We start from the raw sequence: 60,948 nt of genomic DNA, 5'->3' as shown, positions 1-60,948 counted from the left end.
GATGTTGATGGTCATCCTGCCCGTCGTGCCTCGTTTATAACCCTTTCTCGATCCTCTTTGAACGTTCTGGCAGCAAAAGTTTCATGCTGCACACAACATTTAATGAAACAGCATTGTAAAATAGTTTCAGACAATTGTGCTTACTTTTTTCGCCACAGTGTTATAAGTTTTCAAATCTTGATCATCGAACTGAACTAAGGACAATTGGTTCAATTTATTTTTCCACCACATTGAAACGAAACCCTTCGCGGCGGGACATCATTCAAAGACCATGAGGAAAGGGTATTCAAGGAGTGCACCGTCGTGCCGAGTCATAGTCAGAAAAATATTCACTTCCGCACATGTTTGCCCATTTCCTTCGCCTTTTGTGGTCCGACCTGATCGACAAAAACAAAAGTAATGGCATTGAAAAATCGCGAGAAATTCAGCGCGCCTGGTGGGCAAGTAAGGACGGTAACTAAATCACACTCTCACATTTACACCTCTTCGTGTGTCTCCAGGGCCGCGGCAACAACCAGTTCCACTTCCAGCGAGGGAACAAAAGAAAGGTTAAAAATCCCGGATGATGGCAAGGCAAGGAAAACTCAACTTGGCCTCAACTCGTGGTTCGTGCCCTGCACACTTTCCGCAGTAAATGGTACCGGTTTTACCGCCTGACCCGGAAACGGAGATCGGTTTCCGGTATCTTACCATCAAAGTGTGTGGAAGTCGTAATGGGTTAATGCAATTATTGCCATCATGCACTTCTTTGCGGCTGGTTTTGAACTATTTTCCCACTTCGTTTGGAAGGGGGGGACGTTTTCCGTTTTTGTTCTTGCCGATTTGCTAGAAAATGGCCTTACCAGCTGGCTGGTAGAAGAGTTCACTGGCAGTCCGGGACTCCACTAGAGTGTGACCTTCCCGGCACGTAGGGCACAGTGCGACCATCGATGCTTTTCTGATGGACAAATTGTTCCAGAAACAGTGTGGACGGTTCGGAGCTTTATGAAATTGAATTTCGAACACTCTTATAAGTATATCACCAAATTTCCCCCCAAATGAGCTCCTCTAAGGCAACTAACCGATAACACGGAAGGTGTGGGTTTTTTTTCTATTTCTTATACAAAATTCTCCATTGTGAGGCCACAGTGTTGCTGGTGGCACACATAAAAGGGTTCGGTTGTGACGAATGAAATATGTTCGCCGGGTTCGCGTGGAACTACTTTGAACTCCTGACGCTGCGTAACACGGGTTCGCTGGCGCTTCGACTGCTGCCGCTCAATCTTAATATTTGCCTTCGTTTGCCGTTCTCTGTCCGCACTGCACTGCACTGCTCTGCTCTTTGTAGAGTTGCGCTCCTCAAGTACGTTTGTACGGCACTGTCTGAAGTGTCGGTAGTTCAGCCCCTGGGATCGTTGAAATGAAATTCGGTGGCTCAGTGCGCACACAAACACACAAGCCAAAGGCCAACCTTCCATCAGCGGCACCGAAGGCGGACGGTTCGGCCCTGCGCTGCTCGCCGAGGCGTGGTTCTATCACTTTTAATGGTGCATGTAAAACGAATTGCACTTTTGGCCCCGGCCGCCAGAAGCGAAAGAACGGATACCGGACTTCGTGTGCGGGATACTAAGAAAGGGGAGAAAAATAGACGCAAACTCCAATAGAGCAGTTGGGGGAACCAATCCGTTGGGAAATGGGATCCCTTTCGCTTGGCCAGGATCGAACGGTTGCAACGAAATTTAGTTTTCGAATTTCGGAGCCGAAAATTGGATAAATGCATCCTTTGTCGGCCCCCGGGTTTGGCACCGGCTCACAGAGAATAATGCATCAACCCTACCCCCCGGGGGGAAACAATCGCAAATTAATGGTGGTCCGTCGTGGACACTCAAAGGGCTGCTGAAGAGCGAATCGCTCATGAGAAAACATTATTTAAATAAAAGATTAATGATGTTTACGCTACACTGTGCACGATAATAAACGCACTTTCTATCTTTTGAGGATGTTTCAGCTTCTCCAAAACCAGATTCGGAGAATGGGTTTGGTGTAAGCGAAGAGTAAAAAACTGACAAAGGATCGTAGCCTACTCGTCATATGGTAACACAATTGACCCATTCGATCCACAATTGATTACCGAAACTTGATACGGACTTGGCGCAATATCTGAAGTTGAACAGATGACAACCGAATGAACAGTAATCGAGATATAAAAGCTACACAAAAGCTTCCGGTGGCTGTGATACTCTTTGTTCGTTGTTAAATGCAGCATCGAACGCGAAAAACGAGCCGAACATTTCCCACCAGCTGTGATATGGCCGAGTGCTGTTACCAAAATCGTGTTGATCACCATCTCTGCAATTGAGCCACTTTTTACCCGCTCCGCTCCGTCTCTCTGTGCGTGGAAGCCACCGGAACTTGTGGCGGCTTGTAACGGGCGGAAGGACGGCCGGTTGACCGGCTTTTTGAGGTCACCCGTTTTCTCATGGCCCATTTATTTTATGTGCATATTTTATGCTCCACCGATGGTCTCGGTGCATCTCGCTGCCAAAAGCGGCCACCAGCGGTAGCGCCGGCCTTTCCGGCGGGTAGCGCAAAATATGCTAATGTGGCCGTTGTGCACGAACCAGACGAACTACAATAATTTTGTCGAAATGAAACACGTGCTCAAACAACTGGCCAAGAGCGAGACCCAGCGAGAGCGCATGCCGCTTCTCCGCTGTCAGTCAGCGGCGCGTGAAAAGCGGATCCCCGGAGCGAGCGGGTCCTCGAGGTCTGCGTTGGTCATGCGACTGGTCACGCCGATTGCTCTGTCTGTGTGTTTGTGTGCTGCGAAAAGTAATTTACATGTTTTGCATACAGTTCCAGCCCCACCACCAGTTCCAGTCCAGGCCGAAAGGGCGTCGAAGAGTTGAAGAGTATCAGAAAAAGCGAAAACACGGAAAACAACATTCACCCCCCCGGGGGCAAAAAGGACGAAACATCGAAACAAAAAACAAAACAACCTTCGGACCAGTGACCGGACCGGATTCGAAAGCGACAGACACTCACGACTTGACACTGTTGCCAGTCTTTGGAGAAAAGAAAAACAAGCGCCAATCCGCACCGAGGGTGGCTGTAAATGAAACTAACCCGGAAGTGGCATTGCTGTGGCAATGGAATGGCAATCGGAGCGGCAGCTCGAGGACAATTACCATTACCGGTGGTCATTTGGGTTTGACCACAGCACATGGAGCAACATTGGTGTAACATGGCACTTTTTGTGCTCGATCCGGGAAGCGGCCAGAATCAGGTCCTTGCGGGCGATAAACAATATCGTCCGTTATCGTCGCCGAGTATCGTCACGAGTTCCGCCCTGATTTTGCCCTCAACTCGTTGGGCAAAGACGACGATTCCACTTCCAGATTGGTGCCTTTTTCCATCTACCCATCTACCCAGGGTCGGATAAAAAAGCGGGACATAAATCCTTCACCAGTTCGAACGCACGCAGCGGGTTGATCGAATCGTCACGCCGTGGTCCTAAATTGAAATGCATCACGCCGGGAGAGGCGCTTGTCGATCGAAAGCGATACTCATTTATGGTGGGACCAAATAGACAAAAAATGCCGGCGGCCCGAATCAAAGCCCGCAAGCGAAACGAGGAACCTCATAAACATTGACTCCCTGTCCCGGGTTCGGGTTCCATTTACGGGTGTGATTTTATTTTGTTTCTCTTTCCGCTTTTTTTGCCGTGTTGTTTAGATTGTCCCTTCGACTTCGTCCGGTCGGCTTCGTGTCGTCGTTGCTCGTCAAACGCTCCGGAAGTGACGACATCGATTGCATAGCCCCCCGTGGTGGCTTTTTTTTTGCGCTTCCAACCACACAACAAGCCGTCCCCACCGGGCACCGGGGGCCGTGCGCTGAACGAAAGTCTATTAAGATGAGCATTTGATAAATGTGCGCGCTCACATACATCATCCTAACCGGGCGGCCAGGGTGCTGGCCGTGTTTCGACGTGCAGTGCCGGTGCCGGGAGTGGTGAGCTAAAAGCCTGCCTGAATGGCCTGAGTTATGGGCACGATAAGCAGAGGATTATTCACACCGGAATTTCACTGCAACTTCTTCTTCGGCGTCGTCGTCCCGGCGATTCAAGCGAGTCCTGGCGGACTGCATTTGGCTGCATTTGGTCAGTGGCACGTGCTGCTGCTGGTGTTGTTGTTGAAGGTGGTGCGCTTTGAAAAGCGATTCAAGGTCCAAATCACCCCACGGAGTGCGGGTTTAAAGCTCCCGTTCCCTGTATCAACCCCACCAAGGACATCTTCGTAGGCAGGGAAAAATATGCTTTCCGGCTCGATTTATTAAGGGCAAGTAAATATTGATCATGCTTTAGTTCGAGGTGATGGTCATGGGGCCAGTTGAGGGCAATTATTTGTGGCCAGCGGCCAAGAACGCAAGAAGTTAAATAAAGTCTGAGGTAACACTCTTTTCAGTCCCTCGGAGAAACTTATATTTGTCGCCTCCGAGGCCATCGTTTCTTTCTTGTAGCTTGTAGGGACATCGGGAACCTCGGTTTTAGTTGTGGCTAGCTGTTTTTGTGAAATATTTTGAAGACGGGAATTGCAGAAGTTGTTGGATGCAGACTCATCCCAAGTACAACAACAATTGACAGAAACACCGGATGTGTCCTAAACAGTAATTTTACATTGTTTGAAAGTCATAGGACGAATCGGAATGGACCAGAAGACACAGCAAGGTCATTTTACAGCAGCGAGCACCACTTCACTCATTATGAAGTTGACAATCAATAGGTCGACGAATGTTTGTTGACGACTCAAAAATAGTTTTATTGGAAAAGAATCCACAATACTCCTGAAAGGTTGATAAAATGTGTAGCATCAAACGGTGATTACTTCGAATAAAAATATTTTCAGATTCTCCTGGAAATTTTATGTTTTCTTCATCGAAAAAAAAGCCTGACAACTTCAACTTGCACACCTCGTTAATTACAGAGATAGACTGGTTAAGACGTCCCAAAGTAATGTGCGACCGAGTGACAGTTCACTAATTAGTTACAACAAGGACAAAGAAAAGTAGAAAGAGTGACTGATAAACTCCTTTTAAACGCTATATAATTTGATGAAGTTCTGTATGCACAGATCGTCCACCGCAATTCTCTCTCTTCGAGACACATTACAGCAACTTCACAATCATTCGCTAACCACTCTGGCAGCTGCAGGATTTACAACATTTGTTTAGTGACCCACACGAAGGTAAAGCAAGCGCTAAGGTGGCCCAACGCTTATCTTCCGCCACACGACATGCATCGAAGTGCATCGCGCTCGAAAGAATGCGCGAATGGCAATGGCAGTGAAGCGGAAGGCTCCTCGAAGCATTTTGCATTCAGCAACACCACCAGCACCGCAAAGGCATCTTCTGCATGGTCCGCTGCAGCTCGCGCCAGACAGTCCGTGATGAGCTTCTGCAACATTTTCTTAATTTTAATGCTTCTCGCGTTTCGCTGCACGTGGCCTTCCGGGCGCGGTGATAGTTTTCCCCCTTTGTTCACGGCCCAGCCCTTGGCGCGCATTGTTTCCACTTCTGCCGCTTTGATCGTCGCGCGGGGACGAAGGGACGAACTTTCTTCCGTGGGTCGTCTCGGGAGCGTGCCTGTGCGTCTTCATCTGCATGTAATTGAATTTTAAAAGTGCAGAAAATAATTGAAAACTTCGTTTACCGCCCCACCCGATGGGAAAAGAAGGGAAGTTTTTGGGAGCTCCAAGGCGAGCCTTTGGGGCAGAGACCCGCCGGTGGGTCATTGGGCGGTGTGCTTGGGGAGCACCGAGTGGAGCTCATTTTACAACAAAGTTTTATTCGATTCATTGCTGAAAAGGATCAGGAAAGAAAGAAAGAGAGGGAGAGATTAAGTCTTAGTTCACCCCGCTCGAGCTTGGTTCGTTTTCCGTCTTCGGCCAGCCCCTTCGACGGGTGGGTGGCGCCTGCATCTTTGTGAAAATGCCCAGGGCCCCATCAACGGAAGCTGGCTGCAAAAGGGCGACAAATTGCACCAAATTGCTACAATTAATGTTGCGAAGCATTTTGAGAAAGTCATCATTGGAACGGGTGCACCCTCCCCTTTTGGGGTGGTCTTTTAATGGCCGTTCGATGTACTCAGCTTATGGTGCAAAAGTTTTACGCTCTTAAGCCGGAAGCCGAGTGGAAGACTCACATAGATATGCTGTTCTCCTGGACAAGAGCTTCCTTGAAGCTTTTCTGATAGTGATTACGGACAGATGGGGCCTGCATCAATGCAGCACGAGCCACTTGCCGTGCCGTTTGTGCATAAAATTGGCTCAAGCTTGATCCGATTGCACCTTCCCTCTCTCTCCATCTTTCTGTCGTGTGCCGTTATCCAATCAGTATTTATGGCAAAGTTTTTCTTTAAAATCCACCACTCAATCAAACACAGCTCAGTCGACCACCGGATCGCTGATGGTCGTTGAGGGCAACTTGTACCTTCTTATCAGCGTGTCTGCTTCCGTCCGGCAAGCACTTCACCCGGCACCGGGCCAAAAGGGCAACACACACAAACCATGAAACGGGCAGCGAAACGTAAACAAAAAGCTGGTCGAGCGTAAATCTTGTGCGCGTAAATAAATAAGCATAAATTGAGTTACTAGCCCGCCGCCGACCGACACTGATAAATTTCTACACTTCCGCTGTGGCCGTTCGTTACTTCGCTCGGCGTTTGTCTCACGAGAAAGCGGACAAAAACGCGCTTCTTTGCTTTGGCGGAATCTAGCCTAGCACAAGAAAGTCAATAGACTGGCGCAGAATGGTTTCGTAGCTCAAGAATCTCGAGGATCCCGTTCCGGTTAGCTACCAATCTGTCTCAACGACGTGACGACCCGGCCACCGAGCCGAGGAGGCAGTGGGGAGTGAAGGCCAGCAGAAGGGGCCAGCTCACCACACCTTCTGGTGCTGGTTCCATTCTATTCCGTCTCAACAGTCGGGGTCAGCCGGCCTGGGTCCTTGAAAGCCATCGAAGGCCAGCAGACAGTGTAACGATGCTCGGGCTCAGCCCAGCGTGGCGCCATGATGAGTGCCCTTTCTTTCTCACCCTTCGGCAAATGTGGTTTACCCTGGGCTGGGTGATTTTTTCTGTGAGCATGTCCTTCCGTTGCTGGTGGTTGTTCGCGCTCCGCTTTCCCACCCACCGGTGAAGCAGAAAGACACCCTTGTGTACGTGGTGTGGTTTCCCGTAAGCGGGAGCGTAAACAAGTGTTATTTTTTGGTTAACTTCTTCCCTGTCCCGAATGCTGCCACAAGGGGGTCGCGATTAAGGGATGAGAAATTTATTTGAATCTGATTGCGATAACCTTTCATCTTGTTTTTGTGCTTTGGTGCTGCTCTCTAGGGTCCTGAAGGGGTGGTGTTGACCGTGTGCTGAGCCATCGATTTATGCTCGCAGAAAAAGGGCCGGAAAGAAAGAAAGAGAAAGTGCCATATGTGATTGAGAACCAAGTAATTACTTTCCGGTAGACATTAACGCGACTGCGACGGTCCGTTTCGGATGATGGGTCGGGCTATGTTGGCTATTAGGAATATTGCCTACTGACGAGCTGATTAACGGATGCGGCATGTAACCGACGCTATGAGAAATTGGGGTCATAGTTTCATTGTTATCGTTTCGTGTAGAAGAAAACTGGTTAAATTCTTTCCTTTCTTGCAAGACTTCCAGTCTTTATACTGCAAAACACCATGCGCCTCCATTAGTTTTTGTTTACCCTAAAATTAAAAAAAAACTGAAATAAAACGGTCGTTTCTGTTACAAGTGATTGCTTGGTTTTAAATGAAGGTTATGTGATGTTTTTGGGGTCAAGTAAAATGCAATTTTTAAAGGTCACCAGGCGCCTCCACTCACTCCGAGCATCGTTAAGCAACGCTTTTACGGATGCTTTTTAATTTATCCCCTTGCCAGTTTGCATCAGCAGCACCTTTGCCAGAAGCTTAATTTTGATTGCCTGTCAATAAAGCGTACGCTTACCGGAATCCAATCAAACGCATAAGTCCCTCAATTAATGCGTTGCGCAACGTAATCCGACGGCAACCATTTACCGAAGCGAGGATAAAATGGACCGTTGGGAAGGAAAAACTTTGCCCTGCCAATTAGCTTTCCACGACAAAACACTTAAAAGACTCGTTCCACTGTACGGGATCGGAACTGTCATCGTTTCGCGTCCGATCGAAGATGGCCCCGGGGCTAGGGATTTGCAGTGTGAACACTCCTAAACTTTCGCTGCACGTTTTAATGATAGTTTGTCTAAACTTGTGTCCACTCCACAAAGTTCTCGTGCTGAAAGGAAACGCTTCGCCTCAGTGTCAATCCCTTGCTTCAAACGACTGCTGGCACCGGATTCGGGATACGGGGGCATTTTGGCCGTTTGACTTTCCACTCACCTCACGTAGAATATTGCAGAATGTTGCATCTTTTTTTGGCAAACAAATCGAACACGCCAACAACCATCGCGGTTGGCCACGGGTTGCTGGGTTCACGCGAAAGGATGCCCGGACGGATACGTAGCAGGCGAAGTGCGTTTCGGGAAATTGTTTAGTAGCAGCAGCAACAATATTGCTTGCCGCACGTAATTCTGTTTTAATGAACTTTCTCCACCCTGTGCATGACACATATTTCGATGCACGGAATGTCGGGGGCACCACGTGGAGGTGAGTTTCATATTTGTAACGCATAGGTCCTGTCCTGTAACGGAGCTGTCTGAGAGGTGCACCGTAGCAGTTGTCCCAGTAGTGAATGCGACTGCATATTTGTCTCAGATTCCCAAGAAATTGTTTCGAAATTCAAGATGCCAGCTGTCTCTAGGGTGAGATTAGTCAAATGACGAAGCAGCCGTTTGGGTAGGCTGGCAATCCATCGATGTTTTGCTAACAATGTTTTGCGGAATCTGTGATCAAAAGCATTCCGGTGGGGCTTGTGCACGGCCTGCGATTGCTGTGATTTGTGAGTTGCCATAGATGCTCCCGGAAACGCACTACTTTTCGATTCTCGACTACTAGCTTTGAAGGCCTTTCGACCGAAAATATCGCATTCAACGGTCACTGCAAGATGTGCTACCTGTAACCGGCGAAAGTGGAAGAAAAGGTTTGCGAATGGTTTACCAAACATGCACTTTTGTAATTTAAATTCATCTTGAATTCGAATGAAACAGAACAGCTCACAAAGTCGAGCGGCAAAAAACCTCATTACCTTTGTGGCCCCACTCTGAATGGGGTTACGTCGGGAAAAAGAAGAAAAGCAGCGAACGAAGCTCTTTCCGTGGCTTTTCTTTAAATTTCTATGAGCTGACCCGCAAAAACATGGTCCGCCCTTTCGAAAGGCAGCAAGCAGCACGGTCAGCACGTAATGGCGACCGCGGCTGAAAGAAAATCAATTAATTATCCAAAAACATTTGAATCGCTGCCAAATGTCACCGAAACGGGCACAGGAGCGTATTCGTAATGCGATGTTATAGATTTGGCTTTTTCGTGCTTTTCTGTTTTTCATTCTCTCTTCTTCCTCCTCTCCCGGGCCAGTTTTTTGTGGCGCAATCCGTGTTTTTCCAGCTACTGTTTGCTCTCTTTTTAAAGATCCGTGCTGTCCGGGAATCGCGGGTCGCACCAGGCTGGCTGCTGGAGGCGAACGGAGCGCCGAATAATGAGTTTATTCCTCGTGGATGCGGCGTACACGTGTGTGCGTCGTCGTCCTGCACGTCCGCATCATAAAGGAAGCAATTTAAAACTAACCATCAAAAGAAATCCGGCCATCAACATTAAAACATAGAGTTCCGCTTCCTCCTGACTCTCTGTGTCACTCTCTCTCTTTCAATCTGTAAAGGCGCTGTAGGTCTGGATTGAAAGGGATGCAAGGGGGAAAGAGACGCAACCCGATTCGAGAGGGCTCAGCATTCGTTGGCCGCGAAACAGGTGGACCGACACAAAGGGCGACCGAAATAAAGGTGGAGAAAATGCATTAGTTGGTGAAAGTTTTCCCCCGTGCGTTCCGAAGCGTTTCATTTCCTTTTGAAACCCCCATTGGCTAGGGTTTTTACGGACACTTTTCCCTCTCCCTCGCTCTGTCTCTCTCAGGGCAACTTTGGCTGGATCGGTTGCGGGAACGGTTGGAGGGAAAATCGAGACACCGAGTCCGAAATACGCGAATGTAAAACCTGGAATTTGTGCAACCTTTTGTTGCGCTCAGCGCAAACTTTTGCAGGTGTCCTTTAGGGCCGGGGGCCGGGTATGAAGCACCATTCTCTGTTCGGCTTTCTTTCTCTGTGTATTATGTTGCCGGTTACCGCAGTCTTTCGGCCGTGAAGCACGTTCGGCAGGACGAAACCGGACCGGTGCGCCATACGTCTTCGTGCGTTTCCTTCGTAGTGTTTCCGGGTTTCGGAGAATGTAAATTTTTGTGGCCGACACGTCCGGAAAGAATGAGTCGAGTCGCGTTGCATTATTATGCCTTTTTTCTCCTCGTATGTTTACACACTTTCACGGTCAATATGAGATACTACCTAGTATTCCGGCCAATGGTGGCCGCAGTAACGCTATGGCAGTTTACGGTAATTTCTTTGTTTCAAACCATTCATCTTTATTAAAATAAATAATTTTTAAATTCACAGTGTTATTTTACGCTTCGCACGACAGCCATTTATTGTAAAAGATGGAAATATTTCACGATTATGTTTGGAAGTCCCGACCCAACGGCTAAAGTTCGCAAATGTAGAGTGGCCACGGAAGTGCAATTTAAAACGCCAAAGCCGGCGTCTTCTGTTTAGCCGGCAAAGAGGACCCCGAAATGGCACATTCCCATGCATGCTTTCACAATTATGAATTATCTAAACAAGTTCAGCCCCGGAGGCGTCGTCGTCGTCGTCGCACGGAACGTCGATGTTTGTTTGCTTGATTTATGTTGCTTTATGCTCCAGTTATCCAGCCTTCTTCCACCCGTCGGTGGCCACAGCGAACACTTCTTAATCCGAGCGATTGCTGACTTCCCGGGGCGGAAGTTGACAAATCGAAACAATACACTCGGTGCTCGTCGTTCCGACGTGCTCCGCCTGCTGCACCCGACCGATCGTAGGGTTTGGCGGATCGACGGAATCGACATTATTTACATTCTCGCTACCATCGCCACGGCCGTCGCCGGCGCGCACCATCCGAACAAGTGTCGTCAAGTTATGTTGTTTTGCTTCCCCGGAAGCAGTTCTGCGCGCTGGCACCGGAAGACAATTCAATTTTCGGCGGAGGGCGCTTTGCAAATTAACGGGTCGTGTGTCGGAAGCGGACTGGGCTCCGGGCCGGCTGCATTGCTGAGTATCGTACAAATATTTTATCACCGGTCCCCAATCGGGCCATCGGGATCCGTGCACTTCACTTCCGTGCTGCCAGCAAATGTGCAAACGTGCAAATGGTTGGGTGGAAAGGAAGAAATGGGGCCACAATAAATAATGTTTCCATGCGGAACGGAGCAGCATGAATATTCCATTATAATACCTTCACCACGGAGAGCATTTACAATTGGTTACATACAATAGACAAGTTATGAGGTGATCAGAAGATCATCTTTCTTATTTTGCCATCGACTCGAGCTCGTCGAAGTTCGGACGAAATACTAAACTCTATGTTTTATGCCCGAAGATTGAATCAAAACATGGCCAAAAGCCGGTGCAGGACAGTTAGTGAAAAGTGGTACGAAAGACGAGCGCGCAGCCACGCTGCAGTCGTTGGTCTATTGTTTCTTCCCCAGCGAACGAGTAGCGACATGATGAAAATGCTGAACCAGCTTCGATAGCTGCCGAAGGCGACGAGGACGACGAATGTCCACTGGCCAGCGTGTGCCGTTATTGCTGCATGTGCAGCAGATTTTCATAATTAATTATTATCTCCCGTTTGCCATCTTATTCGTCAGCCGTTCGTCGGGTGAGCGCCAACGCGTCGTACGGGCACAGCTATTGAACCCCATCTTTGGCTTCCTCTGCGGGTAGCCTTGCGCTATAAGGATGATCGTCGTTCCCTAAAACGATATGTTGAAGTCACGAGCCAGGAAGAGCGACAATGTTAGTGTTGCAGCCACTACAATGACAATGGGCCAACGTCCGGGCCTTGGAGCATTAGCACAACATCGGTTCGTCGGGAAGCCAGGGACACAGTTCGTGCACGAAGCAGGATCAACAGCTCCAAACGTTCTGCTGTTACACAGGCAGCCTGAAATACGGTCGGCTTGGATTGTTTACAGGGTTGGGCTGGCCAAGGTTTGTCTTATCAACGGAGTCCGGGTTGCTTGATTTACGTACTGTCCCGACCCTGGGAAGCAGCGTCCTTACGCTGGCAGCGCCGAGAAGTGGCTGCCGCACGATGGCATTCGAATCCACCGAGACTGTGGTCAGCCTTGCCTGTGTTGGGAGTGAAGCTTAAGCTCGCGTAGAATCGGAAGGGCAAATAATAAAATACATTTTAAAGAAATAAAAACCCACCAGGGGAAGCAAGTTGGTGGAGCTACTGAACATAACGCAGTGACTGGTCGTTCCGTTCGGTTCGTCCTAGCTTCCCGTCGCGTTTGGAGCCCATTTCTAAACAGGCGTCCAAAACTATTTTAATGAATTTGGAGCTCGCGACAACACTTCGAGCACCTCTTCTCGGTGAGCGTTTCCGCAATCTGCTAACTAGTTTTCCCGCATTTTAGATGAGCATTACACCAGGGCTAAAGTCATTTCGGCTATCGTTTCATCGCACCGGTTACCGGGTATCCGGCACCGGTCAAGTCTAGTGGCTACCACCCCGGTCAACTGCCATCGAAGCGCAGCTTGGAAATTGTGCAGGATCAACTGCTACGACGTCGGCGGCCCGACCACAGAAAGTGTAAACTCCGCGACGTTGACCGGAGCTACTTTGGTCCGGGTTGCATTTACATAACTTTCAACATGTAAATTGCGAGAAGGCAACGTCGAGCGGCCCTGCTTTGGGGTAGGGGGGCCCTAATCTGGGTTGCGGTCGTCCCAAAAGTCGTCGGTGCATCAAGAAGGCAGTTTTATTGGGTATGCTTACATCGGTGGTTAGCAGGTAATACGGCCGGTGGGGCGGGTGGCGTGGTAAGTTGACTGACAGGAGACTGCTGTTTAGCGGAGTGCCTGAAATCGCTGCACTAAACACGTCACCGACCGACCGACTGGCCGTGTGCGAAATTTTGAACCACCCGCCCCGCTCCGTATGCGTCCGTGGTCCCCATGGTTATGGTTCTTGGTTTTTGGGACGATTTCGCTTGGCTTGACTTTCAATATTTAGACTCAAGTGCCACGGAATGCCACCAGTGGGGAGAGCATGGGATGGGTAGTTTTCGGTCGGAAAGGACATCATCCGACGAGGGCACCACCCCTAAGGCAGTAGTCGGGTTCGGTTGCATCACGGCAAACTGTCACGAAACTATTCTAATTTATGTAAATTGAATTTTATTCTTCCGACCGATTCGACGAAAGCGATGGCGGAACGCCACATCGGGTGGAAGTAAGTCGAAAGGGTAGAAAACAATTTTCCACTATCGCGGTCGGTTTGATGTTCCGCAAATTGAAGATCATTTTGCAATGTGTCGATGCCGATGTGCCGGGCCCGATGTGGTCTGTGCCCTTTTCAAGTGGCAAGGGATTGTCGGGTGGCAAACAAACTATTTTTACATCCTATTGTTTCCGTGCAGAGCGAGAGAAGTGTGATTTAGATAAGCAGCAAACGATGTTCTCGAGGTTCTCTCGAGTGGTCACTCGCCGGTTCGCCAGGCCAAGAACAGATCTTTCAATCGGTTTTCAAGTGGATAATAAACACGGTATTATTGTCCTTAAAAAGAATCGCCTCGTTTCTCCACCGAAAATGGGTCACAAATGGCTGGCTTAATACAAATCGGCGATTATCGGCAGTTTGTCGTCACTATCGAATAATAATCCATCGACACAACTGCCCCACGAACCGTGAGTTTGTTGCAGATTACTTCATTCATTGATCACCGTGTTTTGGTCGGAGCACGGAGTTTAATTAAAACTGTCGCCATTTAAATTCTCGCACACACTCGCACCGTAATCCGAAGTGCACTAAATTGCAGTAGAGCAATAGAGCGGATGTAATGAAATTTGTACTATCACTGTGCGAAATTAATGGGCCGCAAGGAGCGCGAATTTATTCCCATTCACGCGCGCTCAATTGAGTGAAAATGGAAGTGAAAACAGAAACCCCGGCCAGCGGTCGGTCAGTTGTGTCGGCTGTGATCATGTTGAACATTGTTGGCTATGTAAATAGTGGAAGCGAGCTGCTAGATGCTGCTGCTTCTGTATCCATGGTTACGCTGTTTTACACTAAAAAAATTTACAAAATTGGACAAGCGACCTGACAGTTGACTGACAGGTTCCGGTTAAGAAGTTAGTGGTGAAATTAAGTGTTGGGTATTTATTCATTGATTGAGTGAAGGATCCAATTTTAATAGTTTCAGAATGCGACTCAGCCCTTTGAATCATTATTTAAACCCTAATTTTAGTTTGACAATTGAACTGATGGGAAAAGGCAGCGGCCAATCGGTTCCCTTGGTGTCAACCCTTTAATAATGTACATCATTCGGTACTGGTACTTCCACGGGAACGTCGGGCGACATCAATTACGCGCTTACTTTTGATAGCGCAAATTAGTTGTGGATCACCCGCCCGATAATCGTTCCTTTCGCCGGCGCGTAGGACGCATTCGGGGCACGTGCATTCTTCAAATGATGGATTCCCCACAAAGTGCGCTCTATGCGCTCGCCGAAAACCCCGAAGCCCGATCGCTTTCCGGCCCCGACATTCGGTGCCACTTTGTGGCCACGAATACTTCCGCTGGCGTGCTCGTGGTCGCTGGCTCGCTTCATATCACGTTTTGACGATGATGTATGAAGGCAATTTGTGCGCCACGCGGGGACTTGGGGTCCGGAGGGTTCGTTGTCGTCGTCATCGTCGTCGTCGTCGTCCTGGCCGCCGCCGCCATAGACGGAGCCGGAAAAAGCCACTCAAATTATGACAGTAATTAATCTTGCCGCCGGCGGGACCATAGAGAGGACGAGCTCCCGAAAAAGAGCCGCTCGGTCGTGATTCGTGAAAGTTTCGTGCCATTTCGCCTGCGTTTGCCGGCTCAATGGTGCGTCACCGGTGCACTATCGCCGGAAACGGAAGTGACTTGGGTTGGGCTGCTAAAATGTGGCACTTTGCAGTATACAGCGCTGTTGCATGACGAGAAGGCCGGTGAGTTCGGCATGGCATCGGCACGAAGTGGTGCTTTGCTGTGTATTTCGGTAAAACCGTTTTTGACCATTATAATTAATTTGAGTGATTAAACTACAAAAGTATGTTGTAGTCTTGACTCATGACTCAAAAATAGTCATGACTCATGAGCTAAATAGCATAATTCCACTCATAAACATTACCCGAGAAGGGACGGACGACGCTATCGAAATTACCAACACCGGAAGTCGCTTGTTGCATTTCATTATCGCTGCACTCGCCGTCCTTGCATCAGGGCGGTCTCGGTGGCGGTAACCTATTTTTCACTCGCGCCCGAAAATTAGCTGCTTTTCCATACCACCGCCGCCGCGGTGGAAACACCTTCACCGGAACCCACTTCCTGTTGAGCAAATAATGATGAGAGATGCGGCAAAGTGCGGTACCTAATCGACAGAGGATGGCAGGAAGATGATTTGTTGCTCCTGTTTCTTGCTGCACTCTAGCGGTTTCTGACGGAGACGGGTTGCTGTTCCGGACGGTATCCCTTTCTGGTGTACACTGTTTATGGCGGCCGACGCGATACGAGGCGATCAATTTGTTAAAGTGTTAGATTCGTCGGGAAGGGCTGAGTGTGAAACTGGTTGCGGAATTTGTGTGCATTAACAACACTCGGCTGCGGTTTTCGGTGGCGATAGAGAGAGAGAGCGAAAGAGAGTGAGGATGGTGATAATTAAAAGAACATTTTCCGTGGCACTCGATCATGCCACGGTTCATTGGAATCCGACCAAAGACCGTCCTAAGTGAGGAAAATTAATCATCCCGCGCGCTATGGAATGTTGCGCAACAAATTGATATAAATTGACCTACGAATGTGGAGCGGCTAAAGTTGGCGTGTAGCAGTAATGTAGTTGATGGACGAAGCTATTTTCAATCTGAGTTTATTTTTATTTCGTGCCCATTCCTCAACCAATTACTGTGTTTCGTCTTGTAATTGACAGAAATTAGCTTTGTAGTTTTAATCCTATACATCAGTCACGCTTAACTGAAGTCTTTTTAATCAACGATCCTCTGATATCCTCTCTTTAGTATCAGTCGAGTTGCAAAAGTGTTTCTGCAATCTGCGCCGAGAGGGCCGCAATCGTTGTAAAGTTGACAAATAGCCCTCCGTTATTGATTCCCCGGTGAATGCGGGGACCCAATGCGGCACATGTGCACGATTCAATTTTCCACTCCCCTCTCCGACGGAAGCAGAAGGATCCACGCGCCCATCCGAATGAACCACAAACAGTGAAGTAACCAAGAACCGCGTTGACCGTTAAATCACTGCCCAGCCCGATGAACCAGCGCGCTGACCATCTCGCCAGGGACGATCACGTCCATCTACGAAAATCTGCTCAACGTTATCTGAGCGGCACGTGCACGTCTGAGAAACATAAACTTCGGCCACAGCGCCACAGTCCCGACCACTCAGCCGGATCTTCGCCGGCCAGCACGCGCAGCTGAAGGCAATATTAAATAAATCAGAAACAGTTTTATTTCCGAAAATATGCGGTGCCATGTCGTTGCAATGTTTGCCGTTGTAGCGCCCACAGCTCTGTGCTGTGGCATCGGGGTTGAACATTTATCTCCGACAAGGGCTGGTCACTTTGGACACTGGCCCGACAGGTTTGCGAAGAAAACCTCCGCTCGCCACTCGCCGGTCCGAAGGATGCTCGGTAAGCGGTGCACATCTGGTGCAGTTTCAGTGCGGATATTTCATGGGGAGTTTGGAAATGAAATTTTCCAACGATGGACGGTTGGTGATCATTTTTCAATAAGTATTGAAACACTTGTTCGTAAGAGGACAGCAAAGTTTGGCAATCGGTGGCGGTCGATACCCGAACAAGTGATGACACTAACTTGTTGTATTGTTTAAACTGCGTTAGTGGACACTTTACTTCTGATTCTGACAAATCATGAAACTCAAGTTGACACTACTGTTACTCTTTTTCTAATAAAACTAGCCACTGCAAAGCTAGAATTCAAAACGAGTCTTTGCGAAAGCCCCAGCATACGTGGTGAAATGGTAGAAGCGGGATTAAAAAGCATTTCGAATCCCGGGAAAAACGATCCACAAAGTGACCAACAAATTCCGCCCGTCACGTGGAGGAAAGAGAAAGAAAGTCGCTCGGAAACGATCGACGATTTCGATGGTTGTGGTCCGAAACTTGCCCGAAACGAAAGGATTCAGGATTCTTGGTATCCGACCGTAAAAGCCATTCGCCAGTGACTGTGGCCGCAGACACACCCCCCCCCCCCCTCAGCCCAGGTTGACTGGCTTGAGAGGTGTGTAAAGCGTTCGCTTACGTGTATGTGTGTGTGTCCAATTTTAAAACTTCGGTGGCCACGTCGCCGATGCCGGTGGCGACGGTGGCGGACTGCAAATGGAATTGTTTGTGGTAGAAATGTTTCCTAACAAATGACCATATTTTTGTGACTTTTCGCCATTTGCCCATCGTAGAGAAAAGAAAGGGACCGAGATTCATACGAGCGACGGTAAGTCTGGTGGGTTCGGATTTTGCGAATTGGCCATTCGAACGGTACTTCTCGTGGCAAGGAGCAGGCTACCCAAAAAAAGCGGGGAACTCATTTCTTCCTCCATTTCCGCCATCGCTACGAATTATTCCCCGCGCCAATGGCCAATTTTTCACTCCGTCCCCCCATTGGCCATCCCAGTCCCTGTGCGGTGCCGGTGTATTTCCTGTTGCAAGTGAACGTGGACAAAATCCCGCGTGCACAGATACAAATTCCTGGCGGACACTGTGCGTTTTTTGCATTTGAAGTTTTCCTCGGTTGCTCTCACCGCCACCGGATGCTGGGTCTTGAGGTTATGCCGCTGTTGGCTTTAAAGTATTCCCATTTCTGTCTGTCAGTAGATTTGATTTATCATGATTTTTTGCATCCTCCATTAGCTCCCGGCAGTCGGAATTCTTGAGTTCTCATTTGTGGCATCATTTTGTAAGCTTACTGGTTGCTGGTCAAGTGTTGGTTGTTTGATAATCATTTCGAATAATCGTCAAACATCGAACGCCCAAGAATGGCCGAACTTATTCAAATCGAGTTCCGGATCACTGCAGACTTCTTTCAACGTACCCCTTAGATTGTCACGAAGGCGTGAAAACATCGCGAATGGGCAAATATACCACAGCACCAGCAGACGAACCCAGTTTGCTCCACGGAAGGGGACGATTTTTCACTACCTTCACCGTGGCGTGAGTGAGAAAAATCGCCCAAACGACAAAACCAGCCAAATAGAGCAAAAATCAGCCAGTGCCAGGCGCCAAAGAATGGGGAAACACAAACTTTGTACCACAGCACCGGACCGAAAAGCGCCTCACCCTTGTCCTCTCTCAGCATCGCCAGCACCGGTCGGCCAACATAAGGCCGCTTCGAAAGCATAACGGCGGATAGCGCGGCGGATAGTGTACGACAAACCCGTGCGAAGGTCTGCGATTCCTGTTGTTATGGCCATTGTTAGCTTTACTCCCGAAACCAGCCCGCACGCCAGAACGTTGCCACCGGAAGTGGGATGGACCGTTCCGGTTGCATTACATTGGTATTAGTGGAAATAGGTGATTACTTTTATGGCTGTTTAAAGTATGTTTCGGTCGAGCTTATTTCTGTTTTACACTGGCCCTTCCTTCCTTTCGCGTGCATTTAGTACCCCAAACCTCCGCTGTTTAAGGGCTGCGGCAGGGTCTACTCTACATCAACTGAACGCATACAGCATAGAGATTTGGGAGGTAAAACTTTAAATTTATCCACATTAATCGTTGTTTGCTGCACACCGTATTTTAAAACATAATTTAAATTGATGATTGAAACATCCTTGGGAGGTTGTTGGAGTTTGATCCCCTTCAACCATCATTGACATCATTTGATCCCTATCGAAAATTTAATGGCGTTATGTCAGCCGTTCCCACTGCATTGCTCGTAATCGACCCCTAGATTATACTTTGTTGTGACAATTGAAAATAAAATCAAATTGGTCCCGATTAAGGCGCGAAACGATCCTAACGAGCCGCGCGATTGGTGGCGGCCATTATTTGGAAATGATAATTTCAATTATTGGCTTTTTATCGCTTGTCATTTCTGCGCCGAAAAACGTGAGCGGAAACTCATGAATCAACTGATGAACCGCTAGCGCACTCGGAATAAGAAGTCCGCTGCAAAACCCGCCCGACACATCTTGAGAATGATCCGGCTTTGCTCCGCTTTCTTGGCCATTTCGGCTGGCCATTCCGTTAAACGGGGACCATCGGAGAGAGAATCGTGACAGGGCGTGAAAAAGTTTCCTCCGGGTGGCTCCGGGCACCAGTATTCCGTGGCCCATCGTGACCGGCACGATCCGTTGCGATGCATAAATTACGATTGTTCGCGCGGTCTGGCACGGGACGGGTTGCACGAATGATCCCGCCTCTCAACGGACCTTTTATCGGACTGGAAAAAGGGAAATGATGCAGCCCAGTGCTCGGTGCATCGGTGCATTATCGTTCCGGAAACTTGTTGCCTCCCGTTCCGAACTGCCGAAGTGTGCTCAACCCCATCGATATGATTGGCTGCCGGGTGGGAAGGTCCGCTGCGCTGGCGGAGAAATTGATATGCTACCATCGCCACGCTCGAAGACCACGGATGCTGGAAAGCGATTTTATGAAACAAAGAAAATGGCAGTTCAAAAGCAGTTTCCGCACTGACTCCGCGGTTGGTTAGCCAACGGAGCATTCGGATGGAGCACGGAATTGGTGCGTATCATGTTGACGGGAGCAAGTAAACCTTCCACGGCCACTATTGTTGTCCCTGCGACTTTCATCGTCCTTACGTCCAATTCCTATCTGATTAGGATTTTGTGGACCGAAAACTCTCACCATAATCAGGACAGAGCTGCATTCAGTCGAAAGCAAAAACAGTAAAAACGGAAACAGTAACTTAATCCCAGTTTCCTAACACGATGCTCCCGAAAGTGACCGGTTCCAAGAACGACTCCGCAATCCCGGTGCAAGTTCCTCCGCCGAGAAGAGGGTAAAGTATCACATGCCACTAAATCATGGCATTACCCGAGCTCGGGATACTATCGCCCTGACGGACGAAATGTGTCTCTGGAAAGTGGAAGGGAAAGAATTTCCAATCCTCAGGGAGGTTCACAGAGCGGCGGGTTGCTACTGTTGCATGGGCCCCGTACGATAAGCTCTGACGATGGTGCCAACGAAGTTTAAACTCGGTTCAACTATCTCACAGTGCGGCCATTTTGGTGGAGCAAAACTAAAACGAACAGAGAAAGAGAAGCGTTTTTAGGACTTCCTTAACAGATCGCATTTCGATCGAAAACCCAACAAATAATGAACAAAGGATATAACATTTTCTTTATGTTTAATTCGAATAAATGGTGTAATGGTCCTCCACTAAACAGCGTTCATCGTAAATAACGTACAATTACCCTTCGGTCGGGAAGTGTGTCGACATCTCGCCGAATGGGACCAACTGAAACAAAGAAGGGTCACGCCTTGTAGTGGACGGAAAACTTGTTAACTGAGACAAGAAATTCAAGTTCATCTACCGGATGTGTCTTCGCTGCTCTCTTCGCCACACAAGGACGGGTCGGTCGCTCGGCACAGCAGTCCACGGCAGGTCCAGTGCCAATTGGCAACCGCCGAATGTGCGACCACCAGCGTGGTGGTGTGCGTGTGGTGGCCATCCGGAAGCGATCTCGAAGCAGTTATTTATGTGTTCCGGTTCGTGTGAAACCTATCGCCCTTATGCTGCCCAAAACTCTCGGTAGCAGTCAGTCAAACTCCGTTCGCCCGGTGGCCTCTCCGTTTGGATGGGACAACGGGTCAGGGGGGGGGGGGGACTTTGCTCTTGCCCAGCACTTCCGGTACATTATTCGGAAGCAGCGAGCCACGGCAAAGACAAATGGATGAATCATGGCAACCGCCTAGGTCTAGGAGAGGTTAACCTAGTGAGACCGGAAGGCGCGAAGGACGGGACCATCCCCGGAATGAAATGAACACCATATGTTCCATTTTTCAATAACACTAACAACTCTAATGGAACGTCGGGGAGGGACCACAATGGCACGGCGGGGTCGACTTGAAGAGCCGGACAAAAAAGAGACCCCGACGGTAGAATCTCGGTAAAGGACACGTGGTGGTTCTTTGTCGTCTTCGGGCAATGCTCGACGTTCGATTTCTAGATTACGCCTGTGGCCAACGTCGGGTTACCGACGTCCAGAGAGAAAGAGAGAGAGGGTCTATTGAAAGATGAGTTGGGTGTTCTGGGGCATAGCGGACATAGCAAATGTCAATATCTCGAGACAGCTCGGATGGTTGGCAGACGGGGTCTCATTGAAGGGCTTTCGTTATTAGAACTAAGTTAGCCGTTTTCCCTTTGGTTGTTTGTCGATCCGAAGGACTACCGAAACAGGGAAAACAGTGCTTTTCGGCAAAAAAGTGCATCCATCAATAAATGGTGCCTTATAACAATCTCATCAATTCATTATAAAATTTTATTAACCCTGTCTCTTGAAAATAAACGTTAAGCCCCTTAATTCCTGTTCGGAAAAGGATTGCGGGAAGCGACAAAAACGAAGACAATTATGCTCGCTCTTGACACTTGCGTCAATCATTAGGATACCAAACCGATTGGAACTTGGAACACCCAAAGCCCCGAAGGAATTTGCAATAAGTGGCGCACGCGTCGAAAGTTTTCTCGGCCACCGGAAAGTAATTACAATTGTAACGATGTGGGATGTGGCACCCGAACTGTGGCCCATGGCGCAACTTTTCGAAGGAGACAAAACAGAAGGAATCCCTTTTTGACGCATGTCCTTCGACAACGTCCCTTCCTGGTGGTGTGCCGACGGTTCACTGGAATGCTGACGGGGAAACACTCACAGTTCCCGGCATGCTAACCACCGGTCAAGCGCTCAAGAGAAACCGGAAATTAATTAAAAAACTCCACCCAGCACACGTTCGACAGGGTGGCCCAGGTGGTCTCTGTGCGGTGGCCAGTGCCGGACAGCATATGTTTCTTGTAAGTTCGCTTTCTTTGGGGTTCGCGCGTTGCAGAATATTGCAGCTTTGGTGTGTTTTGTGTTCGGACCATCGCCGGCGTCATTGTCCGAGGGTCTTTTGTATTAAAATTACAATTGTGTTTGTAAAACTTTTTTATGCTTTGTTTGAGCGAACAGATTCATGGCGCTTGCTGGCCATCGACTCAATGGTCCGCAGACATGCTGAGAAGGGGCAAGATTGTGATTGTAAGTTTTCAAACAATAACACTACAAAATAAAAGACACAAAGAACGGGTTGGCATTTTTTTTTTCAAATATTAAGTATATTTTCATAGTTTTCTCAGTTTTTCCACTTTTTGCCATTTTTTCTCATCGTTTTACTCTGTATTATACTTTCCCGCCATTCGCGCGTCTCGCTCGTTCTTATGCTTCAATTTATATCGTCTTTTCTCCACGGCCGGCACCACGAGTGCTGCACCCACCGACCTCGATCCGCGTCCCGTGTGTACGCCGTCGTGATCGCCACAACAAGGTTCATTTTACGGATTACGTTTAGCTACGCCACGACGGGCACGGCAATCATTTGTGTTGTGTGTTTGTTTATCGTTTAAATTTGCTACATATTGCGCGGTTGGCTTGACCGCTCGCTCTGCGCCACCATCGCAGCATCTTCAGTATCTCAGCATCATCATCAGCGTCTTCTTCTCGTCGCGTGTATTATTTATAATGTGTTTCGCGTTCAACGCACGCAAAGCTCTCTCGGCTTTGCCTAACAGCAACATCAGCAGCACAACACGGGTCTCTTTTGTTAGCATACTTTCGATTCACAATGTCATATTCCTTAGTGTTTTGTATAGCATATAAGGTTTAGTGTGGGCATTCTCTCTCTCTCCCTCCCGTACTATCGATCTCTGGATCGCGGGGAACGCAAGATTGGTCTTCTCAAAGGCATCATTTATGTGTATTCCTTACATGAAGGCCAAAAAGGGGGTCGCAATTTGGGTCCCACCTCATTTGCTTCATTTGTTTGGCTCACTTTCCGAGTACAACTCCAGCCCTGAAGGCCCTTCTTGCGTGTGGAAGAAGGATGGAAAGGTTGTGAATGGTACGCCCGCGATCAACGCGGCGTGTGGCTGTACATTATACGTGGCGAGAGGATCAATGGTAACCCCCGTATAAGCCAGTGATATCATGTCCTGCGCCTGCCAGTTTCGGTGCAGGAACCGAGATTGGGGCGGGGCCCACAACAGGGGCCAACCCAATCGTCATCCGAAACGCGAACCATCCGAGCGACACCGAGCGGAAACAAACATGACTAGAAAGATGCGGGTGCAGAGGGGGGCCGTGGAGTGGAGCGATCCCCTGTGCACCCTTAACGTTTGCACATGCCTGGAGAGATCGCTCCGCAAACACACGCCCCCCGTGCACTGCAACACTTTTTTGCACACCGTTTCCGTGTGTCACCGGGTTAAGCATGGATCGCTTTCGTCATCTCATGTCGCAGCTTGACACCACTGCCGGGGATGCATTGTCCGGATTCAAGCATTTCCTCTTCCATCCTTTCCATCTGGTCTGTCTGTCTGATCGTATCCGATCACCGAAGGCCCCCGCGTGCCGATCGTTGCGCGGAAAGCGGTTGATTAGCCCAATCGCGTCCCCACGGATCCCCCTGTGCGTCTCACTCTCTTGCGCGCGCTCTCTTTCTCATGTAACGACGATCGCTCTCCGATCTTTTGCCGCATTGTGGCTGGTTTCTTTGCTTACTTATGATTGGTTATAATTTTGGGTATTGCATATTATAAAGTGGTCACACCTGCGGTCACCGCCTCTTAAAAGTCCCATCGATTATTGAAAGGTGGTCTCTCGCGTGCGTGGTCAGGGATAGAATTTTTAAATAATCAATAATATTCATAATAATAGTGTAATAGAGAATATAATGGGCCACCCATCCGTCCGTGCCTAACCATTTTGCGCCCTCTAGTGTTGCAATGTTGGTTCCGTTTAAACATTGTGTTGCCAGACATTGTATTGGACATAATTTATAACATTTCTCGGAAAGTTTCGACCAACTTCCGCGAGTGGTAAGAGTGGAGTCAACCCTAGGTTTGCTGGAGTGTCTCGTGTGTCTTCCATTTTCCGTTCGATCGATCGTCCTGTCACCAGCGATCGGACGATCGGTGGTTTGATCTGCCGCAGCGGCAATGTAAGCAAACCTGTCCCATCAGAGGTCCCACCGTGCTCCAAAGAAGATACCTGCTGTGCGATTTTGCAATGTCGTTTGAGGCACACTCCTGCTGCCGATCACGCACTCCACTCCTCCACTGGGAGCGGCGTGAACGATCACGATCCGACTGAGCAATCAATGCAGATCGAAAGAAAAAAATCAACACATCAGAAACCGAAGTTCCTTTTGTGGTGTTCGCAAAATTACACTCAAGTAGCGCGGGCGGATCGCCCGCTTTCTTTTGGGGTGGGACACTCTCTCTCTCTCTCTCTCTCTCTGCAGTGTGCCGTTCGGAGCCACCGACTGAAATCTGAATTTGCTTTTCGCTCCCTTGATACGTCTCTGCTCGTTCGTTTTGTTGCGTTCCACAGGTACGTTTGCTTTCGGTTCCACAAAAACCGTTTCCCGAGGGGACATCCCACGTCCCGTTCGATAAGCTACATTCGTTTAACTTTTCTCATCGCAAACATACGCTTCCATTCGCGGTCGAGCCGTCGCCGTTCGGGATGTGTGCGCGCGCGTCGTGTGTGCGTGTGCGTCAGATGATCGTAGTGTGATCGAACCAATTGGGTGGAAATTTTATTTCGTTTCAGTGTTATGCTACGCTACGCTATGTCCTCCGCGCAATTTTCATATTCTACTGATTAATGTCGCCGTTTCTGGCACTGCTGCATTCAGAGGGAAAGGAACTCGACGACTCGACTTTAGTACGTCGTTAATGACTGATCCTTGCACGCACACACTCACAACACACACACACACACACACACAGCTTACATTGTAGATACCACAGATCAGAACACACACAGCACGGGACGGGCTGTGCAGCTCATTCAAGCACGGTTGCACGATCGGTGCGCCATCCTATCACAAAGTAGATGCCACAACCGCCACTCTCTGTGAAGCGGGGCGATTTTATCGGGGCCCTTTTTCCGAGCAAGAAAGACAATTCCATCCATTCACCTACGGCGGTGGCGGTCGGTCGTTTGTCGGTCGATTTTTAAGGTTTGCGGTCCGTTTGATTGATCGGTTGGCTAGGAGTTCTGGGTGGTGGTTCTGTTGGTTGGTTGGTGTTCGGTGTAAAGAGAAATGGACGCGAGGGGGACGCTTAGTTGATGCACTCGGCTTTCTGCTTGTTGTTGCCGGGCACGTTGTTCTGGAATCCCGGCGGCATCGGGATGGAGAATTTGTCGAAACCGTTCGGGAAGCCGCCGCCGCCACCATTCGTCAGCCCGCCGTTCATGTAGACGTTCTGCTCGTTGTTTAGCCAGTTGGCGTGAGAAAAGTTAAGCTGCAAAGCAAATTACGGATGAGGGTCGATTGGTGAACTCATGCTGAAGGCCTTAGTTCCTGGCTGTTACCTGTGGATTAGCTTGCTGTTGCTGCTGCTGTTGACCCATCAAGTTCGACTGCAAGTTGAGACCATGGTGCCCGAAAGCTGTACGAGAAGGAATCCACATTATAGGCGCTTGCTGACCCAAACCCTCCCAAAGCGGGTCCCAAACACATACCTTGTCCAGGTTGAAGGTTTTGCTGCTGATTCATTTGCTGCTGCTGCTGCTGCTGGGCGGAGAGGAACATATCGCCACCGGTCGCCTGGTTGGGCCCGTTCATGAACGAGAACTGACGGTACGATACGATGGCCGGATCGAGGGACGTCCAGTCGGCGAAATTGTTACCATAAGCTGGCGTGTGGGTCAGGGAAAAAATTATTATTACGAAAGCAGCCAACGGTGGCGCGCTTCGAGTGAAGCTGCAACGTACCTGCTTTGTTGAGACCATTCTGCGGGCCCTGAGGCGGGGCCATATGGTTCGGTTCGTTCGGCTGGAAACCCATGAATGGCTGCTGCATCTGCTGCTGCTGCTGCTTGTTCCAGCTGCCGGCCTGCGCCGGTGCCTGCTGCTGACCGTTCGGTAGCGGCATGCCACCGTTCATGAAGGGCAATATTTTACTCCCTGGGCACGCGAAAAAGAACGATCGTTAGTGATTACTGTGTGCCAGGGTCCAGAGTTGCGAGCCACACTCACCTTGCGCTCGCGGTACACCGAATCCGAAAGCATTCATGTGATTGAAGCCAGGCGGTGGCATCCGTGTTCGCTGTTGCTGCTGTTGCTGCTGTTGCTGCTGTTGCTGTTGCTCCAGCAGCTTGGTGTGGTTGGCTGCACCCTGGGGTAGCTGCTGCTGATTCATTTCGTCGTTCATCAGCTCGGCCAACGCTTTCTGCGTTTCGAGGAACGGATCGAATCCGAGCTCATCGTCGACCGTCGGGTTTTGCGAATACTGCGCCACTTGCTGTGGTTGCTGCTGCTGCTGTTGCTGCTGGGACTGCTGTTGCTGAGGATTGTGGATCCTGTTGCCTGACTGTTGCTGCTGCGTGGATGATGGTGGCTGTTGGTGCTGCGAAACGGCTGCAGCTGCTGCCGCGGCCGCGGCCGCCGCCGCAACGTGTTGCTGTTGCTGCTGCTGCTGTAGCGGATTGCCACCACCGTTCAGCAGCAGATTGTGAGCGTTGAGATTGAGTAACCGTTGTTTCTGTAGCTGTGATCCCAACAAACCTGCAAAAGGGCAACACCGTGTGAGTGAATTTGGTTTCGCATCGTAAGATGCCGATCGATGCCGTACCATTGTGTTGGTCGAGAAAATGGCCGTTCAACCGACTGTTCTCGAGGAGATTAACTAAATTCATGTCTACCGCCTGCGAGAGCGAATTGTGTTGTCCGTTGAGTAAAAATTGTTGCTGTTGTTGCTGCTGCTGCTGCTGCTGCTGCTGCTGCTGTTGCTGGTTCTTGTGAAAGTCGAAGAACTTGTTCAGCTTCGACATGTTGGCGTTGCCATACATTTGGCCCACGTCCGTGTGTAACCGCAGTTGCTGCTGTTGCTGCTGCTGCTGACTAAGGAAGTTGCCTTGAATGACGTTCGGTTTGTGCATGAAATCGTTCATTCCAAATTCTGCAATGCCAAGAAAACGGCGGATTAAAATGGTAACGCTAGTATTTCCCAAAATTAACTCCAGCCACAGAACGTACCGTTAAAATTAATGAATTGTGGCAGTCCGTTCAGTCCGTTGTTTAGGTGACCACGTTTCTGTTGTTCCTGCTGTTGCTGTTGCTGCTGCTGTTGCAAGCGCAACCACTCTTCGTGGTGATCGTCTAGCTTATTGCGCATCACGTACTTGCTCAGCGTTGCCTCTAGGTCTTCCGTGGGGCCAACTCCACCGCCCATGACGTCACCGTTGCCGATGAGCCCGTTCAGGTGCTGCTGGAATCGAGCCGCATGCTGGAACAAGTGTTGCTGGTGCGGGTGCTGCTGCTGCTGCTGATGCTGGGGATGATGCTGCTGAGCCTGCTGCTGAAGATTGCCCATATTCTTGAGCAACTCCTTGGCGTGCTGATCGTTCGTGTCATTTGTACCACTCAGGAGATCCGGCAACTGGGACGAAGTCAACCCGCTCTGGTTGCCACCACCATTAAGTGCTGCAAACCAAAGCAAATCATTAGTTCGGTCGTTCCCCCGCCAGGGGAGCTGCTGGGTAGCAGAAATGAAGCAAACCTAAGTCCGTTGCCGACTGCTTAGCGTGCAGATTGAAGGAATCGTACGAAAAGAAGCTGCTGTTGTCGTCGAGCAGGGTGGCACCGGTGAGACTACCGAACCGTGTCGCCGGTGCCTCGATCAGGTTGGCGCCGTTGCCCGTGAACTTGTGGTTCAGAATACTACCGTTTGCGGAGGTGCTGCTGGTGAGGGCCAGTTTGCCCATCGATGAGCTGAGCGTCGTAGAGCTGGAACCGTCCGTGGTGCCGTACGGTGACGAACTAACCGCCGAAGACGCTACGGTCGCAACAGTGGCCGGCGAGCTTTCGCTGGCCACAATAGCATTACTATTCTCCGATGACGTCGAAGTGGTGGTTGCGATGGAAGAGGCGGAAGGCGACGATGAGCTGCGAAGCGCCACATTATCGCCACTGTCTTCCGTCGCTGGTGCCGGCTCCTTGCCTGCTGCTATCACATTTTGATCGGTTCCGTTGCCCAACGGATCGGTGTACGCTCCGGGTGAGCTCTTGCCACTGGCCGTCTCACTGAGCGAACCACTGTCGCCACCATTCTGGGACGACTCCGTGCTGCTGCTCCATGAAAAGAAAAAACCCGGGGTTAACGCACGTGATCGTGACGTGATCAAGTGATCTTCCTTACCTTAGCGAAGGTGAATCGGTTTTGCCATCATTGTCCGACGACAGGGCGTCGTTGTCCAGGTCCTCAAAGTCCAGTTCGTCATCATCGTCGTCGAGATCGTTGATGATATGGCCGTTAGCACCGTTAGCCACTCCACGGTCCGCCGTGCTCGCCGCGGTGGCAGCAGTCGTTGCGTTCGGGTCGTGCCTTTTGCTCTGTCCCTTCGACTCACTGCCATCGTTGCTGTTGAGAATGATCTGCTGCTGTTGTTGGTGCTGCTGAAGCTGATGCTTCTGCTGCTGTTTCAGGTTTTTGCTATTGTTGTGTACCTCCTTGTTGCTGCCTCCGTTGAGGGCTGCCTCGTGCGATTGCAGCGGACCTCCGCTGCCAGCGTTGCTGCTGCGCTGCTTACCGTTGGCCATCTTGCCGCCCTTGCCGTTCGCCAGCGACGCACCCTTATTGCCCCCGGCAGCTGCAGCACAAACACCGTTGGCACTAGTCACGTTAGTTGTACTATCTTTATGATTACTGGAATTGTCGTGACTGTTTTTGTTGTTGTGTTGTGGCTGTGCTTTGTTTTTGCCTCCCTTCGAGCGAGATTTCGTTTCGTGCTTTCGGTCAATTCGGTTCGATGCCGTGTTCTCTTTGTTAGCTGCTGGAAACGTGAATCGAGAAACGAATCGGGGTTAATGATGCCAGACGCCGAATGTACATCCCGAGGTCCACTATCCCGAGGCTCTTCTGCTTCACCAGACACTGCTGAGCTGGTGGGTCGGTTGGGTGGTAGTAGGTACGTAGTGTTATCAGTACTATTCGCACTGAGGAATGTTTAATTTTCTCTTTTAGGTTTCTTATGAAAAACAAACCACGCACTCCAACAAATAACACTTTACGAAAATACGTTTCTTCTTCTAAAACAACTTCAACTAAGCTTTTTCAAAACAAAAATGAAGAAAAACAAACATGGAATAGTCTTAAAAGGCATGATTCTGGCTTCGCAAATACTAATCAACATTGTAAAAATAGCAAACCAACCAACCAAAGGCCAACCAAAGGCACACAATCATCATTTGAACTATGCAGACCTGTCGCGGTAACGGTTCAAGGACATATTTAAATGGTACTTCTAAAATGACATCTAGTTCGATTCCGATCAGAGTAGGCAGAGCAATAGGCAAACGTGATCACAGAGTCGAGACATAACCAATAGTAGATGACACAGAATGTCGTTTCAGGTATGGTCGCCGTCCTGCTTGCAGTGGCCGTCACACTGGGTTTTCGGTGGGGAAAGAATTTGTTTACCGGAAAAACGTATCACACACACACACTAACTCACAAAACTCGCGTCTCGAATTAAGATTGTTAGTCACAATCGTTAGTAACAATGGCACAGGACGCCGTGCCGCACACTCTGTTCATGGAGTTCTGTGCACTTTTCCGATCCTTCGTTTTCTGTCTCAACTAGTGATCACTACCGTTTAAACGATCATCACCAGTGCAGTTCAATTGGAGGGCTGATAAAGCGGGTCATTCAAGGGGAAAACAAGGAGCAAAACTTGAGCCTGGAATTGGGATCAAATCCTCCATGAACACGTTCCGATGCTCCCGATACGGTGTGTCCAGTTACAGTTGATGTTGTAAGTAGTGTTTGTTGGTAGTAGTAGTAGTAGTAGTAGTAGTGATAGAAATACGGTTCTATGCCTTCGCGAGAGCCCACACACACACCTGTTTTACCGTTAAGCTTATTCTCCTTATTGCTACCGCCGCTTCCGCCGCAGCCGGTGGTGAGGGGTGGCGCCGTCGATAAGCTTGGCCACGCGTCTTTGTTCTGTATCGGTCCATTGGTTATGTCGCTTATCTGTTTAATATCACCTGACTTGCTGCCACCAGAACCTAGCAAACTGCTGATGCCGATGCCTTTTGTCGTGGACGCCGCCGTGCTGTGGCTGTGGCTTCCGCTGACGCCAGCGTGGGACCTGGGCATACTCTCACTACCACCACCACTACCCGCCACACCACCCTCACAGCTGCCATTTACCACCAGCGTGGACGCACCTGCAGTTGATGCTGCTGCCGAGGAGGCCCCCGTCGCCGATGGCACGATCGTTGCCGCCACGACCGCCGCTGCCGTCTGCCCGAGACTGGCTATCGTGGTCGCGGATGCCGAGTTGGGCAGCGCAACGCCACTGCCGCCACCGCTACCGGTAGTACCGTTGCTGATCGCACCACCACTGCCCGCACTACCAGCGCTGCCGGGGCCACCACCCGCCGACGTCAGACCTAACTGCGCCTGCATGGAGTCGTGCAACCGCTTCTCGTACTCCTGATGCTTCCCTTGGTGCATCTCCTGCGAAATGGGAACGCGTATTAGCGGACGCCATTCTTCTCGATCGACGACGAACCCTCTTCTTACCTCCTTCGTAAAGCTAGCCTCCTGGTCGCCCAGCTCGTGCAAGTACATGCAGTCCGGCTTGGGACAGGTTTGGTTTTTCATAAAGTGGCTACAGTACTTGGTCGTACCTAAGCTCGTCTTTATCAGTCGCCCGTCGATCATGATGTTGTTGACGCTTTGGATTGCCCTCAGCGCGTCGTTGTTGTTGATGTACGTCACGTACGCCGACGCCGACGGACCCTGTGGATGCGAGAAAAGGGGTCAATCATGGGGGTCCTGGTGCCATCTACTATCGCTACTCGCTCTCTTACCTGCAAACCGGCGTACGTTGTACTAGGGTTAATGACCACTTTATGGATCTTACCATACTTCCCGAAGTATTCGTGCTTCTTCAGAATCTACAAAACCCGACGGATCAAAATGGGGACGATTAGCGGCATCAACAAGGCGGAAACGGCACGGAATGGCCTTGCGGAAAGCAGTACCTCCGGGTCGGCCAGTCTCGGCGGTAGCCCCACGACGAACACCAGGTTCTTCTGCACCACCCGTACGTTCGCGAGGTGTTTCCGGTTTTCGGAGATTTTCGCCCGCTTCTGCTGGTCCCGCTGGCGCTTTTCCGCCTTGAACGCCGCAATCTGCTCCTGCGATAGGGGCGTAAAGTCGGCCGGGTTTTCCGGGTACGCCTTCCTGCACGCCGGGCACAGTTCGTTCTCGTCCGTGCGGATCCGGTGCCAGCAGAAGCGACATATCTGGTGATTGGGAGAAGAAGGGATCGATCACGTGATTCGGTTGCGACGAGGAACATCTCACGCAGCGCACGCATTACCTGATATCCGCAGGTACAGGGATAAAAGTTCAGATCGTCCACCTCTAGCGGTTCCATGCACAGTGGACACTCGACCTGCTCATCTCCGCTACTGTTGTCCTGCTTCGCGTTCATGACGACGACGACGACGGTGGTGACCAACGGTCTCCGCTCTCCTGCACTTCGCGACACGTAACCCTGTTGTGGCGAAGGAAAGAAACGGACTCGATTAACGAACCTCGAACCTCGATACTGAGCGCCTGGCGGCGACAAGAACCTTACCTCGAAGACCAACCAACAGTGTGCCGGAAGTGAAAGGAAAACAAAATCACACTCAACAGCGGAACACGGACAACTTATACAAAAGGCAGCCTTTGTTGAACTCTCTCGCGCGGGTTTCACACCAAAGGCGTTGTGAGTGCCGCCGTATGTAGTAATATCACCGAATCACAATCGAACTTCACTGAGTGTTACTGCCAATACTGCTGGGGGAAGAGCACGGGGGGAAGGAAAGGGTTATTTTTATCCCTGTCCTACCACTCGAAGCCACCGCCGCAACCACCGTCAGTCGTGACGTTGCTGTCGCCGGGGCGGACGTTCGATGAGATGTCGATGATCGATCTTGAGCGATCGATCGTACACAACACGGGGACAGAGCTCGTCTCAGAACGCGCCCTGCTCTCGCGGTGACTCACTCAGCCGGTCACTATCCGTGCTCTTGTGTATGCGTGCGTGTGTGTGTGTGAGTGTAAAAAACGGGGGTTTTCAAAGCCGTCGGATTCGCGTCGACCACTCAGCTAAACCACCGAAAACACTACCGAAGATGCTGCTGCTGCTGCTGCCGAACACACTTCACACAATACCCCTCGGGGGATTCGATCCGTTTCGATTTTTCGATACAACTTTAATCTGCGGAAGAAAGTTTCAGAATTAAACAATCGGCGCCAGGGAGATCGATGCGCAGAAGCGTGTGCTTCAACAAAATCTGGTCCTTTCTATTGCTTCTAATACTATTTTGCTAAAAATACGGTCCGAACAGTGCAATTACAGTAATCGGTTTATGTTTTATAAATGGCCACGGTCTCGTCCCGCCGACAGACCGTGCTGTGCTGTGGAAGAAGGTGCACACAGAATAGCCCCCCAGACCATCAGAGAGACCGAGACCGTGTCCGTGGCGTGAAGAGTTGACGTACGGGGGTCGAATATCAAACGCGAACCACCCTAAATATAGACCCACCCGAAAGGCAAGCGGTTCGGCGCAGACTAGCGAGGCTTCGCGCTCTCTGGTTAACTGACCCCTTGACCATCACCAGAACAAAACACACCCTGACGCACCGAAATTCAGGAGCCAGTTCAGGGGTGTTTCATTTTTCGAAAGTCATATTCACACCACAGCACCACAATCGGATCGCCGTTGGAGACTTAACTTTGTAGAACTTCAACCGTATCAGTTGGCGACTGTGACCAGGCAGACAGCGTGACTGCTTCTCGGTGCTGAGGGATGGATGCAAAGCGCAGGAATGGCCGTGCCCGTTCTCAATCTTGTTTGCGTTTCACTGTTTGTATTTTGATAATAATTTAATTTGTAGCATTTGTACCAACATTAGCCAGCTGTCAAAAGTGAGCCGTGGAACACTCTAGATGGCGATGACGTATGACGTCGCAACGAATAAGGATGCAAAGAATAACTTAGCAAGCTAAGCTTTTCATTATGCACCGCCCGTTTGTTTGCGCAAAAATTAACATTGAAGCTCATCGCTACCGATTGCGATAATAGCTGAGAGCATTTATTCCGAAATTGCCCAATCTTTCTTCGTCAGCTCGGCAAAGAGGCAAAATATGAACAACATCAAGGGACCTGGACGGAGTACCAGCACTGGTCACTCAGCCAACCCCACAACCGGGTGCAACATTATGTTTCAAGTGCCGTTAAAAGATAACCGTCGCCGTCGCGAACGGGCGCAAGGTTAATTGATCGTTAATCGAAGGAACCCTGCAAACGCTGCTGGGGACCCTATCTTCGATTGGAAAGGTAAGTTTTCACATCAGAACAGACAGTGGCGCAGTGGGGTTCTTCGCCGAATGGACGCTGCTATGCAAATGTGGCAAGCACAGTTTATCGGCGGATACGTGCCGCCCCTCGATAGCGATGCTATAATTTGTGTTCGACGGCAACAGAACCAGCACATTAGTCTTGCCACAATCACCGTCTTGGGTTCTTTCGACTGTGCATCGGAGATCGGTGGTTCCCGGAGCTGAGTGGTGAACCGTTACTCTAGACGCACCACCACATGGCGGCAGCACGTTCGTGCAAATTTGCTTCGACGATCGCGGACCGAGGAAGACGAAGGGGCGGTGCGTGCCGTTTTCGCGGAACATTCGTCTCGGCACAACGGCTGTTGGTGGTTGTTTGCCGTTCACCTAGCGCGCAGTTTCCGCCATTCGCCATACGATAACGTAACACTGTGGCTCGCGCTTTATTGCCTGGTCGATAGAACCGACGTGAGCGTATTTATTTCTTGAGACAATGTGCCTTAAAAATGGCCAAATAATAGCAAGTCTGAGATCACACACGTCTGTACCAGCAGGAGTTCAACAAAAATAAAGGCTTAAGTTGGATCGGTGAGGCGTATGCGTTTGGCATATTAGAAAACAAGTTTTCCCCGTAGTGATCAACGGCGCAAAACCGGATACGCTGCTTAAAACCGGATAGCACGATCGTAGTGATATCGTGCAGCTGATCGTTACTACGCACAGGGAGTACGTGCCCAAGGAGTTGCAGTTGTCTTTATTCCGCACGGGTCTGTTGCGGAATTGCCGCCAGATGCACAACCCGTGCATAGTTATGAATCTTTGTCGCAACGGAACCGTGTCCTTGGGGACTCGATAATTGCCTCCTGTACAACGGTGGCGTTGCGGAGGGAGTGCAGTTTTAATGCCACACCACCATGGGGCGATGGCTCTGAGTGCTGGACATTTTCTGACTCGCACAGTGTTTAAACACCCGATCACAACACTTCCACTCGGGCTACTACCGATACGGTTTTTCTGATCTATCACTCAAGCAAACGTTTGGCACCGGAGAGGGCAGAATGAAGCTCGACACTCGATCCAGTTAACCGGAGGGCAACGGTACACGCCTTCCTGTTGGTCGTTGTGAACGGTGTGTGTGTCCATGCTTCGCTAACAGATGGATGCATTATTCGTGCCGCGGCTCGTTGATCGTAAACCGAATCCTTCCTTACGTGGTGTTCGACTAGTGCCACGGACGCTACAAGAAAAAAAACGACTTGTAAAACATATCGATAACTAGTTTAAGCCCCCTCCCCTAAAGGTCATCCACTTCAACCCGTCGGGGGGCATACCGGATCAACGTTCCGCCCGCACTCAGACGCTGCGCTAAAGGACGTTTGGCCATTTTGTCAGTTCATTAAACAATCGAGAAATCGTCTGTACTACTAATCCACCACCATCAAAGTAGGCAACTTTCGAGGCCGCGAACACCGCTGATTTGCCTCGTTTACCGCGCGCACTCACGCCGTCCGCGTTCTTTGGCTGCACCGTCGTGTGGCTTCGGCGGTTCGTTATGGTCGCCCTTGAACTTTCTAAATTGCAACGGCTTCGGCTTGCTTAAGGAATCCATCGGAGAGTGGGGCCACACGTAACAGCGCGGGCAGCATTTTGATTTCGTGTAGGTTCGCAGATGGCGGTCTGCTGCTGTTTAGTGTCATCTCTTTTCGATCGAAAGCGAACGGAGAGAAAATCTGCAACTCTTGGAATACGTGCAAAATGCACGCTTCAACACTGTCCCCGATGCTAGTAAGAGTTTGGGTTGTTCTTTTTCCCACTTTCTCACAAATCCCAGCGACCCAACCAATGACGATGGATTAAAGAGAAGATCGCGCACTGCGAGAGAGCAGTCAGTTGTGAGAAGGAGAAAGGGGAAAAAGAAAAACAAACGTAAAACCAACGAAAAAAAACGCCAGCCGACGCGCCTGTCAAAATCAGCTGCTAAGAATGCGGCACCGTCCCGCGAGCCTTGAAAGACGGGCAGCGCGCGCGTGAGTAAAAGAGACACCCGTATCTGCCCCGTCTGAAGCCTACGTGTGTGTGTGCGCAGATGAGCAACGCGCACTTCCGGAGGAGAGGGTTTTTTGTCCTGCGAACCCCTCTATTTACTGGACAGTCCGAGGGCTGTGTTTTGCCATCGTTAGTAAAACCGCGCACACCACTCAAATACCCTCTTTTCCGGGGGCGCACTCTGCGGTCCATTAATTGCACGTTACGCGTCCCTAATTCAACGTCACTTAAAGGAAACTTCCGGTCAAACGGCAATGCACCGCGACCGAATGTCACTAGCGACGAGAGAGTGACAGAAAGTGCGCAGAGAGAGAAAGAAAGATGAAGTACCGTATGAACGTGTCACAGTACGAGAGAGAATCGCATCGCCAACGTTGATGACGACGACGACGGGGGGCGCCGCGAGCCGAACAAAGCAACACAAAACGCGAAGTGCGCCCTCCGACGGTCGGTGTCACAAACACTGTCTCAGCTGGTGGTGAGCCACAGCATCGCTCGCGGTTGATGTACAATATTGTGCAATCGAAGTTAAATTACAAAACTGCATCCATTCACCCGTTCACGAGCCACTACTACAAACAACACGACGTCAATCGAACAGAGCATCGCCGAGCAGCTTTTTTGTGTTTGCTGTTTTGAGTAATTATCGTCCACCAACCGAAATCGATCCGATTTGTAAAATTGCGTGTCCGTTGAGACTGCTTGACTTGAGTGGGGACTGGGCAACAGCCAGAAAACTACGCTTCACACCTCACTAATGGATGAAATAATAAATTTATGATCGCTACACCATAAACCACAGCCGACAAAAGGGAACGGAGCGCGCCTTAACTCAAACGACATGCTGCACATTTTTTTTACAGTGGCCAACAACCACAACGCCGCCGCGCACATGTTGTTTACTGGCCCGGCCAATGTGCTGCTTCTTTTGCAGTCTCTTGCACGACTTACTATCGATTTATCCCAGTTTGAATGCTCTCATCACTACTTCCTAATGTATGTTGTGTCTCAATGAAGGGGTGAATCACACCAAAACCACCGTTTGTCAGCGAGCATAATGCGTTACCCGACCGATTATCGACCCCACAAAGCTGATCCCCAAGGTGATCGAGTTCAAGGATTTTTTTTGCACAAAACCCCGTCGTCGCAAAAGCAAATAAACAGCCGAAAAAGCTGTCCTCATCCACAGAGAGCTGCTTTGCACAAAGCTGGCCAACAAATGGTGGCCACATTGTGACATTGAAATGCTCAGCGCCACCTCATCATCGCGTTTCGTGCTGCGGCGGTGACGGTGGTGTCAAACTAAACAACGCGAAATTCGCGTTCAAATAAAGGTAACAATATGGCTGCGATCATCCAGAAAGCCGCCGTCAGGTGAAGGAGAACGGCACACATTTGAAAGCAAACACTTTTCGCCAAATCGCTTCTCGGTGTTGGCACAGAACCTCAAAGAAGCACGTTCAATTCGCTGCGCAACACAAAAACCCATCGCGCGCGGAGGGCAAGCTCTATCGGAGCGACAACATAGTTGCCACCGTTTACAAAAATTGGCAAAAACTCGTTGAATTTGCGGGGGGCAGGACTACTTAAGGGCCCTCCCTCACCACGTTGGACAAAGATGTTTTATGGTGCCAAAACATCGCACCGCACAATCTCGCCGTGTGGCTGTTAACAAATATTCCAGCTCTTCTTTATGGTCCTGGCTTTAGATTTTGGTGCTAACAAAATCGCTAAACATCCGTAGGAGAATGTGGCATCGTTGCGGACCTCGCGGGTGAAAAGGTTTAGCTTTACGATCGGAGGTTTATGGACCCCCACCACCCCGTGGACGATCGAGGAAAATATGATCATTTTGTTGAAACCGTTTCATGTCCGGTTTCGATCGCTCCCTCTCGCGGGCATTGGATTCCGCTCGCGCTGTCTCGATCTCTCTCTATCGTGCCAAAAGATGGCCCAGGCCACCCCGGGGCGCAGCGAGAGAGCTTACTACGCATAACCCGCACCCCGTAGTAGTCGATCGCGCGAATCCACAACAACAGACAATGTGGAAAGCTGCTGTGAGGTGAGGTGCGCAGTTTGACATCCACCGACCGAAGCGCGTTTCACCTTCACAGGGGTTCGATGTTTTGCGTCTGAGAGCGGGTTTTGAAAACCAAAAACCCGAAAACAGTTTCCCGTTTTCACGCGTACGCACACACACATCCGCTGTTCCGCTAGGTGGCCGTCCCGCGCCATCCTCGGTGGTTACGCGGTTACGATGTACTATTTTTATAACAACTCCTCACTCTGCTGTTGGTTTCGCTCACAATGGTCGTCTCCTTGCAGTGTTTCTTCCTCGTTTTTTTGAGGAAAATTCCACACACATGTGTGAGCCACCACACCGTATAATCGCTCACACACACGCGTACTGGCCACTAGTATCCAATCGGGTGGAACGAAAAATTGAAAGTTCTTCCTCGATCCCATCGCGCGCGCGCCCGCTGGTACCGGATGTGGATAGTTACAGAGAGATATGCACTTTACAGCGTCCGCAATCGCACCACCAGCACCAGCAGCTTCCATGTAGCTTCTGCGTCCCCCACGGGAGCTCGGTAACAGGAAATGCATCTACACGGCCTCCCGAAAGCGGTTTTGGGGGGCGCACGAAGCCAGCGGAACAGTGCGAGAGTGCTAACATGACGGACGGAGCAGCCTTTTTGTCTGCAGCAGTCCCGATAAGCCCCATTTCTTATCAAGGGCTGTTGCCCAGAGTGGTGGTGGCGGAAGCTTTTGATAGTAATGGCCGGCTAGCGCGAATGCCAAAACAAAACCAAAAACGCTGTTAACAAATGCTTCGAAAGTAGATGCAGTCCTCCTTTTTTTCCCTTCGACGAACCCCTCTCTATCGGACACGGTGGCACTGGAAGCGGCGAGTGGCGTTTGTCGATTGCGCAGAAAATTGCGCCGCAAATTAAGTAACCGCTCGGAAGGTCGGTCGGTCGAGCGGTCGGTTGGTTGGGGAATTATGTGTGGCTTTTTGCCGCAAAACCGGGCAGACGAATGTCGTGTATAAATGTCGCTACTAATGCTGTGAATGGCCCCCCACCGAGGGGTGGCATAAAATGTGAATGTAAAAATGTGATCTACCTTCGGAGAGAGGATCATGTTGCATCCTTCAGAAGCTTAATCGGAGGAATTGGACCAGAATTGCTGGCCGCCCGGGGGTTGGTGTTAATGCAACGAAGCATATCAACGACCACAATCCTTGTACCTTCAGCCGATGCACCCGAGAAGCTACGAGCCGAGTCACACGTAAGCCATCCATTGGGCGGTCGGGCAGCTCGAAACCCCCGGAAAGCTGTTAACCGAACGTGACTCTTTCCATGGGAGGGCGTCAATCACTGGAGCATTACGGAATCTCCTCAACAGGGCGGTAACGGTAACCCGACAAGTGCGGACGGTACCTTACAACGAATTTGTCTATTCAAATCGGACGCCCTCGAGTTGCGAATCGGAAAACAAAGTTGTTTATTCGGCAACGGTACGTTATCAAAACCCTCGCACAACCCGTGCCGTTTGTTGGCACACTTGGTCACCAGACTTTGTTATCGTTTAATGAACGCGGAATTTTCCACCTCTCCCACGGGGAACTCGGTCCGTCCGTGATTATTTCGATTGCTGGCAAAGAGTTTGTGCGAAGGGAGGGGTTTTCCAGAAACAATTGAAAGCGCACTTCCACGATAAAGCGTATCAAACCGTAGTGGGTTATCAGCACGCCCAGGTTCGCACCTGCACCTGACCGGCCCCGTTTACGGCCTTCTCGGGCAGGCGATAGGATAGCGTGGCAGCGGAAGCGATGATTCAATTAACCGGAGATGCAATCAAGGTTTAAGAAAGGTTATCCAAATCCACGAGTTCAGGGACCAGTTCGCGGACAATCTGTTTCGTTAAAGAGCAACATGAGAAAAGACGTAGTCCGGAGCCACAAAATACCACAGGCGGACAGGCTGGCCACCTCCATGGCTGATGTGTACCTTCGTCGCAGAGGAGAACCTGTTTTGAGGTCTTTTAACCACAAACACACACACATGGAGAGCGTTAAGTGTGGACCGTGCGACGCGTTCTCTTCTTCACTTTGCTGGTGCGCCACTTCTGGCCGCGGCCGCGTTTTTGTACCTAGTCCCAAACGCGGACTGGAAATCCAATAATGTTTGTCTACTTACATCAATACACACACACACGCAGACCCAGCGCTACGCCCGTTCACCCTTTCGTGATCCACGGGGCTCAATCGATCGGTCCCGGCTCGCGACACTGGTACACCTTTTCGTCGGCGTTCGAGGCGCATAAACACACAACGTTGTGATCGTGGTCTGCCATTAGGGTGGTTGATTGTTCGGTATGTAGCCACCCGCCCCCCACGGGTTTGGCTCTTCAATCGATTGCCTTTGCCGCCTATCTGCTGCCTCCTGGCCTGGAGGTATTTCTCTTTGTTCTCATAAATGCCACACCAAGCCGCAACCGAACGGTTCGCCGCCGCTGGGCGAGATTGTCCGTGGACGGCCGAGGCTTAGATTCATGACCTTTTCCCTGCGCCAAGGCGCGTGGGCATGGTAATCTAGGGCTGTCGGATGGATGGTCGGATGAAGGTTTAAAGACGGTCTACAAGCAGCAAGTAACGTCAACATCAGCATGGTGCCGTGGTGATTACAAATATTCTATTTTTGTGGCTGATTTCGAAAAGGAACCCACGGACCCAAGGATCCAGATGTCGGGACCGAGTCACGATTGTCGTGTTGGTCACGAATGTTTGCTTGCCGCTACTGTGTTTCACGCTACTACTTTATGCTGGAACGGCTTACAATATGCATGTTGCAAAGTGCAACGGAGTGGTAAACGGACCGAAAGCAACAGCCCGACGTAACCGACTCCACTTTCGGCTTCGAGCAGAGAGAGGGCAACAAGCTGAACGAGAGTTCGACACTCTGGACACCGATCGCCGGGTGGCCGATTTCGTTTTCGCTTTCTATGCAACAAACCCCCCGGCTGCCCGAAAGAAAGACCTTCGCGTAAGACTGCCAACAATTGGCCAGGCCTGGCGGGAGCGCTACCGCCTCGTCGTCGGAGGGAAACAAAATCGGGGGTTAGTTTGTAATTTTCCATCCACGCCGTTTTCACTTTTCCTGCTCCGCCACACAAATGGCCAACCGGTGGTGGCCAGGGGCTGACGACGACGACCGCTTCGGCGACTGGCTTGGTCATTCGATGGAGTCCTCCTAAAAAGCATACCACACCGTCACAAGCACACTGCACTCGGGCGCACTCGGGAATTACATCAAACGATTCACGGAGCCGTGTGGTAATTATTCTTCGCCATTTTGCCCTTTTTTCTCCAAAAGACAGACCACGTATCGGTGGTCAATCTCCGTGGTGACTGAGATGGCTGCAAAGTTTTCTTCTCCCCGGCTGAAGGTGAACCGATGCAGAGCAACGTTTTCTCGATCGTGTGTCTTAGCCTACTGGGCGGCACCGTTTTGGAACAGAAATGCTTTTCCAACCAACCAACCTGGTGGCCTTTGTCTTTCTGCAGGCCACAAAAAGGCCACCAAACATAATGAGCGTAACGCAATGCACTTTTCAGTGCATACGGTGCTCAGGCTACCCACAATCATGTTCCGTTCCCAGGCAGACGTGGCATTTGTCCAACGCTTCTCACGCAACGATTACGGGCGGTTGCTGATGGGTTGCTTGTTTTCCAGTGGGTTGGAGCTGCAAAACAAGAGGATAATAATGCGCCAATGCCTATATTGCTTGACAGTGCAGCGACCTTTCGCACGGTGCGTGCCATGCGCCATCGGACCCCGAATTGTTTCTCTGCACGCAAATGACAGATGCCACAACATCATTCAACACAGAACGCCCGTTAGGGGGAGGGGTGCTGTGCTAGAGGGCTCGCCATCGTCGTCGTTGTGCCTTTTTGACCACACAATGGGCTGTCTGTGTTTGGACACGCGGTCGCCATCGTAAAATGAGTCAGACCGTTACAAGCCGTGGTAACTTTGTTTTCTCACGTGGGCCAGCAGAAAACGACTGTTTTCGATTTTCTGTTGGCTGACGTCGTCGTTTCGTTCGAGATGTTATTCCGTTCCGAAGCATATTTCCGTCCGAGTACACCATGCACTTTCATGTATAGCAGCGTAAGTAAGTAGCAGCGTTACCAAGGAGAACTAGATTGTAGAAGCATAAAATAATCACATCACCAGTGCACTTTCACACAAAGGACCCCCGTTTCGAGTGGCACTTTTGGGAGTCTGGAAAAGGCGGACAGTAAAAAACACACTACTTAACCGGTCACTGTCGCGCGAAGGACCAGAACGGAAACGTAGACTCGTCGGCTTAGTACACAACTCTCGCTCTTCGCTCTTCGTGTCAAGAGTTTGCTGCTGTCGGAGGCTCGTCTCGTCCACTTTCGGATCGGGTGAGTGGATGGCTCATTAAAAGCAACACCACCTTCACCGTGAAAACCGCAGCCTCTTCTTTGTTGCTTCCCACCGATAGACCATAGGTACATCAGTACCGCTGCAGAAATGGAACCGCAGAGTTCAGCCTACCTCACGAGATTCGAAAGATGAACGAACAAAATCAACGAACTATGTGGCCCGGATCAGGACTACTGAAAACAGGAGTGCGAAGAAGAACAAAATCAACATTGTACGTGGATTCTTCGCATTCACCGTGTTTTGCGGTATTACATACACACACGCACGCGCCGCTCGGGCACACACACACTCACCGAACGAGCCGTGTCCGGATAGTGTCGCGGTCGTGAAAAAAGGCGAACCAAGAGATACACGTCGCGCGTACTATGAGCACGCACACACGCGAGTACGTGCACCCCCCATTCGTGGGCACCAACACCGCAGGACGCAACTTGCGTCGATCCGATGCGCTCGCGTCCCTGCTTTCCCCCTTCCGCTACGTCGTTCGTGGAGTTGGTTTCTTTGCCCTCTTTCGACTGTTGCTTATGCTCGTTGCTTCCATGTTTTGAGGAATCATCCGGGAGTAATAATTCGCGGATGTCACACACGGTTCGCATTAGCCACGACGCGCGACGGAAGGGGAGAAAATATGCACAAGCGAGAGAGCGGGACGGCCGAATGTATTGCGCAGGGAGTGAGAGCGAGCAGGGATGGAGCAGCTCAAAATGAGAACATAAAGAGACAAAGCAACATAAATGACGGAGAGAGAGAGAGAGAGAGAGCACAGTGCGAGCGAGGCAGCTCGATAGCGCTGGTAAGCGCTTGCTGGGATCGTGTAAAGTATGTTGGAAAACAAAACAAGCACTGTGTGTGCTGGATGATGCTTATCCACACACACATACACACATCCATCCACTAATAGGAAAAGCTGAAGCGCGCTGCAATGTTTTGTCCAATGAGCCCTTAGCCCTTTAATGCCGTTGTGGAGGGATTCCGGATGTGTTTTGGTAATGCCGAATGCACACTTTGCCAATCACAAAAATCGTCATCAGCCGATTCGAGGTCACGTATCCTGCGGCGCGGGATGGGTGAAGAAAATACAATTTCCAACGCCGTGCTTAAGAAAAACCGCAATCTCCATCCCCTCTCTCGCTCTCTTTCTCTCTCTCTCGAAGGCGATCGATATAGGCGATGTGGCGAAAAGTTGCATCGCGTATCGATTAACCCCTAAAAACGATTACGTTGACAATCCTACATAGAAGTGCAATTGCATTTCGACCCAGTTCCGGCAGGCGATGTGTAGAACAAAAAGCACAAATATCGCCAACGGGAATCGATTGATAGAGTTGAGCGACAATATGTTGGGGTCCCGGAGCCGTTGTGTTACATTCACAACAGCCGTCGCCCGCCACCCGTCGCTGTCCATCGTCCGTGTCTAGCGCGCTTGTTGCTTTGATTTTCTGGTTTCTGTCGCGTGCTCTCTCTTTCTTTCGCTTATTCCCCATCTCGCTCATGGCTGCTTTCCATCGTTGTCACAACCCACAGCTCTCGTTCGGGGTGGTTCTTTCGAGGTTTTTCGTACCCAACAACGCCAGCGAGCGCCTGGCACTGGAAAAATAGCAATGGACCTGAGAATAGAGTGTGGTTAACTCAACTGCGCCTCCCAGAGCGCGGAGTGGAATGGTTTCCATGTTTTCTTCCAATCGACCCATCGTAAAGTGGAACGCGCCAACGGGAAATGTATGTCCGATTGTTTTCCTTGGCGCACACACACACGGGGAAAAAGAAACACTAGACAAAAGGTAGGTTACACTCGAGCAGGTCAACCCGACGACGGCCACACGTACACACACACGCACACATACGCACGGTGAAAGTACACAACTGCACACGCGATAATCCACAATGCTTGGTACGCAACACGGTTGCGTTTTTTTTCGTTTCGTTTCACGTCGTCGCTAATTTGCTGTTACTTTTCCTACTGCGGCCGCTGCTGCTGCTGGTGCTGTTGCTGCTGATGCTGTTACTACAATGCTGGGCTACTATACTATCATCTCTCAACGAGGACGTCGTACGCAGGCGGCCACTGCTGTAACATGGAACGACGGGGCGGGGGGGCGGCCAAGACGCGAACGGGTTCAGGGCGGCGGAACGGGGAACGGCGGTTCCGTCGTGCCCAAACCTGGTTCGTGCGAGCGAGCCAGCAGCTGTTTGGCGCACGTCAGAGCGAACCAGCACCACACCGCCCGATGGCTGCACCGTGCGGCCATGCGCAAATGAGCAAGCAAGAGAGAGAGCGAGCGAGTGGCCAACATATGAAGCAAAAAAAATACTTCGAGAAGGGTTTTCTCTCGGGTCAGCCAGCCAGCAAAGCGCAGCCAGCGTAAGGTGTAGCGAAATTTTTTCGGACCACTATTTCAATCGCAATTTTTGGCACTTTCCACGCACCGTCCGACCGACACTCGAGCGTTCCCGGATGCAGCGGACGATCCGCCACCGGGTGGGCACGTTTTCAATTACCTGAGACGCAAATATGCAAGTTAAAAGCAATGATTTTTCGGGCAGAAAATCGAAACGAGTCCGAACCGTACGAAGATGGGAAAAATACAGTGAGTGAGTGTATTAGTGAGCTGTCGATCGAAGCGGAAGACTTTCGAACGTGGCCCAACGCTCGTGGCCCAAACGGTGTAACGCCTTGGGGTAACGTCAGCAGATTCCAAGATGGCGTCCGCCAGCTGATGTGGTAGCGACCTGCGGAAGGAGACGCGCAGCGATTTTTTCTTGTCGTTTTTTCTCTTTGTTCCTGCCCTGCCCTTCGCCTGCAGCTGTAGCGTAGTTTGATAATGTTTTAAACCAACTCGTTTTGTCCGGTGTTACAACAAGGTTTGTTTCTACACTTTCTTTCGAATTTATACGAATTTGCTGTGATGTGTTTGGGCCATCTACTGCATAATAATAAACTGGAACGGCCAAGAAGTTTTAATTGGGCTCAGTCAATAAGTGATTAAAAAGCAGTTAGTTTCCAAAACATGCGTTTCGTTCAGACTCAATGAATACTTAATAAATTTGCAAAATCACACAAAACATAGCTTTGGTGCTGATTTCGTGATCTGATCAAATTTGACAACCATAAATTTCAATCCGCGCTTCTCTCTCTGAGGTTCGCTACCCCGTGATTTTTTGGGTCAATAAAGCATTCTTGGGATAACTAGTTAAAACAAAGAGTTCTTATGAAAAGGACAACAATATTTAATATTAAAAAATGTGTACTTTGTATCGCAATGAATTATGCGCTATAATTCGTTTCGAAATTTGGTGATAGGATATTTGGTGATAGGACACAATTTTAGCCAAAAGAAAATTCTGACAGCAAATGTTTCCTATTTTGAGGTATAGATGGCGCAAAGCGGAAAGTGCTTTGTTGGTTTGAATGAGCCGTTGGAACGAGTTTTGTTTTAAAATCGCACAAAAAAATTAAATTACGCGGTCTTGTGAAGACTGAAGACTTTCAACAGAGATTTTAATGGTTTATTTCGTATTTGCTTGCTATTAACAGTTGTTATCACGGTGAAATCGCTGTGCTGTGCTGTACGCACTGCTCGGTCGCTTTTGCACGTCGAATCTGAGTAAAAGTGTGCCCCCAAAAACTTGAACAAAATTTAACAATACCGACACTCGTCCGACGAGTTCGGATACACGAGAAAGCAAGATGTTTGTCACACAGGACCACACGCTGCGATTCGTTAGTATGGCAAACAGAAGCAGGAACCTAGCTTTTCACAGAACTTGTTTCTAGTGTTTCTTCGCCTTGAGTCGCTTCATGTCGTCGTCCATCGCCATGAATCGGCTCAGTCGCTGTCCATTGAACGGGGCGTCACTTCCGGGTGGATTAAGCCGCATCTGCGTGGAGGAACAAAATAGTTACGGTTAACAAAATCGATCTGCGCAATAGGCCTCGTAGTGAACTGTGCGTGGTGTCCCCTTGGGTAATTTAACACGTAACCATCTTCGCCGAACTCCTAGTTCCTCCGGCTTTTATACGCACCTTTCGTGTATAGCACCTGCTTTCCCGTGTATAGCGTTTAGCTGGCGTTTGTGTGTAGCGTGATGCGGATTTTAAAGGGATGTTTTTGCATAGAGTGAATTTCGTTTGCAAAGCGAGATATGCTTTCAACCTTTGCGTATCAAGTCTGGGTGTGTGTGTGTGTGCGGTGAGTATATATACGTGAGTAGGTGTTCCTTGGTCCCAGTCGTAGGTCCTCATTTAGTCAAACGTTAGGAGGATTAGGCATCGCAAGCGATTTCGGCACCATTGTTTTAATGTTTTCTGCTTCTAAGGCTTTCGATGATTGTTACAACACACCTCGAAACAAATTCAGGGAAAGCGACCTCACAGGCGTTGAAGGTAAGGGTTAGGAAAGAGGTTATACGATAAGCACATGCATTAATGCTCAAGTTATCTATTAGCAGGTTAAGCTTATAATGTTATTGATTAAGAAACACGATGGGTTTGTTTTGCTCCATTTGGTAACCGATTGATACGACCGAGCGAAACGTTGCTTCAATGCTACGTTAATACGGACACAAACGTTCGATTGCGACGCCGTGGTGTACGATCTTTCTTTTTGGTAAGTTAAATGTTAGCTAAGATTAATTACAATAAAGGAACAGTTGTTGAACTAACAGAATCGCGGTCTATGAGAAAGAGAGGAAAATGCTACGATTGTGGGCAGAGTTTAGACACATTAGATAGAATCAGTTTCGGTAGGACCGGTCGGTAAAGTCAGCGTAGAGAATCCGAGAATCGGTAGAAGGTCAACTGGCGAAAGTAATGCCAATGTACGTCGGTTGTAACACGGTGTGTCTGTAGGTGAAAAATGCCAACATCACTCGTACGCGCGAAAATCCTGTGCAGTAACTAGATCTCGACATTCTCCTTGGCGGAGCGTTTCTGTAACGGCAGCGGGACAGAGGGGCAGAGTGGGCCGAAAAAACGGTATAAATTAACAATGGATCTTCACACAACAACTCCATCTTCGATTGTTAGTAGCAGTTTTGCTTCGTTTTGCGTGCCTCGTGCAACGGTTGTCTTTAACCCCGAACCAATTATGCAGGGCCAACCTTGGGTGGAGAGTGTCCTGCGGTGCGGACACCAATACATTACCATGATCCGGTACTTTTCCTTGCACGCGTAGTTCGACTCGTCGACGTCCTTGTAGCAGTCGGACTTGTAGTCCGCTGGAAGTGGTTTGCCTTCGTGTTCGCACAGCTTGTGAAGGGGTCGTGATCTGTGCCAAACAAATCGAAAGTTAACCCCCAGAAGCCGGCGCGTGTCTGCTCGCAGGGCCTACCTGACGATCATCTTGTCCATGCCGGTCGGCTTGTTGATCGGACAGTAGAACACATCCGGCGTGTTTTTGTCGTACACGATCGACTTCCGGAGCAGATCTTTCTCGGTGTGCTTGATGTGTTTCTCCTTTGACGCCACCGCCAGCTGGGCCGCTATGCAGACCACGCTGAGAACTAGCACCACGACCTTGCCCATGGCTATCAGCGACTAATGAATTCTTCTATTGTTTTTCTGGTCTCCTGTGAAACGGCTGAAAGGGAAATGCACGTATGTGTAAAGTGCATCGTGCATCGAGCATAAGTCGGACGTGGGATCGTTGGTAGTGCCACAACAAGGGCCAATTAATTGCGAAAGTAGGTAGCGGATGGCAAATCACTTTCGTTCGACGCTACTTTCATTCGGGTCGTGTAGATTTTCGTGTCAACCAAGTAATATCGAGACTTGCGCTTCGTTCTGTTCGACGCCAAACGCCGGAACGTTTGCCGGAATGCTGCCGATGTTTGATTCATAAATTGGCTTATTTGCATCGCGGCGAAACAGGTTTGGGGGTTAAGTTTATTCAGCTGCACCATTGTGAAGCTTCACCACCCGTCAAGGCACCGTTGAATCACTTGCCATTCAACCGGAGCCGTTCTTGCCGATGATCATTAATCAGCGCCAGAACAACCGCATAAACGGCTCAGATGTTCTCCCATGATGCCCATCTGCAAGCTGTCAGAAGAACGCTGACGAATGTTTGCCACCAACCTTGAGTCTATAAAGTGGTTGACTGGGACCACCTGGGGTAAAAATAACGTGCCGCGAGAGAAACTTACACCAGCCGAAACTTACACGGAAGCCGATTGGAAATTGGATAAAATTGTTTAACTGCTAAATCGTTCATCGATCATTTGGACCGCCCGACCTCACAAAAAGCCCTCGCTATTTACGCGATAAAACTCGTTAACGTGCGTTAAAAATCGCGTTCCCAGCCGATCGTAGCGTCTGTTTGGGCCACTTCCGCCTCCTCAGGCTTGGGATAAGTGTGGCGGCCATCTCAACACTTAACACCTGGCCCCCGGGGGCCAGGGGAGTACTATGATAGCCCCTCTTTGAGACGAACGTAAGCATAGGGTCGGAACAGCACGGCCCAACAGGGAGGGAAACTATGCTGAGCATAAGAACTTGGCCGGAGGAAGAAGGTCAACGAAACTCGGGCTCGGGCAGACGGGTAACGAAAAGGTAACGGTATCGTGAGCACAAACGTTGCCCGGTTTTTTCTTCACTATCACATTTGTGTGCCGGGAGCCGATGGGAGCTAAGCCGATAGTTGTCTTCCGCCTACCATTCGCGATGGGGCCGCCGCCAGGGTGGTTGGCGTGCCGACTTGCGACTCGGACTCGCGACCCATCCGTGGGCCACCCTCCCCCCGGAAGAGTGATAAAATGTAGAACGGACAGCTAATTGACGGCCCCGAATGCGGTCATCCCGTGGTTCCCGGGCGGGACTTTGGGAAGCGTGCATCGCCCACGGAAGAGGCTCGGGTTCGGGTGAGTAAGTTCTTTCGGTGTCTCTTTAAATGATATTTCTTACTTTTCCGGCACTTCACACCACGACTCCGTTTGCCCACGAAGTACCGTAATAGGTCGGTTTTCGGTCGCTAATAAGGAGGACCGCGAATGGGGGCCGTTGGGCCGATCTATGACTCATCATCTGAACTCAACGGGAGAAGACCGGAGCTGTGGGATCACGTTTTGCCATTTGTCATGGGCCAGTGTTCGTGGCAGTGATAAGGAATGCTTGGGTAGAAAAAGAACTAACTGAAATACTAAAGTAACAAACGTATTCTGTAAAAGGTAATTTACTTTTGGCCGAGCGCTCGTCTCAACAGTGATTTCGCCATCTTCCTTTAACAGCACCCCCTGAAGGTGGATTAATATTCGCTCCATTCGAAGCGTGACTCCGCAACACTTTGTTTGTCGTGCCTTTAAATGGTGCCCGAGTGTGTGGGCCGCACAAACCTCGATTCGATGGACGCCGTTCGGTTGACCGCCCGGTGACGTGGCTTCCCGAAAGCCCACATTCAACCGAGTTTTGCACATCACGTTTTGCTGGGTATACGGCTCACGGCCCCGCTCAGTTAAAATGTCACCCAGCGTGGAGCCTCCCGGCAGGGCTGTCAGCTTCCTTGACAGAGGATAAGCCGTTTGAGTGCCGTTGCGCTGTTCCACAAACTGGTGTTCCGCAAGCGGCCAGCGGCCATCCTTCTTCGGTCGAACTAGTTCTTCGTCTCTCCTCGATTCGATATTTATGCCCGAAGATGAGTTGACATTTTGCTACGAGCAAAAGGCGACCGTGCCACCCTCTAACGGGCAGCTTTTAAATGTTTCAATCTCGACACCAGACACCAGCGGCCAGATCGTGCGATTGGCGCGCGAAATGAGGATGTTCGATGGGATCGTCCCCGAGATTCGACGGTAATTGAATTATTTAATCGATCGATCGGCCTCGAAGCAACGAACTGCGGTCGGTGCGGTGCGATCAATGCCATCATTAGCGGTCTCACGGCAGGAGCATCCCACAAGACACTGGGTGGTCGCCATTTTGAGACCGATCAAGATTGCAGAATCGAGACTCGGAGGTTCCCAGAACCCCGTCGGCCGTCCGTCGGCCTCTTCATGGCCCCGTTTTTGCTCCGTTTCTCAAACCCATCCCAAGATGGGTTCTCCTCCCAACAGGAAGCAACCGGCGAAGCACTAATTTGCTCGTTGTGTTCGTGTTTCTTACTTTACACTCATCATCCGGTGGCCAATTAGTGAAACACTTCACGGGTGACGACGACTAAGGACACGACGTCTGTTGCGCGCCGTTATGCTGATGAACGTACACTGCACGAGGTTGCATCCGGTTCAGGGTTAGTGCGGGGTTTCGAAAATCCGGCCCAACGAACCGTGTTAACCGTGTCTTCTCGTAAACGCTATGAAGGATTCCGTGCGCACTTTATGCAACGCGTTTTTGGGGCCACACTCAATGACGCCACTATTTGCGTACGCCGGCCGTTTCGGATCGTTCGTTTCTTCATCGTGTATCTTCGACTAGCATCTGGCTCCGTCGGTAACCCTGATGCTGATTGTCCGACGATGGCCACACACTGACGCTGACGCAATGAGTGAAAGTGGCGCGCATGAACGGATCGGTTTCGGAGAACCATCCATCGTGTCGCTTTGCCATCCTCCCCTAGCGGAGCACGCGTTCCGCTTCAGAGCGCCGAACTAGGAAGCGGCCAGCGGCCGATTGGGGTAGTTTATTAGAGTTTGTTAAACCGTTTATCATCCTTTGGTTTGGGTCTTGGCCGTTTCTCACGGAATAGTGTTGTCCACACATGGAATGGCGGCTCTTGTGTGCTCCAATAAAATTGACCACCCGTCGCGTGAAGTTGTTAATTGTTCGCGGGGCACAAGCCCCCCCCCCCCCCCACCGAGAGATGACTTCCGGCCGATTGGCTTTCTGTTAAACCGCGCAGACCGCGCAGACCGCTGAATCATGTCCGAATCGGCCAAACGCCAGGGCAGCCAAACGCAAACACCCGCTCCGGGAGGCCAGTCCGCTTTCTGTCCGCGGTGCGGTGACGAAGGAGAGCACCACAAAACCGGTTCTCGAGGCTGCATTTGCGCACGTGTGTGTTATCGTGCGCCGCTCACGAAAGCCGCGCGTTTCCCGGGCGATCGGTGCCTGGACCGAAACGGAGGAAAAAACCTTGGATCGACCTATTTTCTGGCTCCGGGGCGCGTTTATGCTTTCGTTTTCCGATCACGAACTGACCGCCCTGACCGAGTATGTCAAGCCGCAACGGGCGTGGACCTTTTGGTGGGGGGCTAATCTCTTAGGAATGTGGGCTGGATTGGAACCGATCGATTCGAACAATTCAAAACGGAACACTCCGACGGACACCATTCGGTCTTGAAACGGGAATTGCGGGGTGACTTCATCGATCCATTGCGACGTGACAGACGACGAACCCGACCCCCAATTGGTCTCGCGGTGTCCCACGCGATCTGTTCGCGTTGAGGCTGCGTGCGACGTGCCACGAATAGAGAAACCCTCACTTCTTGACCTGTGCCCGCGTGGCGCAACATGCGTAATTCGTATGGGTACAACCAGCCACCGAAAACCCACCGCACCTTCACACACCTTTGTTGACAACAGCGTAGTGTCCCCGCGAGGCCGGATATTTGAGACAACGCGAACCACAGAAACACGCGTCCACTCTCGAAGACAAACGAAGTACAACTAGCGCGAAAGGAGACGGTCGCGATCACACGCGATCGTGACTCGCTGGCGGAGAGAGAGAGGGAGGCGTTCTTTCAGAGCGCGTTTGGAGAGAAATGTTGTTTCTCCGTGAAACACGACGATGTTGGTCCGCGAGTGTGCGTGCTTAGCGGCAACGGATCGAAGGCGGGATCACATTTCACTTGGCGCCGAAACAGCATTTCGACTCACACACAAGCTGCAGTAAAGATTAGCTCGCTGGATCCTCCGTTCGAGTGTTTGCAATCGATAACGGTGGTAAATCACTTTCATTTTGTACACTACGTCAGGGATCAATGCAAGCGAAGGGGTCGGTCGGTTGTTTGGACCATCCGACAACGACGCCGATTGCACCAGCCAGTAGTCGGCAGCGAGCGAAACGATCAGTCCACTCTGGCGGAGACTGCGGCCGGCAAGCAGCGACGAACCTGTTTAGCCATGTGCACCGAGGCGCGATTAATGCGAGTCACTTTCGATTTCGTGTCCGTGTCCGGTTGTGTGTGCAAGTGTGTTCGGACGTTAGAGGCAGTGGCCGCCGGCAGGTGCAGAAATCTCCCGAAAAAATTACTTCCGAAGCTTCCGCAGATTTGCCGTTTAATGATGCTTTCGATCGATCGACAACATAATCACGAAATGGCGAAAGGAAAGAGAAACAGGAAGGAAGAGAGCTGTACGAATCGCCGAGTGTCTTTCACTGTGTGGATGATCGTGTGGGGAAGTTCAGCGATAGACGAATTGCTTTATCAATTATAACATAATCGTGGGACGGGTGAAGACCCTCCGTGCACGAAGATGATGATCGCTGTTTTCAATTAGTCATTTAATTCTTGTTCCCGAAGGAATGTCTTGGAATGTTGCCCGGCCGGGAGAGTGCTGAACCGAAAGAGTACAATGACGATGTCATTTTCTTTGCTGCCTCGAATTTGTTCTACGCGATCTCGGTGCCGGTTCCCTTTAAATCCACAGCAGATGTAATGCAGCACGGGCACGGCACGAATCGTAATGGAATGAAACGCGGGCCGGCTGGCTGAGAACGGCATCAGCCGGGACCGTCGAGATGTCGGCCAAATCGGTAAACCGCGGAGCAGCGGGACGCCCGGCCCGTCTAACGGGGTTTTAATGGCGTCGAAAGTATGCCCTGATTGGCGGGTAGTTCACCCTGGTGCCTCTCGCTTTGCTGCCACGGACATGGTCCACGGGAATTAATTCAACATTAATGTGCCAACTGTGCCCGGCGGGAAGGATGAAGTCTGCTAGAACTCGCGATCGAATTTCGCGGCTCGTGTTACCTGTACGTGTTCTGTGTGCTCGCTCGACCCGAGGTGGTGGTGGTGGTGTGCAGTGGTGAAGAAAGATTTTTGCATGTTGAGCACAGGACAAAGGGTCGCGCTCGCTTCGGAACGCCACTTGACAGCCACCGGTTGTGAATAGCATTGACCTGGAACCCCGGCGAATAAGACGCTGATTTGTCGGCAAAAGGCCGCTTGTGTGAGTAACTGTCTTTATTTCGTGCCGCTTTCTGGCGTGTGGCGTTCGTGCAAGTCGTGCGTTTATCCGCTAAGCGACTTGCGTGGCTTCTGAAGAGATACCATATATTAAAAGAAACGGAGCAAAGGAAAGGAAACCAAGATAGCACTTTGCTTCGATTGTGGGTCGAAGTGGAGCGGTTTTATCATGATGAAGTGTAATGATGGTGCCGCCTTTTCAAACCGTGCGTTGGTTTTGAAACATTATACAAAAACCTGTGATAGCTTTGGTTGAAAATAGTACTTTCTGTTCATTAATTATCAAAGCGTTAGCGCTTTAAATTCAGCAGAAACTATACACAGTACTAAAGAGGACATTTTGAACCAATTAAAGGTTAATATTGTGACGCTCCTATTATTATTAACCAACCCTGTCTATGAGTATGCTTGCTGTGAACGTAGGAATTAGATTTTTCCAACATTCAAATTTGTGATCTTCAACTGTCATTTTGAAAAACGAACAAACACTTTGCCAAACTAACGGCATCTGTTGGACTATAAATGAACCTAACCTATGTTTTTAGTTGATCTATCAGCCACTGGATGGCGCTGATCCGAATTGTTTTCGATCCGGATCCGAATCGGACGATCGGATCCGGTCCGACAAAAATCGCTATCGCTCTTTTATGCTAATTCGCTCTCCGGCTCCGAAAAAGCGGAGACGGTAGGATCCTACTTTCGACTGGCCAAAGTGACTCACTTAGGAACAATAAATCTGCATCGAGCGGGGCCATCGGAACCCTTCAGGCCACAGTGTGTCGGCATCTCCGGTATGTGGATTAGAAACTAGCGAAAACAACTTGGGAAAATTCATTTAACCGGTTAGCGAACCGGTTAATGAATTTAGGAAGGAAAAATTAAGCACTTTTATCGTAACTAAACTAAAATAAATAAATAATGCTCAAGGTAGCAAAAGGCAATCGTCACCCATTTCCGAGCCTTGGCCTAAGGATGTAAAACAATAACAAGTTGATACCGCTTCACTGCCAGCAGCACGGCGACTCGTTACGAAAGCCGAGAACGGAAACCAAATGGCATCGATATGTGCAACAGGGCGAGTTAAAAAACGCACCGTATTTTACCCATTTCCACGCTCTGTTAATTCCGTAACGTAGGGAACCCGGACCGAGCACCGTCACCACGGTGGCAGCAGCGGGACCGAAAATATTGATCATTTTAATCCGCAACCATTATTGCATCTTCCATTCCGCCCTATCATCCGGTCGGCAGCATCCGTGGCCCGAGTGAAAACCGAGACCGAGTGGCGATAGGTTGCCGTCGGTCGGGTCGCCAGGCCAAGAGCATACGAGCCGATCGTCGTCGACGCGTTTTCGTTTTCATTTACGGATACGGCCGCGCCACGGTTTACGGCGCCGGCGACCTCTACGCGGCCCGCGTGTGTTGTCGCTGGTCGGATTGTGTACAAACAGTTGGCCCCGAGAGGCCACGACGCGAACAATCCGCTCACCACCGCGCGCACTGGAGAGCGGTTCTCTCACTTTCGTTCGTCCGTGGTTTTCCTCGCGTAGCTCGTCTCGGTGGCGGGAAAACTCGCCGGCGCTCTCGGTGCTCTGCGCTCGCCATGACCGGGGCCAGATTGTGCGGTTCAGGTTCAGTTTTCTGTTGACGTTTGGCACGCGTGGAGTGTAACAGCGTGCCTGCCGCACAGAGGTCAGGTCACTAAGGACCGTGTGAAGTGCGTTGATGCGAAAAATCGGTGTATTTATTGTTCCTGCTCCTGTATTAGTTGGTTCGGCTAGTTTTAGCTTGTTTTCGGTGGCCGGTGGCCATCTGGGATTCTTTCAGCAACAACCGTGGGTATCACGCTACGCTACCACAGGTGGTTGATAATTTTCGTTCACTTGGTAATACCTTGACCACTCGGGGAGCTCGTCTGAGGGAGCTGAGTAATGTTGCGCCCAAGAAGCGGATGCGAGCTGGAGGTTTGATCAGTTGACAGTTTACGCAAATGGCCGCTCAAGTGACCGGCTTCACACCTCGTCCCCTAGACTAAACAGCACGGCGAATGTGCTTTCGCTTTGATCGTTCGTTTGGAAGCGCGTGCAAAGAGTTCGAACCCGTGAAATACCGTCCTCGTCAGTGAAGGCGCTCCCGGGAAGCAGTCTCCAAAAATGTAACTCTTTTAAAGTGCACCCAGCCCCGAAGGTGGTTCGGTTTCGGTTCGTTGTTTCTTTACTCGCGCGCCGGGAAATGGAACCGTGCGGTCTGTGAGCGTGTGTGTCGTTCTGTTTTCAAACAGCAAACGTTTCCTCGCGGTATAGTATTTAAAAGTATGCATATTTAAGCGACCGAGGGCTTCCCCACCGAGAATCCTGTCATACGTCGGCGGACCGGACGCCGTTGCTCCAGCCACAGACAGTGCCGAGCAAACCAATTTGGAGGGATATATTTTATGCTTAGGTAAGTACAGTCATGGGCAGTGTCCGCTGACCGGTGGTGTTACAGGCAAAAACTGGATTATGTTCGACCGGATCATTAAAAATGTACGCTTCTGTTCGCTTTACTCGCTATTTTGTTGCTGACGAGTTGTGCAGAGCTATTGACGACCGAGTGGAGCTCCGTAATTGGATCAGCGATCGTGCAAGGATTCGCGGGCGCCATTCCGGCACCTAAACCACCACAAATTGGATCCCCTGAAGTTTCCCGGCGAAAGGTATCTGCTGGGGTGGCTCGGCGGTGAACATTTGTCGATGTCCTGTGTCATTGACCCGCTGGCGTCTTTAATCCGATGCCTGCCACCGATTGTCGCTTTCACTCTCGCTGCTGCTCGATTATAAATTCGTTGGCCATGTCGAAGGACGAAGCCTGAACGGCTTGCGGAAATGTGTCCGGCGACCGACTGTGTATCGCAACGCTAGAATAGCGTCTGGATGGTTGTCCTTCTATTTTAGTATTGTTTTCGCCCGGTCGCCCCGTTTCGGTCACTGACATCCTTGGGGTGGGTCGGTCGGAGACCCCCCCCCCCCCCCAACCGATGGCCATCGAGCGAGTTCCGTCCGTCTGACGTCAGCGAGCACGAGGTGACCATGGAAATTTGAGTAAAAACGGCTACAGCTGCGATGGTCCGATTTGTCGGCCCGTTTTTATTGCGATTTTGGGGTCGGGCAAGACAGCATCTTTACAAGTAATGACCGGACTCCGGACGCGTCGTTTCCGTCACCGAAAGAAACGCCGCTTCCCGAATTGGCCGGAATGGGCCGGGCGTACAATTTTCGGTGCTAATTGTCGGCCGCTGCTGATGCCTTCATCAGGACGGGCACGTGAGCTCCCGCGACCTACCGCGAGCCATCAGTGAACCCCCACGGGGGGCGCCCTCTTCCTCTCCGGCTCTAATGGGGTTCTCGTTCCTGGGGTGGAGTAAAAATAACTTTTCCCACCGTGGCGTGGCCCTCGCGCCACGGAAGGCAATCCAATCTTGGCACGGTGCGGCCCTTCGGGCCACCTTGAGGCCGTGCTGACGAAGGAAATAAATCGAACTATTAATCTTTCTTCTATTTCCGTTCGACCGGCGGCGGGACGGCGAGACGGCGGGACCAAGCCAAGCGGAGGTTAATGAATACTACACTCCGAGTAGCTACATTCGAACCGAGGACGCTAATATGGTAGCTTAAGGGTATTATGTTCCTGCGGCCAAGAAGCACAACAATATTATGGTGCAGATCTGACCTTCGCCAGATCGGGAAGGAATCGTGTTTCGATTCGACTTTCGCTCCTGAGAATTCCAAGAAACATATATTCATTGTTTTTGTAGCTGCTAGCCATCATTAAGGAGTTGGGGTAGGGTCCGTTGGTCCGGTCAAAGGATTAATTTAAATTATGCCCAAAATAGACCGATCAAGCAGTGGCCGTCGGATTACGGTGCACCGCAACGCAACCCTTCCTATTGTCAGGAGACCCATTCTTCACGACCGGCACGTGTTGATTGACAGCTATTTGAATTGTCGTTGCCGCGTCCCATTTGCTGTCAGGTGTCGCCTGACGGTCGCCACTCGGCCACCTTAGCCTTGGTGATTCCTTAACGTCCGACCGCACCGAACCGAGGAAGCCGGTTCCGGGGGCCTCCGAGTGAGTTTAATTAAAATGGTCGTTGCCTGACCGATTCCATTTCCGGTTTTCATCCGCCCTTCTGACCGCCTGGGAATCACATAAACGTTTCGCCAAACATTCTTCCAGCAACCAGGAGGACTCACAAAAAGCGCGTGCCTGAGGTTGGGAAGAAAAGTTGTTTGTTTTAATATTTTATTCCCTGGAGCTTCCGGTCCCGGTTTGCGCCGGGAACTGAGGGTTTCTATTTTTGGCCACTAGCACTTCCGAATCGTCGAGAGTGGCAGAGAATGTTTCTCATTTCTAATTGCACAACGTAATCTCGCTTATCACGGCCCTGGCACCGTGTGCTTCTGCTGTCTAGTGTCCTTATTCTGGATGTTTGTTTCGTGCCAGCCATTTCTAGTTATCCTTGCGTTCGGTTCCCACGTACGCCAGCCCTACTCAAAGGTGGTTCCCAAGGCCCTGCGGAAGTGAGATTGTGTGCGTGAAAGGTTGTGCTACCTTTCTCCTTTACACACACACACACTGACGCTGTCTGTGTGACGGGAATGATGTAGCTATTTTTAGCTCGTACCGGAAGCGACGCTCGCAACGAAATCCACTTAGCTCCACAGGATCCATATGCGTTACTGGCTGACTGACTGAGTGTGTGTGAGTGTGAGGGTAAAGAGTTGGACGCAAACGCTCCCACGATGGGACTGGATGGGAATAATGCAGCATTTCAGTCCACGTTCCCGCCGGAAGTTCCGCTCTCTGGTGTGTGCTGCTGACGAATGTCCTTGCTTTGAGCTTTGAACGCTTTCGACGATGCCAGAACCGGGTTGGGGCTGAAACAATCACAATGGCAATGGACGGAAAGCAGTTCCGTTTGTCTTTTGCGTTTCCTTTCCATTTCCACAGCACCGTGGTTCGCGGTTTGGAGGTTTGCTTCTGCCTCGCCGGATGGCTCCTAATGGCACAAAAGACCTGTTAGAGGAACAATGTCTTCAAACGTTCCATTCGTAATTGTCGTTATGGATGGGTTGTCCTCTTTGAAGCCTGATGATACGGCCCTGGAATGTGATGCTTGGTATATTCTTCTTCTGTTTCAATAATTCGTTATTCTGTGAACTTATTGATCCAAATGTTATGTCCATCAAACCACCGACCGGCACACTGATCGATCGAGGATCGATGCCGGGATAGGTAAACATCGCTGCCGTTCGTTCCATATGGCCCACCCGTGTGGTCTGTTTGTCCTGCACTGTGTACATTTTGGCAATGTTTTTTTGAAGACACATGGGTCATCTTCTTAGTTTGTTCCTAGTGTTTTCACCGGACGGGGGGGGGAAATAGCGTCGATCATTACACTAACCTACGGCACACCACGGTGGCAGTAACAGCGGCGACCGGAACCCGGCCAGCTAGCGCCTGCCAGGAAATGGAATTAAGTTAAGCGGAAACACCCCGGTGCCGGTATTGAAACAAACGATTCAATAAAAGCAATAAAGTGGCCCGAACGCTAATCTTGCCTACGCATAATCGCCCCGCATCGATTTGCGGCTCCATTTGAGCACCGCCACCGCCACCAACGACGACGGCGATTGCTGGTCGTGAACCGGAAATGAGCGAAATTTAAATGGAGCCGCGTGAAGCGTGGGCCCACAGAAACCACTTCCCCCCGAAAGGCGCCGGGTCATAAATCTGGGCCCGTTTGAAAGGGAAACAAATTGAAAAATAAAACTGGGAAATAAATTTCGCTCACACTCGCGGCCACTCTCTCGCCTTTTCGCGGAAGACGGGAAGGCGGAACGCTAGCCGAAGAACGCCGGAAATAAGAGGTAAACAGTAGCAGCGGCAAGAAACGGCGCCCCACGCTACGGACTGTGCCTTATTGTGCACCGGGTGAAAGTTTATTTATTTTCTTATCTCTCTCGCACCCGGGGCCGGTGACTGACGCGAGGGGGTGTTTAAATTTTACTCCGCCGTAAGGAAGAAAAAAAAAACAAAGCGCGCGCGCCCGCGTAATGAGCACCGGGCGATGATGTGCTGGGCAGCATAACTGTGAGTGCCTGGCCGTGACTGGCCGGCCCGACTTATGATGAATATCTGTTACGGACCACACACCTGCTACGCCTGCCCTGCCCCGATGAGAATTCATTTTCCATTTATTTACTATCGCCACCAGGTTACGGCGCACCAGGCGCCTCCACCGGGCGAAGTGTTAATGATGTTTGGAGCGCGCGGTAGGGCGTCTTGGTGCGCCAAAGTTGATCACTGGTTTTGTGGCCGCCACTGAAGAGGGGCGGCTGTCAATCCGGACGCCCACCGACGTACCGTCGTCGAGGTGAGGTGTTTGCCGACAATAACGCGGTGCCAGCTGGTAACTCGATCCTTGCGCGTCGGCGGCGACACTTTAAAGGCGCTTACCCTCGCGTCCTCGCGTAGGACGATAGGGTTATTATTTTAAGTGATTATTTCGTCGGATTTGTCTCGAAGCCGTTGGCGGAGGGTTATGTTTACCCGAGACACTGTCACACCGTGCGGTCAGGCCGATGCGGTCGACCGTATTCGGTTACGTTGGGTTATAACTCGCGGAACGGTGTTGAGGAATTTGCGGATAATAATGGCCTCACTTCATTCGCCTAATGAAGCGAAGTTCTATTGCGAAGCACGGGTCCCGCAACGATGACGGAACGGAAGCGCTCATTTGATGCAATTATTAAACACTTCCAGGAAAACGGGGCTTATCGGTGCAGGCAAACTCTCGCCTGTGGACACGCGAGCGTTCTTGGTAGGCAGGCACCGGCGCAGTGATTGCAAAGTTTGCTTTGATGTGAAAAGTCCTTCTCTGGGCCGGTCTCGACAACGAAGGCAACGCAGAGGAAACACTTACTTACGCAAGCTGACCTATTCCGGGGAAGTTTCCTGCCTTTCTGCCGGAAATGCTGTGCAGACTTCCGAAGGTCGTTTCATGTTGCAAATGAAGCCCTGGAAGTTGTAACGAAGCGGTACAGTTCTGCACAGGATGCTCGTGGCGTAACGCTCACTGTGTAGCCGACCTTCGGGCCGTCAAGTGCATTCCAATCGAATGGAACGGGTGTAGCGATAAAATTAGATTAGAATCTTTGCTTACAACCAACAGGCTCGGTCCACTCCGATCTACCCGGTGGTCGGATGCCACTCGGCAAAAAACTCTTTTTATAGCCCCCCCTCCATAGTGGTGGGCCAATCTGCAAACCTGCAAACGGCCAATGGTGGCCACTTTCCTGTTCTCATCGATCGTCGGACGGGAGGCCCGTCCATCTAAAAATAACGCTCCAGATCCGG

General features: G+C 50.5%; 3 protein-coding genes across 5 annotated transcripts in view; 1 reads left to right on the top strand and 2 right to left on the bottom strand.

The window, feature by feature from the left end:
* Nucleotides 1-22,615: 22,615 nt before the first annotated feature.
* Nucleotides 22,616-32,011, bottom strand: LOC128274767 (homeotic protein female sterile). Its single transcript, XM_053013070.1, has 14 exons — nt 31,892-32,011; nt 31,551-31,814; nt 31,377-31,463; nt 31,087-31,305; nt 30,399-31,020; nt 28,695-29,328; nt 28,056-28,624; nt 27,533-27,979; nt 27,129-27,455; nt 26,534-27,061; nt 26,270-26,461; nt 26,017-26,190; nt 25,867-25,943; nt 22,616-25,796 (listed from the first exon to the last, which is right to left on the bottom strand). Exons 1-14 carry the CDS (start codon nt 32,003-32,005, stop codon nt 25,614-25,616), a joined length of 4,437 nt encoding a protein of 1,478 aa, XP_052869030.1. The 5' UTR covers nt 32,006-32,011; the 3' UTR covers nt 22,616-25,613.
* A 13,910-nt stretch (nt 32,012-45,921) lies between these two features.
* On the bottom strand, nt 45,922-52,021 carry LOC128271914 (uncharacterized). Of its 3 annotated transcripts, XR_008269237.1 has the most exons (5): nt 51,929-52,012; nt 47,760-48,008; nt 47,573-47,696; nt 46,454-47,359; nt 45,922-46,308 (listed from the first exon to the last, which is right to left on the bottom strand). XR_008269237.1 is itself a non-coding variant. In XM_053009597.1 (4 exons), exons 2-4 carry the CDS (start codon nt 47,951-47,953, stop codon nt 46,201-46,203), a joined length of 426 nt encoding a protein of 141 aa, XP_052865557.1. In that variant the 5' UTR covers nt 47,954-48,008; nt 51,919-52,021; the 3' UTR covers nt 45,922-46,200. The 3 variants fall into 3 exon arrangements, 2 of the variants coding, with proteins under 2 accessions (XP_052865557.1, XP_052865556.1); XM_053009597.1 differs by lacking the exon at nt 46,454-47,359 and having other exon boundaries at nt 51,919-52,021; XM_053009596.1 differs by lacking the exon at nt 46,454-47,359.
* Nucleotides 52,022-55,864: 3,843 nt separating this feature from the next.
* Nucleotides 55,865-60,948, top strand: part of LOC128273299 (serine/threonine-protein kinase meng-po) — a 21,755-nt gene continuing 16,671 nt past the window's right edge. Inside the window, exon 1 of the mRNA XM_053011237.1 lies at nt 55,865-55,992. The gene's annotated coding sequence lies outside the window, so the exon portion shown is untranslated. The remainder of the gene's footprint in view (nt 55,993-60,948) is intronic.

This window comes from Anopheles cruzii, chromosome 3, assembly GCF_943734635.1.
Source record: "Anopheles cruzii chromosome 3, idAnoCruzAS_RS32_06, whole genome shotgun sequence".
Taxonomy (NCBI): domain Eukaryota; kingdom Metazoa; phylum Arthropoda; class Insecta; order Diptera; family Culicidae; genus Anopheles; species Anopheles cruzii.
Note: the sequence above shows the minus strand (reverse complement) of the source record. Positions and strands in the feature narration are given on the sequence as shown.

Bases quoted from the DNA above. Each gene is read 5' to 3' on its own strand.
- LOC128274767 (XM_053013070.1), bottom strand. From the start codon at position 32,005: ATGAACGCGAAGCAGGACAACAGTAGCGGAGATGAGCAGGTCGAGTGT. The intron at 28,625-28,694 runs GTAAGGAAGATC...TTCATGGAGCAG, and splicing joins ACCGATTCACCTTCGCTAAG to CAGCACGGAGTCGTCCCAGA. The intron at 26,462-26,533 runs GTGAGTGTGGCT...TCGCGTGCCCAG, and splicing joins CGGTGTACCGCGAGCGCAAG to GGAGTAAAATATTGCCCTTC.
- LOC128271914 (XM_053009597.1), bottom strand. From the start codon at position 47,953: ATGGGCAAGGTCGTGGTGCTAGTTCTCAGCGTGGTCTGCATAGCGGCC. The intron at 47,697-47,759 runs GTAGGCCCTGCG...TGTTTGGCACAG, and splicing joins ATGGACAAGATGATCGTCAG to ATCACGACCCCTTCACAAGC. The intron at 46,309-47,572 runs GTAATGTATTGG...TCCTCCACGCAG, and splicing joins AGGAAAAGTACCGGATCATG to ATGCGGCTTAATCCACCCGG.